The 72,089-nt window shown below is 39.7% G+C and overlaps 2 protein-coding genes and 4 long non-coding RNA genes across 6 annotated transcripts; 4 read left to right on the forward strand and 2 right to left on the reverse strand.

Moving 5' to 3' along the window:
- The first annotated feature begins 14,122 nt into the window (after window positions 1–14,122).
- LOC124290336 lies at window positions 14,123–15,714 on the forward strand. The gene is made up of 4 exons (XR_006901895.1): window positions 14,123–14,200; window positions 14,569–14,733; window positions 15,102–15,266; window positions 15,633–15,714. It is a non-coding gene; the product is annotated as an uncharacterized LOC124290336 (long non-coding RNA).
- A 538-nt stretch (window positions 15,715–16,252) lies between these two features.
- On the forward strand, window positions 16,253–17,845 carry LOC124290337. The gene is made up of 4 exons (XR_006901896.1): window positions 16,253–16,330; window positions 16,699–16,863; window positions 17,233–17,397; window positions 17,764–17,845. It is a non-coding gene; the product is annotated as an uncharacterized LOC124290337 (long non-coding RNA).
- A 1,068-nt stretch (window positions 17,846–18,913) lies between these two features.
- On the forward strand, window positions 18,914–19,968 carry LOC124290343. The gene is made up of 3 exons (XR_006901898.1): window positions 18,914–18,991; window positions 19,356–19,520; window positions 19,887–19,968. It is a non-coding gene; the product is annotated as an uncharacterized LOC124290343 (long non-coding RNA).
- Window positions 19,969–20,507: 539 nt separating this feature from the next.
- Window positions 20,508–21,564, forward strand: LOC124290344. The gene is made up of 3 exons (XR_006901899.1): window positions 20,508–20,585; window positions 20,953–21,117; window positions 21,483–21,564. It is a non-coding gene; the product is annotated as an uncharacterized LOC124290344 (long non-coding RNA).
- Window positions 21,565–30,890: 9,326 nt separating this feature from the next.
- On the reverse strand, window positions 30,891–38,413 carry LOC124290330 (mucin-3A-like). The gene is made up of 6 exons (XM_046727039.1): window positions 38,398–38,413; window positions 37,435–37,579; window positions 34,438–34,658; window positions 33,723–33,965; window positions 32,340–33,086; window positions 30,891–31,186 (listed from the first exon to the last, which is right to left on the reverse strand). Exons 1-6 carry the CDS (start codon window positions 38,411–38,413, stop codon window positions 30,891–30,893), a joined length of 1,668 nt encoding a protein of 555 aa, XP_046582995.1.
- A 9,796-nt stretch (window positions 38,414–48,209) lies between these two features.
- Window positions 48,210–53,514, reverse strand: LOC124290361 (protein delta homolog 2-like). Its single transcript, XM_046727067.1, is given in 6 exon segments — window positions 48,210–48,311; window positions 48,313–48,641; window positions 50,340–50,468; window positions 51,704–51,817; window positions 52,580–52,879; window positions 53,466–53,514. Coding segments are annotated over 6 exon segments (1,023 nt in total).
- Between the last annotated feature and the right edge of the window lie 18,575 nt (window positions 53,515–72,089).

Consider the following 72,089-nt stretch of genomic DNA (forward strand, 5'->3'; position numbering starts at 1 on the left):
CTGGAGCACGGGACACATATAGAAACACCTGGTGAAACTGGAGCACGGGACACATATAGAAACACCTGGTGAAACTGGAGCACGGGACACATATAGAAACACCTGGTGAAACTGGAGCACGGGACACATATAGAAACACCTGGTGAAACTGGAGCACGGGACACATATAGAAACACCTGGTGGAAACTGGAGCACGGGACACATATAGAAACACCTGGTGAAACTGGAGCACGGGACACATATAGAAACACCTGGTGAAACTGGAGCACGGGAAACATATATAGAAACACCTGGTGAAACTGGAGCACGGGACACATATAGAAACACCTGGTGAAACTGGAGCACGGGAAACATATAGAAACACCTGGTGAAACTGGAGCACGGGACACATATAGAAACACCTGGTGAAACTGGAGCACGGGACACATATAGAAACACCTGGTGAAACTGGAGCACGGGACACATATAGAAACACCTGGTGAAACTGGAGCACGGGACACATATAGAAACACCTGGTGAAACTGGAGCACGGGACACATATAGAAACACCTGGTGAAACTGGAGCACAGGACACATATAGAAACACCTGGTGAAACTGGAGCACGGGACACATATAGAAACACCTGGTGAAACTGGAGCACGGGACACATATAGAAACACCTGGTGAAACTGGAGCACGGGACACATATAGAAACACCTGGTGAAACTGGAGCACGGGACACATATAGAAACACCTGGTGAAACTGGAGCAAACATATAGAAACACCTGGTGAACTGGAGCACGGACACATATAGAAACACCTGGTGAAACTGGAGCACGGGACACATATAGAAACACCTGGTGAAACTGGAGCACGGGACACATATAGAAACACCTGGTGAAACTGGAGCACAGGACACATATAGAAACACCTGGTGAAACTGGAGCACGGGACACATATAGAAACACCTGGTGAAACTGGAGCACGGGACACATATAGAAACACCTGGTGAAACTGGAGCACGGGACACATATAGAAACACCTGGTGAAACTGGAGCATCGGGACACATATAGAAACACCTGGTGAAACTGGAGCACGGGACACATATAGAAACACCTGGTGAAACTGGAGCACGGGACACATATAGAAGAACACCTGGGTGAAACTGGAGCACGGGACACATATAGAAACACCTGGTGAAACTGGAGCACGGGACACATATAGAAACACCTGGTGAAACTGGAGCACGGGACACATATAGAAACACCTGGTGAAACTGGAGCACAGGACACATATAGAAACACCTGGTGAAACTGGAGCACAGGACACATATAGAAACACCTGGTGAAACTGGAGCACGGGACACATATAGAAACACCTGGTGAAACTGGAGCACGGGACACATATAGAAACACCTGGTGAAACTGGAGCACGGGAAACATATAGAAACACCTGGTGAAACTGGAGCACGGGACACATATAGAAACACCTGGTGAAACTGGAGCACGGGAAACATATAGAAACACCTGGTGAAACTGGAGCACGGGACACATATAGAAACACCTGGTGAAACTGGAGCACGGGAAACATATAGAAACACCTGGTGAAACTGGAGCACGGGACACATATAGAAACACCTGGTGAAACTGGAGCACGGGACACATATAGAAACACCTGGGTGAAACTGGAGCACGGGACACATATAGAAACACCTGGTGAAACTGGAGCACGGGAAACATATAGAAACACCTGGTGAAACTGGAGCACGGGACACATATAGAAACACCTGGGTGAAACTGGAGCACGGGACACATATAGAAACACCTGGTGAAACTGGAGCACGGGACACATATAGAAACACCTGGGTGAAACTGGAGCACGGGACACATATAGAAACACCTGGTGAAACTGGAGCACGGGAAACATATAGAAACACCTGGTGAAACTGGAGCACGGGACACATATAGAAACACCTGGTGAAACTGGAGCACGGGACACATATAGAAACACCTGGTGAAACTGGAGCACGGGACACATATAGAAACACCTGGTGAAACTGGAGCACGGGACACATATAGAAACACCTGGTGAAACTGGAGCACGGGACACATATAGAAACACCTTGTGAAACTGGAGCACGGGACACATATAGAAACACCTGGTGAAACTGGAGCACGGGACACATATAGAAACACCTGGTGAAACTGGAGCACGGGAAACATATAGAAACACCTGGTGAAACTGGAGCACGGGACACATATAGAAACACCTTGTGAAACTGGAGCACGGGACACATATAGAAACACCTGGTGAAACTGGAGCACGGGAAACATATAGAAACACCTGGTGAAACTGGAGCACGGGACACATATAGAAACACCTTGTGAAACTGGAGCACGGGACACATATAGAAACACCTTGTGAAACTGGAGCACGGGACACATATAGAAACACCTTGTGAAACTGGAGCACGGGACACATATAGAAACACCTGGTGAAACTGGAGCACGGGACACATATAGAAACACCTTGTGAAACTGGAGCACGGGACACATATAGAAACACCTGGTGAAACTGGAGCACGGGACACATATAGAAACCCCTGGTGAAACTGGAGCACGGGACACATATAGAAACACCTGGTGAAACTGGAGCACGGGACACATATAGAAACACCTGGTGAAACTGGAGCACGGGAAACATATAGAAACACCTTGTGAAACTGGAGCACGGGACACATATAGAAACACCTGGTGAAACTGGAGCACGGGACACATATAGAAACACCTTGTGAAACTGGAGCACGGGAAACATATAGAAACACCTGGTGAAACTGGAGCACGGGACACATATAGAAACACCTTGTGAAACTGGAGCACGGGACACATATAGAAACACCTTGTGAAACTGGAGCACGGGACACATATAGAAACCCCTTGTGAAACTGGAGCACGGGACACATATAGAAACACCTGGTGAAACTGGAGCACGGGACACATATAGAAACACCTTGTGAAACTGGAGCACGGGACACATATAGAAACACCTGGTGAAACTGGAGCACGGGACACATATAGAAGCATAACAGAGGCGAACTGAGATTCGAACTTATTACAGATTTCTGACATCACCAAGGGAGACAACTGTGTACAACGACCTGGGGAACCTTTAGCGACATGGCGCCCGTGATCCCTCTCAAATGATTGAATGATCATATCAAAATGAATGATCATAACTTTCGTCAGTGTATTCATTTCTCAACCTGATATTGTTGATGATAAATATGAATCATGCGTATAGCAATAAATATTGTATATACTCTCTCGTACAACTCCGCATATTTTCAGTTAATAAACACGAGGACTATAAACGGTAGATTAACCTTATTCAAATGAATATGAATGTACAGTTCGAGTGAACTCCTTATAAAGTACATAGGTCGTACAACGTGGGAACAGATACAAAATATGCTAGCGGTTTGCAAGTGTTCATATTTGTGTCTTACCAGCAGCGTGTGAGTTGGAATTAAGATCGCTTTGAACAGCATTGTTTAAGTTTTTTATTTACGTGGAGGTTAACGTCGGGTTCACTATGATCACCTGAGGTTAGATATACTCAGCGTCATTATTTAAGGTCATCTTGGTAAGTGGAGTGTCAGACATATGCCAACAAGCGTTAATTAATCGGGCTGAGTATATAACCAAAGTCATTCACAGTTGAAACAGTGTCTTGTCTCACTGGTAAGATAATTTTTGAAATAAAGCATGGACGCAAACAGTGATTGAGGTATGATATTATCAATTTCCGATGCAACTGTACTGTACTCTTGGGAGTTAAAAACACGTGCGCACGTGTTTAAGTTTGCTCTCTCTCTCTCTCTCTCTCTCTCTCTCTCTCTCTCTCTCTCTCTCTCTCTCTCTCTGTCTCTTCTCTCTCTCCCTGTCTCTTCTCTCTCTCTCCTCTCTCTGTGTCTTCTCTCTCTCTCTCTCTCTCTCTCTGTCTTCTCTCTCTCTCTCTGTGTCTTCTCTCTCTGTGTCTTCTCTCTCTCTCTGTCTGTCTGTCTCTCTGTCTCTCTCTCTCTCTCTCTCTCTCTCTCTCTCTCTCTCTCTCTCTCTCTCTCTCTCTCTCTCTCTCCCTTGTGTGTCTACGTATGCATGTGTTCGCGCGCATGTCGCATGACTATCCTAATGATCAATCGTGAACCAGTCCGCTCCCGTGTACTGGGATAAATTACCATGAAACAATCACGATAAAAGGCGAAATGGTGCCATACTAACTGAGTCCATTCGAAACCAAGTCCATGACTGTTGACGGAAGAGATACAGAGTGTCATTATGGTTAACCTGCTCTCAGTTAACAGCAGAAAACACGCGGCTTTCACATGTAGAGATTGAATGGGCTTAGCGAGTGGAAAGAAAGGCGTATTCAACCGGAATTACTATGAGAATAACAGACTAGTGAAACAAAGCACTCCCGACACCCCTCAAACCAGAACCCTCTCTCACTCTCCTTTAGATAGTGGGGTGGTGGGGTAGCCTAGTGGTTAAAGCGTTCGCTCGTAACTCCGTAGACCCGGGTTCGATTCCACATATGGTCACAATGTGTGAGAGAGAGAGAGAGAGAGAGAGAGAGAGAGAGAGAGAGAGAGAGAGAGAGAGAGAGAGAGAGAGAGAGAGAGAGAGAGGAGAGAGAGAGAGAGAGAGAGAGAGAGAGAGAGAGAGAGAGAGACAGAGAGAGAAAGAGAAAGAGAGAGAGAAAGAGAGAGAGAGAGAGAGAGAGAGAGCGAGAGAGAGAAGAGAGAGCGAGAGCGACAGAGAGAGAGGGGGTGGGGGGCGCTCTCCCACACAAGCCTCTAATTTAGATCTGCAGTAAGTTTCATTTTCGTTAGCTAAACAGCTGAACATGCTAGTTTAAGAATATGTGAGTGACATTGGCAATTCTGGAACCAGACTGGTTAAGTGATTGAGGGAATTAAACATTTATGTCACTTAAGCAATACTTTCGCCAGTTTTGCCTGTTTCATTCACGTCAGGTAGAAATGTTCAGTGCATCGATGTTCTTTTTCAGGAAAATACACCAGCTTAAGCTTTTCTTTCTATATTACTTCTACGACATCGTAATTGAAAACCAATTATCCGGACCATCGATCACATGACTGTCTGGTTTGTTTACAGCCCATCGCCGCGTGACACAGGTACCGCTGTGCGGCGTCAGGTAAACATACTTTCATTCCTTGGGACAATTTGTTATGGAGGATGCATGTTAACCCTTCAGTCGACAAACCTGGCGTCATCACTGATTTTCATTTATCTATTCATATAATTTCAGACAGACAGACACTTTATTCGGTAATATACGGCTTTATGGCCCATTTTACAGTTAATATATAATGTGTTTATTATGTCACGTGAGCACAAATTGAAGAAATTATCTAGCAATAAATATATGTTTTAACAATGTTGCAACTGCATGTATAACAAGAGGATTTTGAGAGTTTAATAAACTTACCATTAACATATTGTTTTTATGGGGATGTTTAATATGTGGAAGATATTTCTCTCTCAGATCTTTATATTTATCACAAACTAAGAATACATGCAATTCATCTTCAATAAAGCCCAATTTACCTGTTTATGTCTTCTAGAAAAAATGATATTAAAATTGTGTAGGGAACGTCTAAATTTACACATGGCTCTTATTAAATGCTTATTTTCTAATGTGTCAAATATTTCTCTATAGCTGACTTAATCGAATTATAATAACATAAAAAGGATCAAGATGAAATACTATTGTGCCAGTTTTGATAACACAATCGTCATATCTTGCAATCTTTGTGTTAATGAAAATAGAAATAACTCTTCATCATCAAAGTCTTGCGCAATCCACACAAAAGAATGTCCACAAGTAAAAAGCAAAGATCTAACATTTGAAACTGAATCCCAACTGGTCTTACCATTATCATCAAGAGATTTTAATAAATTGTAGCATTGATAAGGGTATCGTCGTCTTTCAATCTTTAGTAATTTACACTAATATTTAACCACTCTAACTTTCTGAGAATGAAAAGAGGATAACGCCCTTTATCGCCTAAAATGGCTATTTTTATAGCAAACTTCCCAACCCGTAAAAAGCGTTTAAAACAAGATGATTGGACTTTCTCTATTGCCTCATTATATTTAGTGCCCCATATCTCTGCACCATATAACAAACACGGTGAAATTCTGCCATAAGAAATAGAACATGCTGTAGAAAATGGAACATTTACAAATGTTTGAAAAATGTATATACTGGAATAACGGTTTTAGAGGCTTGACATGCTAATTGTTTACCAGATACTGACCATGATAATCTAGAAGATATAACTAATCCTAAATATTTATATTTTGCCTTAATTTCTAAAGGAACATTGTCATATGCCCAGTGTTCATGCTTAGCAATTTTACCTCCATTTCTGAATACAGTGACATTTGTTTTTGGTAAGTTGACTTCTAAACCCCATTTCTTACAAAAGGAAGACAGTACATTTAATTGTTTCAGCAGGTCATTAACAGTATATGAAAACATGACAACATCATCAGCAAAAAGAAGTAACATTAAATCAACAATATCCTGTGTCACACATACACCATAACTACACTCATTATATACTTCTGTTACAAGTTCATTAATGAAAAAGATAAAAAGTTGGGCTTAAAACCCATATAATTTCCACAGATATCATTTCCTTTACACCAATCACAATTGTTTTTGAGGACGGTCAAGACTCGATATTCTTTTGCACTGACGTTCGACGTTATATACACAACAAGACTGCTGAGATTATTTCAAGGGAAGGTTAATCTGAGAAATGTTTCAACAGTAAACAATTGTTTCAATCAACCCGGGGCTGTTATTCTTTAAGTAACGTAATATTTATTAAAGAAACATTATACGATTCACTCGCAATTTAATAACTCCTAATTTTAATTAAATTAAATCATACCGTTCCCAATCAAATGCTCATGACATATGCTCAATGGTTTATATGCAGATAATATCATAACCCCCAAGTGATAAGGTAACGTAAAGAGACTGTAAAGGATGCGCACCGATGTACACCCCTATGGAGGTGCCAGTGAAAACTTTGGTGAAAACCAAATAATTCAGGAATTTATTCATGGACATACACTGGCGTATACGCTCCCCCTTAAAAAACAAATAAACATACCAACATACCAAACAAAAACCCCAAAAAACAACAAACAACAATACAAAACATAAAGAACAACAAACACAAACAAACAAACAAACAAACAACAGACACAAACAAAACAATGGAGATAAAAAAACAACAAAACAAAAACAAAGCAAAACCTAAACCAAAATATAAATGAAGATCTAATGGTGTTTACTTTCTTATGTACGTCATTTAAAGACAATTAAACAATTTCCATAGCTTAATATTCGCACCAAAACCGTCTACCATTTCCACTTGTACTGTTTATACGTTATTGCTACCTTGACTTTATTTTCATATTTGTTTGTTTGCATCAGCATAGCGGTATTTATGCAAGTCTTGCGACTTGTTTACCTCTCTTGAGGGTGTATACTTTTCATGTCTATATAATAATACTTCATTTCTTTCGGCAATGGGTATTTGGGCAGATCGGCTTGAAAGCATGCCTGATATTGTCCACCAGATTGCTGTCAAGAAAATATTTTGACAAGTGCTTAGGAGCCATAATATTATACAGTCACTCCACAATGGAAACCTTTGAATTAATGCACTAGTACAAATAAACTGATACGCGTACCTCGGACAAAAACCGTTAAAGAAGCAATGAACTTGTTTACACACGAATGCCCCAGGGAATGACCTGCATTGAAATGTCTTGTGTGACCAATAACGGTGACCATAGCAAGAGCGGTCACTGTATGGTTCTATCCATAATAGAATGCATTGAATGTAACGAATGTTTACAACGAAGCGCGGCAGTAGTCACACTATAAACATAATTGCGGGAGTGACCGGATAGTTTAGAAGATGACTTTCAAAATGACAGTATCCCGATGGTGTTTCGTTGTTCTAAGAATGCTTCTGGTTGTATACCACTCTGCAGCAATACCAACGTCACGTAAGTACGACTTAAACCAGTCTTTCGTAACTTCTAGACTTAACTCTTCGGTGTTTCTATGGTAATGATGGTACCATTAAGATAATGGTTCCTTGGTTTGTATTTTGTTAAACGCCGCACTCTAAAGAAAATATAAGCATGATTTGCCAAGTCGCCCTCAATTAAGTGCGTGCAATGCATGATACAGTCTTACTGAGGTAGAAATCGGTGAGCACCACCCAAAAAGGGTACAGTTTTTGAGACATTCAGCATCTGCAGCATTTCGTCATTTGCCAAGTCTCTCGAACTGTCTCCTGATGACCAGCCTGTAATATCAGTTCGAAACACAATGGATATAAAATCCTCAGTTTTAACAGCATAAAGGCTTCATTATCTCCCTTGATCCATGACCAACATCTGATCTTTTCGTCCTGTCACATACAAACGTTTTTTGAAAAGTTATAAAAAACACATAAATAAACATTTCGCAAAGCACTTTGTTTGAAATTTGATTTCACAATTCGCGCGTAGCATGCGCAATTTTGCACAATGAACTTACATGCTTTTTGACTGAAGTTCACACACCTGATGTTGAAAATTGAAGAACGGTTGATTATTCTCCAGCCTCTGAATGTTGTGGAAAACACACTAAACCCAAACTGCGTGTTCGTCAAGCCACGGCTTACAGAAAATCAGTGTGTCCGCACCGTGGCTCAAAATGAAGAAATGAAATGGCCAGACATTTTGGTGTCCATCGAAAAACGATCTCATCTCTATGGAGACGTATTCAACATGATGCAAACACGAGAGATTTGCCTCTGACCGGCCGTCCACGCAAGACGTCACGTCAGCAAGACAACCACATTCGGCTGACCCATCTGCGGAATCGATTGCAGACTGTCTGTTTGACTGCTCGGACCATTCATGGCTTACGTCCAATCAGTTCCAGGACTGTACGGAACCAACTGAGGCAGCACAGCATCCGACCCCGACGTCCAATTTTGCTCCAACGTCACCGAAAGACACGTCTTGTCTGGTGCAGACAGCATCTACGGTACAGGAGACAAGAATGGGATGATGTTTTGTATTCTGACGAGACGCGATGGCAGGGCAGCAAGGGTGTACAGACGGCGAGGCGAACGGTATGCTGACTCGTGCGTTGTTCAACGTCGACAGTTTGGTGTCATCAGCGTTATGGTATGGGGGGTGGGGGCATCAGATCCCAAGGTCGGACACAACATGTCAATGTCAATGGCAACCTGACAGATCTGCGGTGCTGGGATGTGATCATTGGGCCTCATGTGCAGCCGTTCATTCAAGGACAGAGTAGTAACTTCACGCTTCAGCAAGATAATGCCCGTGAACATGCCGCTCGTGTTGTGACATATTTCCTGAGACAGCAGACCTGTCCCCTGTCGAGCACGCTTGCGATGAAATGGAGCGACGTTTACGGCAAGCCGAGAATCTGTGAATTGCTGAATTGGAATAAGACTTGGTTCAGACATGCAACAACTTTCCTCAAGCTTTCTTCAATCGCTTAGTGTCATCTATACGTCGTCGTTGTCAAGCCTGCATCGACGCCAATGGTGGACACGCTTGATATAGAATTTGTGAACTGATTTTTGACACCACATGTCTTCAAGGACGTGTCATGATGCCTGCTGTCAAATCATACCGATTTCGATATTATCCTGTCAACAGTTAAACGCCGGAAATCATGTTATAGTCTTTTTGTAATACAAAATAACATACATCAAATAATGCACAGTTACTTTATTCCAGTAGTGTACGTATACGTATGTTTGTACTCAGCAATATTCCAGCTATATGGAAGCGGCCTGTTTATAATCGCGTCTGGACCAGACAATCCAGTGATCATCAGCACGAGCATCGATCTAGCAATGGGATCGGTGCAATTGGGATGACGGTGAAACGTTGTGTCTACTTAAGTCAGTCGAGCCTGACCATCTGTTCTACCGAGAATTAGTCTGACCAACGTTAGTACGACACGCATGCGTACCTATTCTAATCCGAATCTTCACGTGTCGAGGCAGATTAACTGATAGGTGGTACAGCTAAGGACAGGTGGGAGGGAGGGTGTGTGTGTTTGTGTTATCGACATTAATCGTGTATTTCACAGCTGAATTAAGGAACGACGGGGATCTATGCAGAAGGAAATTCAATTGATAAGCTATTTAATCAGCTGTTGTATTTAAATGAGATCGACAAGTCTGAAACAAAATCTAAATGGGAAAAATATGTTGTTAGTAGCGGGATTAATGCTATCATCAGTTCTAAGTATACTGTTGTATCTAAAGAAAATATAAGCATGGTTTGGCCATGGAGAATGTATTTGGAGGATTGTCTTGGTTGAAACTGGTTTCGAGTTGGTGTCAGTTGAAACCTCAAAGACCTCAAGTGAGTGAGTGAATGAGTGAGTTTAGTTTTACGCCGCACTCAGCAATATCCCAGATATCTGGCGGCGGTCTGTAAATAATCGAGTCTGGACCAGACAGTCCAGGGATCAACAGCATGAACATCGATCTACGCAGTTAGGTTCAGATGACATGTGTTAACCAAGTCAGCGAGCCTGACCACCCGATCCCGTAATTCACCTCTAACGACAAGCATGGGCTACTGAAGTTCAATTCTAACCCGGACTTTCACGGGTCGAAGACCTCGAGAGGCGTAATACCCAGAGCACCCCTCAATGAACAATTGTCAACAGACCGAGCAGATTGTCGAAGGCTATTTCCAACTTATACCCGTCGTTGAACAGATCAAGCCTTCCGTGAACACCACAGTCCCGGTGTTCACTCAGGTGTGAAGACAATAAACAGGGACATCGAGAATATCATATGAACCCTAAGAGAAGCGAGCAGTGATTCGCTGTGATGGGTGCCATAAACACACCTATCCTAAACAGTCTTAAGTGTCCCATTGAAGCATAGTGATTTAACGTGCGATGTGGACATGGGGCACAGCTCAGGATACAACTCTATGTGTAAATGACACTGAAAATGATCATGGGAATGTCTCACTGTTTGTTGTGGGGAGTGAGTGAGTGAATATGGTTTTACGCCGCTTTTAGCAATATTCCAGCAATATCACGGCGGGGAACACCAAAAATGGGCTTCACACATTGTACCCACGTGGGAAATCGGGTCTTCGACGTGACGAGCGAACGCTTTAACTACTACCCCAAAGAACGAATGTGTTACTCTGTTCACACAACATACTTACAGACACATTATAAAGAAAACTTGCAGTTTTACCAAGCCACATATTTATATGATTCTGGTGACAATTTAGTCAGCTTGTATACATACATAACTTGTATGTAGTGACAACGGCGTAAGAATATACACCGACACTTCGCTGAATACAATAAACAAGTGGTTGTTATCCATAATATCGTATACTTTATAATTGATATAGAACTTTCATGTGCTCCCTTTCTGACAAGTGAGTGTTTCTCAATCAAAAAGAAAATGCCCTGAAGGAAATGACTGATGTACGAAAACGTCCTCTTCACAAGCTGAAATGCTTTGGCTTAATATCAAATGATTTAGCATGTAATAGGTCTGAGATATGATGTCTTATCCAGGCCATCTGTTCCCATGCTCTAACGATGAGGCATGTCAAGATGGTATTAATGCCATGGAAAGGTATGAAACTAATAACTTACTGTTGTTTTACAAGAACAAACGCAGGAAACATGGAAGGTGCATGTTAGTCTGAAATATTAATATTTTTCTATATTTTTTACTTCCGTATTGTATTTGTTCAGAGATGTAATAACATGCTTTTCTCATCCCTCCGACATATAGCACCTCCAGCTGGGGTATGTACAGACACTGTCACGAAAGTGGAGAGCTGCATGGCCTACACATGTGTGATAGGGGCATGGGTTCCAACGGAATTCACAGCAACACCTCCCTGCTGTATGCTACCAGAAAATGCTGCAGAACTTTCATGTGCTCCCTTTCTGACAAGTGAGTACTTCTCAGTCTAAAGGAAAATGCTCTGACGGATATGACTGATGTAGGAAAACGTCCTCTTCACAAGCTGAAATGCTTTGGCTTAATATCAAATGATTTAGCATGTAATAAGTCTGAGATATGATGTCTTATCCAGGCCATCTGTTCCCATGCTCTAACGATGAGGCATGTCAAGATGGTATTAATGCCATGGAAAGGTATGACACTATTAACTTACTGTTGTTTTACAAGAACAAACGCAGGAAACATGGAAGGTGCATGTTAGTCTGAAATATTAATATTTTTCTATATTGTTTTGCTTTTTTGTTCTTTTTCATCAGAGATGTAATAACATGCTTTTTTCATCCCTCCGACATATAGCACCTCCAGCTGGGGTATGTACAGACACTGTCACGAAAGTGGAGAGCTGCATGGCCTACACATGTGTGATAGGGGCATGGGTTCCAACGGGATTCACAGCAACACCTCCCTGCTGTATGCTACCAGAAAATGCCGCAGAACTTTCATGTGCTCCCTTTCTGACAAGTGAGTACTTCTCAGTCTAAAGGAAAATGCTCTGACGGATATGACTGATGTACGAAAACGTCCTCTTCACAAGCTGAAATGCCTTGGCATAATATCAAATGATTTAGCATATAATAAGTCTGAGATATGATGTCTTATCCAGGCCATCTGTTCCCATGCTCTAATGATGAGGCATGTCAAGATGGTATTAATGCCATGGAAAGGTATGAAACTAATAACTTACTGTTGTTTTACAAGAACAAACGCAGGAAACATGGAAGGTGCATGTTAGTCTGAAATATTAATATTTTTCTATATTTGTTTTTACTTCCGTATTGTATTTGATCAGAGATGTAATAACATGCTTTTTTCATCCCTCCGACATATAGCACCTCCAGCTGGGGTATGTACAGACACTGTCACGAAAGTGGAGAGCTGCATGGCCTACACATGTGTGATAGGGGCATGGGTTCCAACGGGATTCACAGCAACACCTCCCTGCTGTATGCTACCAGAAAATGCCGCAGAACTTTCATGTGCTCCCTTTCTGACAAGTGAGTACTTCTCAGTCTAAAGAAAAATGCTCTGACGGATATGACTGATGTAGGAAAACGTCCTCTTCACAAGCTGAAATGCTTTGGCTTAATATCAAATGATTTAGCATGTAATAAGTCTGAGATATGATGTCTTATCCAGGCCATCTGTTCCCATGCTCTAACGATGAGGCATGTCAAGATGGTATTAATGCCATGGAAAGGTATGAAACTAATAACTTACTGTTGTTTTACAAGAACAAACGCAGGAAAGATGGAAGGTGCATGTTAGTCTGAAATATTAATATTTTTCTATATTTGTTTTTACTTCCGTATTGTATTTGATCAGAGATGTAATAACATGCTTTTTTCATCCCTCCGACATATAGCACCTCCAGCTGGGGTATGTACAGACACTGTCACGAAAGTGGAGAGCTGCATGGCCTACACATGTGTGATAGGGGCATGGGTACCAACGGGATTCACAGCAACACCTCCCTGCTGTATGCTACCAGAAAATGCTGCAGAACTTTCATGTGCTCCCTTTCTGACAAGTGAGTACTTCTCAGTCTAAAGGAAAATGCTCTGACGGATATGACAGATGTATGAAAACGTCCTCTTCACAAGCTGAAATGCCTTGGCATAATATCAAATGATTTAGCATATAATAGGTCTGAGATATGATGTCTTATCCAGGCCATCTGTTCCCATGCTCTAATGATGAGGCATGTCAAGATGGTATTAATGCCATGGAAAGGTATGAAACTAATAACTTACTGTTGTTTTACAAGAACAAACGCAGGAAACATGGTAGGTGCATGTTAGTCTGAAATATTAATATTTTTTTATATTTGTTTTTACTTCCGTATTGTATTTGATCAGAGATGTAATAACATGCTTTTTTCATCCCTCCGACATATAGCACCTCCAGCTGGGGTATGTACAGACACTGTCACGAAAGTGGAGAGCTGCATGGCCTACACATGTGTGATAGGGGCATGGGTTCCAACGGGATTCACAGCAACACCTCCCTGCTGTATGCTACCAGAAAATGCCGCAGAACTTTCATGTGCTCCCTTTCTGACAAGTGAGTACTTCTCAGTCTAAAGGAAAATGCTCTGACGGATATGACTGATGTAGGAAAACGTCCTCTTCACAAGCTGAAATGCTTTGGCTTAATATCAAATGATTTAGCATGTAATAAGTCTGAGATATGATGTCTTATCCAGGCCATCTGTGCCCATGCTCTAACGATGAGGCATGTCAAGATGGTATTAATGCCATGGAAAGGTATGACACTAATAACTTACTGTTGTTTTACAAGAACAAACGCAGGAAACATGGAAGGTGCATGTTAGTCTGAAATATTAATATTTTTCTATATTTGTTTTTACTTCCGTATTGTATTTGATCAGAGATGTAATAACATGCTTTTCTCATCCCTCCGACATATAGCACCTCCAGCTGGGGTATGTACAGACACTGTCACGAAAGTGGAGAGCTGCATGGCCTACACATGTGTGATAGGGGCATGGGTGCCAACAGGATTCACAGCAACACCTCCCTGCTGTGTGCTACCAGAAAATGCCGCAGAACTTTCATGTGCTCCCTTTCTGACAAGTGAGTACTTCTCAGTCTAAAGGAAAATGCTCTGACGGAAATGACAGATGTAGGAAAACGTCCTCTTCACAAGCTGAAAATGCTTTGGTATAATATCAAATGATTTAGCATGAAGAAGGTCTAAGATATGGTGTCTTATCCAGGCCATCTGTTCCCATGCTCTAACGATGAGGCATGTCAAGATGGTATTAATGCCATGGAAAGGTATGAAACTATTAACTTACTGTTGTTTTACAAGAACAAACGCAGGAAACATGGAAGGTGCATGTTAGTCTGAAATATTAATATTTTTTATATTTGTTTTTACTTCCGTATTGTATTTAATCAGAGATGTAATAACATGCTTTTTTCATCCCTCCGACATATAGCACCTCCAGCTGGGGTATGTACAGACACTGTCACGAAAGTGGAGAGCTGCATGGCCTACACATGTGTGATAGGGGCATGGGTGCCAACGGGATTCACAGCAACACCTCCCTGCTGTATGCTACCAGAAAATGCCGCAGAACTTTCATGTGCTCCCTTTCTGACAAGTGAGTACTTCTCAGTCTAAAGGGAAATGCTCTGACGGTTGTGACTGATGTAGGAAAACGTCCTCTTCACAAGCTGAAATGCTTTGGCTTAATATCAAATGATTTAGCATGTAATAAGTCTGAGATATGATGTCTTATCCAGGCCATCTGTTCCCATGCTCTAACGATGAGGCATGTCAAGATGGTATTAATGCCATGGAAAGGTATGACACTATTAACTAACTGTTGTTTTACAAGAACAAACGCAGGAAACATGGAAGGTGCATGTTAGTCTGAAATATTAATATTTTTCTATATTGTTTTGCTTTTTTGTTGTATTTGATCAGAGATGTAATAACATGCTTTTTTCATCCCTCCGACATATAGCACCTCCAGCTGGGGTATGTACAGACACTGTCACGAAAGTGGAGAGCTGCATGGCCTACACATGTGTGATAGGGGCATGGGTACCAACGGGATTCACAGCAACACCTCCCTGCTGTATGCTACCAGAAAATGCCGCAGAACTTTCATGTGCTCCCTTTCTGACAAGTGAGTACTTCTTAGTCTAAAGGAAAATGCTCTGACGGATATGACAGATGTATGAAAACGTCCTCTTCACAAGCTGAAATGCCTTGGCATAATATCAAATGATTTAGCATATAATAGGTCTGAGATATGATGTCTTATCCAGGCCATCTGTTCCCATGCTCTAATGATGAGGCATGTCAAGATGGTATTAATGCCATGGAAAGGTATGAAACTAATAACTTACTGTTGTTTTACAAGAACAAACGCAGGAAACATGGTAGGTGCATGTTAGTCTGAAATATTAATATTTTTTTATATTTGTTTTTTCTTCCGTATTGTATTTGATCAGAGATGTAATAACATGCTTTTTTCATCCCTCCGACATATAGCACCTCCAGCTGGGGTATGTACAGACACTGTCACGAAAGTGGAGAGCTGCATGGCCTACACATGTGTGATAGGGGCATGGGTTCCAACGGGATTCACAGCAACACCTCCCTGCTGTATGCTACCAGAAAATGCCGCAGAACTTTCATGTGCTCCCTTTCTGACAAGTGAGTACTTCTCAGTCTAAAGGAAAATGCTCTGACGGATATGACTGATGTAGGAAAACGTCCTCTTCACAAGCTGAAATGCTTTGGCTTAATATCAAATGATTTAGCATGTAATAAGTCTGAGATATGATGTCTTATCCAGGCCATCTGTGCCCATGCTCTAACGATGAGGCATGTCAAGATGGTATTAATGCCATGGAAAGGTATGACACTAATAACTTACTGTTGTTTTACAAGAACAAACGCAGGAAAGATGGAAGGTGCATGTTAGTCTGAAATATTAATATTTTTCTATATTTGTTTTTACTTCCGTATTGTATTTGATCAGAGATGTAATAACATGCTTTTCTCATCCCTCCGACATATAGCACCTCCAGCTGGGGTATGTACAGACACTGTCACGAAAGTGGAGAGCTGCATGGCCTACACATGTGTGATAGGGGCATGGGTGCCAACAGGATTCACAGCAACACCTCCCTGCTGTGTGCTACCAGAAAATGCCGCAGAACTTTCATGTGCTCCCTTTCTGACAAGTGAGTACTTCTCAGTCTAAAGGAAAATGCTCTGACGGAAATGACAGATGTAGGAAAACGTCCTCTTCACAAGCTGAAAATGCTTTGGTATAATATCAAATGATTTAGCATGAAGAAGGTCTAAGATATGGTGTCTTATCCAGGCCATCTGTTCCCATGCTCTAACGATGAGGCATGTCAAGATGGTATTAATGCCATGGAAAGGTATGAAACTATTAACTTACTGTTGTTTTACAAGAACAAACGCAGGAAACATGGAAGGTGCATGTTAGTCTGAAATATTAATATTTTTTTATATTTGTTTTTACTTCCGTATTGTATTTAATCAGAGATGTAATAACATGCTTTTTTCATCCCTCCGACATATAGCACCTCCAGCTGGGGTATGTACAGACACTGTCACGAAAGTGGAGAGCTGCATGGCCTACACATGTGTGATAGGGGCATGGGTGCCAACGGGATTCACAGCAACACCTCCCTGCTGTATGCTACCAGAAAATGCCGCAGAACTTTCATGTGCTCCCTTTCTGACAAGTGAGTACTTCTCAGTCTAAAGGGAAATGCTCTGACGGTTGTGACTGATATAGGAAAACGTCCTCTTCACAAGCTGAAATGCTTTGGCTTAATATCAAATGATTTAGCATGTAATAAGTCTGAGATATGATGTCTTATCCAGGCCATCTGTTCCCATGCTCTAACGATGAGGCATGTCAAGATGGTATTAATGCCATGGAAAGGTATGACACTATTAACTTACTGTTGTTTTACAAGAACAAACGCAGGAAACATGGAAGGTGCATGTTAGTCTGAAATATTAATATTTTTCTATATTGTTTTGCTTTTTTGTTGTATTTGATCAGAGATGTAATAACATGCTTTTTTCATCCCTCCGACATATAGCACCTCCAGCTGGGGTATGTACAGACACTGTCACGAAAGTGGAGAGCTGCATGGCCTACACATGTGTGATAGGGGCATGGGTACCAACGGGATTCACAGCAACACCTCCCTGCTGTATGCTACCAGAAAATGCCGCAGAACTTTCATGTGCTCCCTTTCTGACAAGTGAGTACTTCTTAGTCTAAAGGAAAATGCTCTGACGGATATGACAGATGTATGAAAACGTCCTCTTCACAAGCTGAAATGCCTTGGCATAATATCAAATGATTTAGCATATAATAGGTCTGAGATATGATGTCTTATCCAGGCCATCTGTTCCCATGCTCTAATGATGAGGCATGTCAAGATGGTATTAATGCCATGGAAAGGTATGAAACTAATAACTTACTGTTGTTTTACAAGAACAAACGCAGGAAAGATGGAAGGTGCATGTTAGTCTGAAATATTAATATTTTTTATATTTGTTTTACTTCCGTATTGTATTTGATCAGAGATGTAATAACATGCTTTTTTCATCCCTCCGACATATAGCACCTCCAGCTGGGGTATGTACAGACACTGTCACGAAAGTGGAGAGCTGCATGGCCTACACATGTGTGATAGGGGCATGGGTTCCAACGGGATTCACAGCAACACCTCCCTGCTGTATGCTACCAGAAAATGCCGCAGAACTTTCATGTGCTCCCTTTCTGACAAGTGAGTACTTCTCAGTCTAAAGGAAAATGCTCTGACGGATATGACTGATGTAGGAAAACGTCCTCTTCACAAGCTGAAATGCTTTGGCTTAATATCAAATGATTTAGCATGTAATAAGTCTGAGATATGATGTCTTATCCAGGCCATCTGTGCCCATGCTCTAACGATGAGGCATGTCAAGATGGTATTAATGCCATGGAAAGGTATGAAACTAATAACTTACTGTTGTTTTACAAGAACAAACGCAGGAAAGATGGAAGGTGCATGTTAGTCTGAAATATTAATATTTTTCTATATTTGTTTTTACTTCCGTATTGTATTTGATCAGAGATGTAATAACATGCTTTTTTCATCCCTCCGACATATAGCACCTCCAGCTGGGGTATGTACAGACACTGTCACGAAAGTGGAGAGCTGCATGGCCTACACATGTGTGATAGGGCATGGGTACCAACGGGATTCACAGCAACACCTCCCTGCTGTATGCTACCAGAAAATGCCGCAGAACTTTCATGTGCTCCCTTTCTGACAAGTGAGTACTTCTCAGTCTAAAGGAAAATGCTCTGACGGATATGACAGATGTAGAAAACGTCCTCTTCACAAGCTGAAATGCTTTGGCATAATATCAAATGATTTAGCATGTAATAGGTCTGAGATATGATGTCTTATCCAGGCCATCTGTTCCCATGCTCTAACGATGAGGCATGTCAAGATGGTATTAATGCCATGGAAAGGTATGAAACTATTAACTTACTGTTGTTTTACAAGAACAAACGCAGGAAACATGGAAGGTGCATGTTAGTCTGAAATATTAATATTTTTTATATTTGTTTTACTTCCGTATTGTATTTGATCAGAGATGTAATAACATGCTTTTTCATCCCTCCGACATATAGCACCTCCAGCTGGGGTATGTACAGACACTGTCACGAAAGTGGAGAGCTGCATGGCCTACACATGTGTGATAGGGGCATGGGTGCCAACGGGATTCACAGCAACACCTCCCTGCTGTATGCTACCAGAAAATGCCGCAGAACTTTCATGTGCTCCCTTTCTGACAAGTGAGTACTTCTCAGTCTAAAGGAAAATGCTCTGACGGATATGACTGATATAGGAAAACGTCCTCTTCACAAGCTGAAATGCTTTGGCTTAATATCAAATGATTTAGCATGTAATAAGTCTGAGATATGATGTCTTATCCAGGCCATCTGTTCCCATGCTCTAACGATGAGGCATGTCAAGATGGTATTAATGCCATGGAAAGGTATGACACTATTAACTTACTGTTGTTTTACAAGAACAAACGCAGGAAACATGGAAGGTGCATGTTAGTCTGAAATATTAATATTTTTCTATATTGTTTTGCTTTTTTGTTGTATTTGATCAGAGATGTAATAACATGCTTTTTTCATCCCTCCGACATATAGCACCTCCAGCTGGGGTATGTACAGACACTGTCACGAAAGTGGAGAGCTGCATGGCCTACACATGTGTGATAGGGGCATGGGTTCCAACGGGATTCACAGCAACACCTCCCTGCTGTATGCTACCAGAAAATGCCGCAGAACTTTCATGTGCTCCCTTTCTGACAAGTGAGTACTTCTCAGTCTAAAGGAAAATGCTCTGACGGATATGACAGATGTATGAAAACGTCCTCTTCACAAGCTGAAATGCCTTGGCATAATATCAAATGATTTAGCATATAATAGGTCTGAGATATGATGTCTTATCCAGGCCATCTGTTCTCATGCTCTAATGATCAGGGCATGTCAAGATGGTATTAATGCCATGGAAAGGTATGAAACTAATAACTTACTGTTGTTTTACAAGAACAAACGCAGGAAACATGGAAGGTGCATGTTAGTCTGAAATATTAATATTTTTTTATATTTGTTTTTACTTCCGTATTGTATTTGTTCAGAGATGTAATAACATGCTTTTTTCATCCCTCCGACATATAGCACCTCCAGCTGGGGTATGTACAGACACTGTCACGAAAGTGGAGAGCTGCATGGCCTACACATGTGTGATAGGGGCATGGGTTCCAACGGGATTCACAGCAACACCTCCCTGCTGTATGCTACCAGAAAATGCCGCAGAACTTTCATGTGCTCCCTTTCTGACAAGTGAGTACTTCTCAGTCTAAAGGAAAATGCTCTGACGGATATGACTGATGTAGGAAAACGTCCCCTTCACAAGCTGAAATGCTTTGGCTTAATATCAAATGATTTAGCATATAATAAGTCTGAGATATGATGTCTTATCCAGGCCATCTGTGCCCATGCTCTAACGATGAGGCATGTCAAGATGGTATTAATGCCATGGAAAGGTATGACACTAATAACTTACTGTTGTTTTACAAGAACAAACGCAGGAAACATGGAAGGTGCATGTTAGTCTGAAATATTAATATTTTTCTATATTTGTTTTTACTTCCGTATTGTATTTGATCAGAGATGTAATAACATGCTTTTTCATCCCTCCGACATATAGCACCTCCAGCTGGGGTATGTACAGACACTGTCACGAAAGTGGAGAGCTGCATGGCCTACACATGTGTGATAGGGGCATGGGTGCCAACGGGATTCACAGCAACACCTCCCTGCTGTATGCTACCAGAAAATGCCGCAGAACTTTCATGTGCTCCCTTTCTGACAAGTGAGTACTTCTCAGTCTAAAGGAAAATGCTCTGACGGATGTGACTGATGTAGGAAAACGTCCTCTTCACAAGCTGAAATGCTTTGGCTTAATATCAAATGATTTAGCATGTAATAAGTCTGAGATATGATGTCTTATCCAGGCCATCTGTTCCCATGCTCTAACGATGAGGCATGTCAAGATGGTATTAATGCCATGGAAAGGTATGACACTATTAACTTACTGTTGTTTTACAAGAACAAACGCAGGAAACATGGAAGGTGCATGTTAGTCTGAAATATTAATATTTTTCTATATTTGTTTTGCTTTTTGTTGTATTTGATCAGAGATGTAATAACATGCTTTTTCATCCCTCCGACATATAGCACCTCCAGCTGGGGTATGTACAGACACTGTCACGAAAGTGGAGAGCTGCATGGCCTACACATGTGTGATAGGGGCATGGGTACCAACGGGATTCACAGCAACACCTCCCCTGCTGTATGCTACCAGAAAATGCCGCAGAACTTTCATGTGCTCCCTTTCTGACAAGTGAGTACTTCTTAGTCTAAAGGAAAATGCTCTGACGGATATGACAGATGTATGAAAACGTCCTCTTCACAAGCTGAAATGCTTTGGCATAATATCAAATGATTTAGCATATAATAGGTCTGAGATATGATGTCTTATCCAGGCCATCTGTTCTCATGCTCTAATGATAAGGGCATGTCAAGATGGTATTAATGCCATGGAAAGGTATGACACTAATAACTTACTGTTGTTTTACAAGAACAAACGCAGGAAACATGGAAGGTGCATGTTAGTCTGAAATATTAATATTTTTTTATATTTGTTTTTACTTCCGTATTGTATTTGATCAGAGATGTAATAACATGCTTTTTTCATCCCTCCGACATATAGCACCTCCAGCTGGGGTATGTACAGACACTGTCACGAAAGTGGAGAGCTGCATGGCCTACACATGTGTGATAGGGGCATGGGTGCCAACGGGATTCACAGCAACACCTCCCTGCTGTATGCTACCAGAAAATGCCGCAGAACTTTCATGTGCTCCCTTTCTGACAAGTGAGTACTTCTCAGTCTAAAGGAAAATGCTCTGACGGATATGACTGATGTAGGAAAACGTCCTCTTCACAAGCTGAAATGCTTTGGCTTAATATCAAATGATTTAGCATGTAATAAGTCTGAGATATGATGTCTTATCCAGGCCATCTGTTCCCATGCTCTAACGATGAGGCATGTCAAGATGGTATTAATGCCATGGAAAGGTATGAAACTAATAACTTACTGTTGTTTTACAAGAACAAACGCAGGAAACATGGAAGGTGCATGTTAGTCTGAAATATTAATATTTTTCTATATTTGTTTTTACTTCCGTATTGTATTTGATCAGAGATGTAATAACATGCTTTTTTCATCCCTCCGACATATAGCACCTCCAGCTGGGGTATGTACAGACACTGTCACGAAAGTGGAGAGCTGCATGGCCTACACATGTGTGATAGGGGCATGGGTACCAACGGGATTCACAGCAACACCTCCCTGCTGTATGCTACCAGAAAATGCCGCAGAACTTTCATGTGCTCCCTTTCTGACAAGTGAGTACTTCTCAGTCTAAAGGAAAATGCTCTGACGGATATGACTGATGTAGGAAAACGTCCTCTTCACAAGCTGAAATGCTTTGGCATAATATCAAATGATTTAGCATGTAATAAGTCTGAGATATGATGTCTTATCCAGGCCATCTGTTCCCATGCTCTAACGATGAGGCATGTCAAGATGGTATTAATGCCATGGAAAGGTATGAAACTAATAACTTACTGTTGTTTTACAAGAACAAACGCAGGAAACATGGAAGGTGCATGTTAGTCTGAAATATTAATATTTTTCTATATTTGTTTTTACTTCCGTATTGTATTTGATCAGAGATGTAATAACATGCTTTTTTCATCCCTCCGACATATAGCACCTCCAGCTGGGGTATGTACAGACACTGTCACGAAAGTGGAGAGCTGCATGGCCTACACATGTGTGATAGGGGCATGGGTACCAACGGGATTCACAGCAACACCTCCCTGCTGTATGCTACCAGAAAATGCTGCAGAACTTTCATGTGCTCCCTTTCTGACAAGTGAGTACTTCTCAGTCTAAAGGAAAATGCTCTGACGGATATGACTGATGTAGGAAAACGTCCTCTTCACAATCTGAAATGCTTTGGCATAATATCAAATGATTTAGCATGTAATAAGTCTGAGATATGATGTCTTATCCAGGCCATCTGTTCCCATGCTCTAACGATGAGGCATGTCAAGATGGTATTAATGCCATGGAAAGGTATGAAACTAATAACTTACTGTTGTTTTACAAGAACAAACGCAGGAAACATGGAAGGTGCATGTTAGTCTGAAATATTAATATTTTTCTATATTTGTTTTTACTTCCGTATTGTATTTGATCAGAGATGTAATAACATGCTTTTTTCATCCCTCCGACATATAGCACCTCCAGCTGGGGTATGTACAGACACTGTCACGAAAGTGGAGAGCTGCATGGCCTACACATGTGTGATAGGGGCATGGGTGCCAACGGGATTCACAGCAACACCTCCCTGCTGTATGCTACCAGAAAATGCCGCAGAACTTTCATGTGCTCCCTTTCTGACAAGTGAGTACTTCTCAGTCTAAAGGAAAATGCTCTGACGGATATGACTGATGTAGGAAAACGTCCTCTTCACAAGCTGAAATGCTTTGGCTTAATATCAAATGATTTAGCATGTAATAAGTCTGAGATATGATGTCTTATCCAGGCCATCTGTTCCCATGCTCTAACGATGAGGCATGTCAAGATGGTATTAATGCCATGGAAAGGTATGACACTATTAACTTACTGTTGTTTTACAAGAACAAACGCAGGAAACATGGAAGGTGCATGTTAGTCTGAAATATTAATATTTTTCTATATTGTTTTGCTTTTTTGTTCTTTTTCATCAGAGATGTAATAACATGCTTTTTTCATCCCTCCGACATATAGCACCTCCAGCTGGGGTATGTACAGACACTGTCACGAAAGTGGAGAGCTGCATGGCCTACACATGTGTGATAGGGGCATGGGTACCAACGGGATTCACAGCAACACCTCCCTGCTGTATGCTACCAGAAAATGCCGCAGAACTTTCATGTGCTCCCTTTCTGACAAGTGAGTACTTCTCAGTCTAAAGGGAAATGCTCTGACGGTTGTGACTGATATAGGAAAACGTCCTCTTCACAAGCTGAAATGCTTTGGCATAATATCAAACGATTTAACATGAAGAAGGTCTAAGATATGGTGTCTTATCCAGGCCATCTGTTCCCATGCTCTAATGATGAGGCATGTCAAGATGGTATTAATGCCATGGAAAGGTATGAAACTAATAACTTACTGTTGTTTTACAAGAACAAACGCAGGAAACATGGAAGGTGCATGTTAGTCTGAAATATTAATATTTTTCTATATTTGTTTTTACTTCCGTATTGTATTTGATCAGAGATGTAATAACATGCTTTTTTCATCCCTCCGACATATAGCACCTCCAGCTGGGGTATGTACAGACACTGTCACGAAAGTGGAGAGCTGCATGGCCTACACATGTGTGATTGGGGCATGGGTACCAACGGGATTCACAGCAACACCTCCCTGCTGTATGCTACCAGAAAATGCTGCAGAACTTTCATGTGCTCCCTTTCTGACAAGTGAGTACTTCTCAGTCTAAAGGAAAATGCTCTGACGGATATGACTGATGTAGGAAAACGTTCTCTTCACAATCTGAAATGCTTTGGCATAATATCAAATGATTTAGCATGTAATAAGTCTGAGATATGATGTCTTATCCAGGCCATCTGTTCCCATGCTCTAACGATGAGGCATGTCAAGATGGTATTAATGCCATGGAAAGGTATGAAACTAATAACTTACTGTTGTTTTACAAGAACAAACGCAGGAAACATGGAAGGTGCATGTTAGTCTGAAATATTAATATTTTTCTATATTTGTTTTTACTTCCGTATTGTATTTGATCAGAGATGTAATAACATGCTTTTTTCATCCCTCCGACATATAGCACCTCCAGCTGGGGTATGTACAGGCACTGTCACGAAAGTGGAGAGCTGCATGGCCTACACATGTGTGATAGGGGCATGGGTGCCAACGGGATTCACAGCAACACCTCCCTGCTGTATGCTACCAGAAAATGCCGCAGAACTTTCATGTGCTCCCTTTCTGACAAGTGAGTACTTCTCAGTCTAAAGGAAAATGCTCTGACGGATATGACTGATGTAGGAAAACGTCCTCTTCACAAGCTGAAATGCTTTGGCTTAATATTAAATGATTTAGCATGTAATAAGTCTGAGATATGATGTCCTATCCAGGCCATCTGTTCCCATGCTCTAACGATGAGGCATGTCAAGATGGTATTAATGCCATGGAAAGGCATGACACTAATAACTTACTGTTGTTTTACAAGAACAAACGCAGGAAACATGGAAGGTGCATGTTAGTCTGAAATATTAATATTTTTCTATATTGTTTTGCTTTTTTGTTGTATTTGATCAGAGATGTAATAACATGCTTTTTCATCCCTCCGACATATAGCACCTCCAGCTGGGGTATGTACAGACACTGTCACGAAAGTGGAGAGCTGCATGGCCTACACATGTGTGATAGGGGCATGGGTGCCAACGGGATTCACAGCAACATCTCCCTGCTGTGGGCTACCAGAAAATGCCGCAGAACTTTCATGTGCTCCCTTTGTGATAGGTAAGTGTTTCCTGGCCAAGCGAAAACTGGTCTGAAGGAAATGACTGATGCATGAAAACGTCCTCTTCACTGTCTGATAATACTTTGACAAAATATTAAACGACTGTAATATGATGTTTTATCGAGGCCTTATTTTCCCTTGCGCTTATAATGAGAAGTAAAAATATGTGCTGATCATTTTCTCGCCGAAAGGTATCACTCGGGTGTGTACAGATACTGAATGTAAGGTGGAGAACTTCACGAGCGATACATGTGTGATAAGGGTTCCTATTATTTGACTTGTAGGGATACTATAAGTACCGTGGAAAGGCACAAAACTACTTACCTACACGTGTACAGGTATAAACGTCTAATTGTATGGATGGTAAATGTTATTTTGAAAGAAAGTTTTCCGGTTGCAAAGAATTGGCATGTTTAATAGCGAAAAGGAAGGATAGAAACATATTAAGAAACGATTCCTTGGAAAGTGTGAGGAATCCAGTGGAAATGATGCAGAGTGGATTGTGGATTACCGTGTGAAATGTGTAGAGTTATGGATAGTCGGGGAGTATAGTGTGAAATATCAAGTTACCCTCTATTGAGTTTTGAGGGGGACTTCCCTCATGTTAACGCAAAAGCTGACTCCCCATGTAGGACTTGAAAGGTAATGGAAAACACGAACAAGACGGAAGCTGTTACTTTGGGTTACTGTGTGTTGCTCAACCATGGTGATGTATTAACGGTGTAGTTAGCGGGATCACAGGTCCAGTCCACTTGAAACCACGCTGTTGCCGCTTGGGAACACACACGTGCTATTACTACCCGCATGAGTGCAAAATTGTATGGGCCTGTTGAATCACCATTAATATATAGTCAGCAAGATGACATCCAGGGATACCAGAAATAGTCTTCATGCATAGATCACGGGTCTGGGCCTATTCAATCACCATTAATGTATAGTCAGCAAGATGATATCCAGGGTAACCGGAAATAGTCTTCAGGCATAGAACACGAGTCTGGGCCTAATAAATCACCATTAATGAATAGTCAGCAAGATGACATCCAGTGGCACCAGAAATAGTCTTCACTCATAGAACACGGGTCTGGGCATATTGAATCACCATTAATACATGTATATAGTCGGCAAGATGACATCCAGGGGCACCAGAAATAGTCTTCAGGCATAGAACACGGGTCTGCGCCTATTGAATCATCATTAATGTATAGTCAGCAAGATGACATCCAGGGGCACCAGAAATAGTCTTCCGGCATAGAACACGGGTCTGGGCCTAATAAATCACCATTAATGTATAGTCAGCAAGATGACATCCAGGGGCACCAGAAATAGTCTTCAGGCATAGAACACGAGTCTGAGCTTATTAAATCACCTTTAATGTATAGTCACCAAGATGATATCCGGGGGCACCAGAAATAGTCTTCAGGCATAGAACACGAGTCTGGGCCTAATAAATCACCATTAATGAATAGTCAGCAAGATGACATCCAGGGGCACCAGAAATAGTCTTCAGGCATAGAACACGAGTCTGGGCCTATTAAATCACCATTAATGAGTAGTCAGCAAGATGACATCCAAAGAGACCAGAAATAGTCTTCAGGCATACATCACGGGTCTGGGCCTACTTAATCACCATTAATGTATAGTCAACAAGATGACATCCAGGGGCACCAGAAATAGTCTTCACTCATAGAACACGGGTCTGGGCATATTGAATCACCATTAATACATGTATATAGTCAGCAAGATGACATTCAGGGGCACCAGAAATAGTCTTCAGGCATAGAACACGGGTCTGCGCCTATTGAATCATCATTAATGTATAGTTAGCAAGATGACATCCAGGGGCACCAGAAATAGTCTTCCGGCATAGAACACGGGTCTGGGCCTATTGAATCATCATTGATATATAGTCAGTAAGATGACTTCCAGGGAGACCAGAAATAGTCTTCCGGCATAGATCACGGGTCTGGGCCTATTAAATCATCATTAATCTATAGTCAGCAAGATAACATCCAGTGAGACCAGAAATAGTCTTCAAGCATAGGACACGGGTCTGGGCCTATTCAATCACCATTAATGTATAGTCAGCAAGATGACATCCAGGGAGACCAGAAATAGTCTTCCGGCATAGATCACGGGTCTGGGCCTATCAAATCACCATTAATGTATAGTCAGCAAGATGACATCCAGGGGCACCAGAAATAGTCTTCAGGCATAGAACACGCGTCTGGGCCTATTGAATCATCATTAATGTATAGTCAGCAAGATGGCATCCAGGGAGACCAGAAATAGTCTTCAGGCATAGAACACGGGTCTGGGCCTACTGAATCACCATTAATGTATAGTCAGCAAGATGACATCCAGTGAGACCAGAAATAGTCTTCAAGCACAGGACACGGGTCTGGGCCTATTGAATCACCATTAATGTATAGTCGGCAAGATGACATCCAGTGGCACCAGAAATAGTCTTCCGGCATAGATCACTGGTCTGGGGCAATTGCAGTACCATACAAGTATGCATTGTTCTCTTTCAGGAAATAACAGCGACATATACCTGAATTACAGTGGTGGGCCGCCTGTCTTATCTTCCTTCTGGGCACTGATGACGTCATGGACGTCGACAATGCTTCTTACTGCTTCTTTCTACTGAACTACATCTTGGCATATTTCGTCTTCACTATGAAGAGTGTGAAGTCATCTCTAAAACTATAATTCAATTTAGTTTCCAACTTCCATAAAGGAATACGAAGTGTGTGAGGTCATCTTTAAAGTTTAATTTAGTTTCCAACTTTTATAAAAGTTTGGCACATTCACTATAACGATTTACCAATGTTTAATTCAAAACGCATTTGATCATTCTGGATGGACGGATATTTGTAATGGCCAACTAGGGTGGATAGAGAGTTTGCTTTGATATTCATATTGCCCAAAAGATGTCAACGGTATTGTTTGTACTCAAATAATTAAAACAATCAAAGCTATTCGATATAGAGCACACACATATTGTGCACATTATCATTGTTTACTTGTCCATTGTGTCTCTGATGGTCTTCATAATAAATTCCCATCTGAAAGATGAGGTGACTCACATGTTTACACTACATGTTCACATGCATGCTTCATCTGTGAATGGCCATATTGCACCGTTATATAAATACTTATGTTCCATGATTCAATCAATCAATGAAACAATATGTTTAAATAACATATACAGCATGCTTGATGGCATGCACCATCAGATAACACAGAGTGAGTGAGTGAGTTTAGGTTTACGCCTCACTCAGCAATATTCCAGCTGTATGGTGTCGGTCTGTAAATAATCGAGTCTGGACCAGACAATCCAGTGATCAAAAGCATGAGCATCGATCTACGCAAATAGGATACGATGACATGTGTCAACTGAAGATCAATTCTAACCCGAATCTTCATGGGTAACAACACAGTACAATGTGTCACCAGGTCAAAGGGATTTTCGTACACTGACTATCATATGTATGAACACAGCAAGTTTATAAAAGACATAAAGATTGTCAGATGATATAAGGTGGACACATAACTAAATATGTGAGAGAGTATGGTTTTACGCCGCTTTTAGCAATATTCCCGCAATACCACGGCGGGGGACATACATGTACAATGAATATGTTACTATGCTTCAACACAAGAAGTAAACATGATTCATCCGAGCACATAACGTTTGCCAGACGAATATTGATCCATCTGTGCCGCCGGTGACACCAACGACGTCTTACAACAATGTGACGTAGGAGAACACGGGTACGATGTCCTCAGTGTCTCCTGATTAATCGTCTGTCCTCTTTCTAAAACCTGCTGCTCTGTGAACCTCATCTCCACTTGAGAGGCACTCATGATTTCGTGCCATCATTTGTCTGTTCCTGACGTAACAGGCGCCGCGTGTCAAAACACCTTTAACTGAGTTTAAAACAATATCAGAAGAACCTTCAGTCTTTCTTTTACCACTGACAAGTACAGCAACACTCTGACATGTTTTACTGTGAATTTTACTGTAAATTTCACTGTAAAATTTATCCCGGCTATGTTCACGTGTACATCATGAAAAAAGATTGCACGAAATTGGCGTGTTCATCAGAAGTGCATAGAATAATCATTTTCTAAATCCATATACAATCAGTCAGCTTGCTTCTCAAATTATTTTACCTAAACACTAATATTAGATACCTTGTCTTGAAAATATATTTTCAGATGGAAATCAAGTTCTGGTCCAGACACATTTCGTCTTCTGTATATTTGTGAAAATAAACATCATGTCAACAAAAAGAACTGATAACATTTTTATTTACTACAGTTTATGCTTATAGACATTTTTTATTTTGCATTTGCAACCTCGCAACAGATGATACAGAAGTAATGAGGACGAGGCCTCACTGATAAAAATTATGTCCGATACAGTTCCTTATTCTGACTTGTACCATAATTATGTTCATTTCTTTTTAGGTGTGCAATTGACTTGTCTTTGCATGTGTCTGTGACACGTGCCTCCATTAGGGTTGAATACGCTCATGTTATCACTCGTCTCATTGCTATTCAATGGCAATAAATACACACATGCTCAAGATATAGACTCAGTTATTTACAGCAGCATTATTACCTAAAACATTACGCCAAAAGCAAGCAAGAGGACACCCAAAGTTTAAGCATACTTCACAACTCATGTCTGTTAAAGTTTTATCAATGGCTCAGCTCTTTTACGTTAAAATTTATATTTAAACTGACACACATAAGGTAGTATTTACAAAAGTTAAACTGGTGGTTTAAACTGAAACAAAGAAGGATATTATTTCGGTATTTAATAAGGTATTATAGCTGTCCTTGTGACCTCAAACTTCCATAGCCACGGCAACTGTTTCGGCTTTCATCCGAGTTTCAATGGCTATTTAATAAACTTTCTACAGAAATGGGGAAATTCCATATTTGATGCGTCCCCTGTTTGAAGGGGACTCTTTTAAGGATCTTTCTTCTTCTGTGTTTCTGGCATCCTCTTGTTTCGCACATGACATATCCGACTGATGTCCACCATGACGACGATGCTGAACGTGAACACCAAGAACAAGGTCCCCCCATAGCCAATCACTTGCGCGGAAGGTCTGTCATCCGGTTCAGATTCACGCATGCGCCTTTTCGATGAGAGAGTTGATTGGTCAACTTTCAGCCAGTCGATCATGTCCTTCACGAAGTCGTCGATCAAAGTCATGTTCTTTACCGGGATGCAGATCATGCAGGGGCAGGAGACGTTTCTACCTGGATGGGACATACAGTATTAAATCACACGAGTGTCGGTCAAATACCATTTATCTTACGTGTCCCACGTTATCTAACAAGCGAGAGAAAGCTTATTGTGATGGTGATGTGGTCCTGTGCATAGTTTTCAGGTCACAAATCAGTTGAAGTTAAGCAACATTGAATAGGTGACCGTGTTTGGCACTTTGACTCCTAAGAGGTTCTAGGGCTTCTGTCCTGCCCTAAAACGAAGCAAACGTTGTCTTAATTGATCAACTGAGTTTGTTCAAAATTGCATCTGTTCACACAGCAGAAACTGGGTACCCGGTGGAATAAGTCCACTAATTATTTACTTCCTAGTGCCTCACAGGCATTTTGGATTATCCAGAGTAATAATTTCCATCATGCTGTATGCGCTTAGAGTCTGCCTGTACGGCGTTCAGCGTTATAGAGTTGGCTATTATTGTTTCAAAACAAGGAGTGGTTATCCTCCAAAACAAGGAGGATAACTGGTATCTGACAGGCATTGATGAAGTAATCTATTATAACAACCTCCGACAACACTTTCTAAACGTTGAATCAACATACATACAGCGGCGCATTAATGCGTAACGCATTGTGACGTCCGCTTTCGGCTAACGACTCATCTTCGTAATTGTTTTCCTGGAGGTTTCTATCATTTATTGAAATAGTTGTACCGCATTTATTTCTAGAGAATGCTATACATTAGCATGCAGGTAATTCTAGTGAAAGACTTCAGTATCAGAAGTTTGTTTGTTGGCTTGTTGTTTTACGCCGCACTCAGCAATATTCCAGCTATATGGCGGCGGTCTGTGAATAATCGAGTCTAGATCACACGATCCAGTGATCAACATCATGAGCACCGGTCTACGCGATCTGTTAGTCGCCTCTTTTATTACGACAAGCATGGATTGCTGAAGACCAGTTCTACCCCGGATCTTCACAGGTAGTGTCAGAAGTATTGCATTCGCAATTGTTTGTATACATAAAATGTGCCAGGCAAACGAAAGAATACATTAAAAAACGAGAGCTGAAATTGCGGCCAGGAGGTGAACGTAGCCTATTGTGAGATGCTGAATCATACGATGTATCAAATAACGCCCACGATACCCATGATATAGGCATCAAATATAAATGTAGTGATATGCCTTACTTTGTATTGAGGACGTTGCTGTTTTTGAGACTTGAGACGTTACGATGGCCGTGGACGTTGACGGAGTTTCAAAAGACGACGTTGGGTTGCTGTTAACGGCATTAGGCGTTGTTGAGGTGAATGAGGGTGATGCCAACGATGGCGAAGATCTGGAAGTTACGGTAGTAGTGTCGGCATGAACGATCGTAACAGTTGTGTTTGTTGATGGAGCTGATGTTGTCGATGTAGTTGATGTGGTATTCGCTGCAGTCTTCAGCCAACCAATATTTGTCACTGCAGAACTACCTGTAGCAGTAAAAGTGGTTGCACCGTCCCTCGTGGGACTTGTCAAACCTGGATTTGCAGTTGTAGAGTCTGAGGTTGCTGTCGTTGCTGTTTGTCGGGAAGATGAGGATTTAGTTAGGTCAGTGGATTTATCAGATGCAGTGGTGGCGGTAGTTGTCACAGATGACGTGGTGACAGTAGCTGAAGCAGATGTAGCAGTAGTTGCAGATGTGGTAGTAGTTGCGTCAGTAGCAGTGGTCGTAGTCGTTTCAGTTGTTGTGGCAAGTGTATTGGTAGTGGTGGGAGTAGTAGTAGCTGTCGTAGGGATAGTAGTAGTAGTAGCATCATCGGTTGTGGCAACAGATATCGTGGTTGTAGCAGTATCAGCGGTCGTAGCTGATGTCGAGGCGGAAGTTGTAGCTGCCGTACATTTATGACCTCTGGAGGAGGCTACTGAGGTTCCGCTGGACGACTGAGTGACAACTGAAATGTTGAATCAGCGAGTGACTGAGTTAATATTTATCGTCACATCGGCAATTTTCAGCCACATCGTGACGAGAACAATTAATGATTATATCATAGATCAATAAATGTAGAAATTAAAATCCTGTTGACGAAGAACAGTAAAAGTACTAGTGTATCACGGATATTCATTTAAAGCTAGTGATTAAATCTAAAACATTTGAACTAAAAATGACAAGACAATGTAAAAACAGGCTATAGATTGCCAACAACTGAGGGTAGATCACCATACTAGGGACCATGGGGACTTACAGTACATTTGCTTCTTGCATGGATCCCAGCTGGATTTACACTCTCCCTTCAGCTATTGGCAATTCTAGATAATCAAGCCATAACTTAAAAGAACATATATGCTACGCTTAAAAATATTATTAGGTTTGAATTTACCGTGAAAGCTACGTACCCTCTCAGGAGGTCAATAATATTACAGTACTTCAAATCCCTTTGAGAGTGAAATGTTGAATCAACATCAATCAAGAAATATTCCATTGTTCGTACACTAGAACATTCTCAACAATGTTAAACGAATTTATCGAAGCGCCAACATGCTTTAGATGATAAGGGTAACTAGTCTGCTGACATAGCTTTGAAACTTACAGCTGAAACACTTTCGAAATCCATATGTGTCTGTGTGGACAGGATAACTTGTACATCTGAACGGATCCTCGTCAAAGTACAGAGTGCACTGGCCAACAAAATGCAGGTAGATCCAGCAAAAGTTGCCATATAACATCTCAGTGTTGCACAACTCTTCACAGTCCTCTTGTTTCTCCACCTTGCTGTAAATTGATATATACGTAGCTTCACAGGTAGCAGTGCCATACGTGTACACACACGCACCTGCAACAAACATGATGGCTCTGAAGCGTGTCATACAAAAGATGTGCAGGCTGTGATTTAAGTTTTGTAAATTTGAACCCTGTACTGTCGATCACATGGAATGGTGGGTATTAGATACGTTTTTATTTTTCATGTAAGTATTGTATCAAGAACAGACAACATATATTTCAAAGGATATATTACTGATTACCCATTAAGTGTTAAACGAGACACATACATTTTGAGCTAGCAGAAAGATATGGTCATTGACTTTCGCTATCAAATTTACCATCACTATTTGGTGGAAGTACATAAACACTTGCTCATGATTAAGTCGAAATCGTACAACTTTCGAAACTTTCTTTGATACATTAAAATACATTTCCATAATCAAAATATTTCGCGACTAAAAGCAAGGTTCAGTGTACGATGCCGACATCTCCATGAGCATGTCTTCAGCTGCCACTTGCTCTCAGAAGGATTTTCCACTAACCCGTGTCTTTCTCACAGAGATACTGATGGTCGTTGTTGCAAGAGTCAGCCCTCCACATGAAGGTGGCCGTGTCCATGTAGACACAGGCGTTTGTGTCTTGGTCCCTTGGTTCATCGCGATGCCAGTTTGTGAAGGAGGAATTCAAGGCAGTGCAGTCATCCCAATAGAACTTATCTTGAGAGTCCTCTTCCTTGCTCAAACCAATCCATATGCTGTCATTGCTACAAATGGAAAGTCATATGACGTGCAATCTTTCTATTTCATTGTACCACAGAGAGAACATGAATTTCAGAATTGTGAGAATAAACAGAAAGGCATAGCATGACGAAATGCAGCGAAATGTATACGAGAGGAAACATGTTTTATTGGAGCATTCATAGTGCGGTTTGACGGCAATTTGTTTTTTGTGCTGGTTAACGCCGCACTCAGCAATATTCTGCTACATGGCCTCGCTTGTTTGACATCAGTACCCTCCATAACATTCCTGTACATGTTATACAGTCGTACCTTACCAAACTGTTTCTTTTCCATGAGGGCGGTGGGGTAGTCTAGTGGTTAAAGCGTTGGCTCGTCACGCCGAAGACCCGGGTTCGAATCCCCACATGGGTACAATGAGTGAAGCCCCTTTCTGGTGTCCCCCGCCGTGATATTGCTGGAATATTGCTAAAAGCGGCGTAAAACCAAACTCAGTCAGTCAGTCTTTTCGATGAACTGTGCGTTCAAAAGATATTCTCCATCGCATGTAGACTTTGGTTATGTTTCCGTCTACCAACAACCATTTAGATATAATAAAGACGACTGGTTCGCCCCGATTCTGTTTATAAGCTTGTCAGAGCCATGTCCGTGCTCGTCTCCGACCTTCATTACTTCGGGACTTCCTCCCACATTAAGCTCACACGCCAGAACATAACAGAAAAAACAACCACAAACAGTGTTGTTAAATCTAACCCATGTTCACTCATCGATTGAAAGACGAGATCAGCATTTCTTCCAGTACCTTTCAGCGAACATAATCAGATACATTCTTGAATAGCAAGCAGACTCAACAAACTTGCTCCATTACTCTGGTTTTCGCAAGTTTGTGGTTATAGGCCGATTAGGGGCTGTGTCGACACTGAGTTAATTCTGACTCATATTTGGAAACTGAACCCTTTCCACATTCATAAGATATCTCTGCCAAAAGCAGAGTCGATTGTACATTTGTGACTATATCATGAGCAGATATTGGTTTCAGTAGTATTACGGCTGTGCAATGCAGTTTGTAAACAAATCGGGTCTGAACCAGACAATCCAGTCATTATCACCATGCTATACGATGACAGAGTATGTGTTTATGAATCACTATGAGATAGTGATGATACCAAGTGTTCGCCAAAAGGTGAGCGTATCCTGCCCCACCGGTGACACCCGTCATAAACATACGCTAAGTCTAGTCAATGGTTCACCTGAAATATTTCGGGAACGTATGGTATAAGTCAAAATAGGGAATTGCATCGGACATAATTTTTGTCGCTGATGCATCAAATTTAGAAATTTCCTCCACATGTCTACCATAAACCTTCTTGAAAGCTTTACTGAGGAAATGAGAAAGTCCAGCATTTCGCATTATATTGTTTTCTCGGTAAACTTCAAATAACAGTTTCTTTAACTTTTGATAAATTGTCCTGGATCTCTGAAACAAATCCAAGGGACAATATGAAAAATGAAAATGCATACACGTAAAATGTAATGTATGTCTAAGTATTGTGCATAATACATAACTGTTGGCCTACCTTAACCCAATACTGTGTCATTCTCTTGTACAATCGATTCATTATGTGTTCACAAATGGGCTGAAGAGATTTATATCATATTGTTAGTTTGTTGTTGTTTTACGCCCCACTCAGCAATATTCCAGCTATATGAAGGCAGTGTTTCAATTATCGAGTCTAGACCAGACAAGATAGTGATGAAGAGCATGGGCATTAGTCTCTGCCATTGGGATACGATGACATGCAACAACCAAGTTATCGAGCCTGATCACCCGATCCCGTTAGTCTAAGCTAATGACAGGCATGGGTTGCTGAAGACCAATTCTAACCCGCATCTTCACGGGTCTGTAGTTCAGAGACAAACATACTGCGTTGGAAAATCAGACGTATGTAACGAAATTATAATAGCTCTAAATTTGATCTGAACCGAACGCATAGCGTGAGGCTTTACATAATAAATTTAGAGATATTATAATTTCGTTATATATCTCTAATATTCCAACACAGTATGTTTTTCTCCATTCTCTGCGTTATTACGATTTTTAAAAATACGTATTGTGTTGGATAATCAGAGGTATATAAAGTGATTATATACGTCTGAATGGCTTTAATTAACCAATCATAATCCAGTGTTTACTGAAGTCATATTAGAATATCTTTTACTTCCATTTTAATTATTCTACTTCAATATCGGAACTGGATTTTATTTTGAATATCATAGGAACACTGTTCATGTTAAAATAAAGGAATACATATCTTTCACAAAAAGAGTGAGTGAATGAGTGAGTTAGGTTTTACGCCGCACTCATAAATATTCCAGCTATATGGCGGCAGTCTGTAAATAATCGAGTCTCGACCAGACAATCCAGTGATCAACAGCATGAGCATCGATCTGCGCAATTGGGAACCGATGACATGTGTCAACCAAGTCAGCGAGATTGACCACCTGGTCCCGTTGGTCGCCTCTTACGACAAGCATGGGTTACTGAAGATCAATATTCTAACCCGGACCGTCACGGGTCCTAAAAAAGATGTACTGAGAGAAGAAGAAAGTTGAGATCTGTACATCCCATCGGTCCTCACTGATTTATGTCTGAGAGAAGTTCCCAACCGAGATTTGCGATCAAGAACCGATAATTCATCATCCGTTGTCACTGAGGGAATGTTTGCAGCATATCAGCTGACTAATGGAAATGAACTTAAGAATACCTACACCTTGTCAGTGACTGAAGAAGAGTTAACCAACGCAGCCAGAGCCTTCAATGTCGTTGGGTTATCAACATGCAGCAGGCGGTAGCCTTGACTGTTGCACAAACTCCACGCGTCACTCCATGTCCTTGTGTCAGTGAACAGCAGAAACGTCTTGCCCGTCAAAGTCTGACACTTGCCTCCTGAAACATAATGGTGAAGTCATAGATAATTTATGTCATGTAAATAGTGAGTAAGCGCAAATATTTTGACAGTGTTCCTTTATCAGAATGTGTCGACTTAATTTGACAGGAAAGTCTGAAGTGAATCAGGCGACTTTCGGGATCGGGTGGTCAGGTTTTAGTTGGAAGGGAAGGCTGAACAGAAGAGAACATTTATTACTTTCAGGCCACTATCCGTGGCATATGAAGGTCAACGAACAATATTATTTAAAATACATGCATGGTGGTAGGACAATTGGCTGTATGTAAATACTAAATCAAGAATATTGTGTACGGGTAGATGGGAGTATTTGCTTATCTAGAGGACTCATACTTAGCATAAAGAGAGAACAGTTTACTTAACTTTCTAAGTACACATTTGTTCCTAGTTTAATTAGAGTAACAGGTTTTATATCGCTTGGATGGAAAAAAGTATGGTGACAACAGTTTTCTATATTCGCTAAAGTAATCGCAAAACAAAAGCACATGGTATTCATCACCAACGAAGTGACTCTGACATAGGTTACAGGTTCGTTCCATTAAAGGTTTATTATATAATTACTCCATCTGCCCAGTTCACCTGGTAATCTGTGACGTAATGTCCGAAACTGAATACCACTGGCTTAAAGGGTGCTTACTAAAATACGGATCCAAAAAAAGACCAAGTTTGGACAAATTGATCTTTAAGTCTTTCAAGGCATTGTAAAGTGGATATCAGATGAAATGTAACACAGACACGTCAGTGCTTTAATCCATCGTACAAGCCAACAAGTAATGATTTAGCTATGTGAGAACATTACCTCTACGGGAAGCCATCAGCAGGCAAGTAAGCAATCCAATAAACGCTTTCATCTGTGGGAAAAAAGATGTCACAACTGTGAGAATGAACAGGAAGTCGTAACATGATCGTAATGTATACAAGGGCAAACATCACTTTTATCTGACATTCATTGTGCGGTTTGACATCAGTCTGTTTGTTTGTGTGTAGTGGTGTGACGATTCATCGATACGCATCGATGCATGGGCCGCCGATACAGTGAATCTATACAAACTTTCACATTGTTGTATATCTCGATACGATAAATCAAATGGGACACGATACATCGATGTTTAACTTTGAATATTGCCGAGTCGCGATATCTGTCAATATGTGCCGTTTTTTAAATCAGCACAAATTTCTTTCTATTATGTGACTGCAGTGACAGCATCCAGCAACATGCAGATATTAAAGATGTTTTTGATCTATGTATTTTGGTAAATAACAGTATTATGTTTTATTTATGTACTTGTTTTTTTAAAAAAGTGCCTAATGTAACTTTTTTCAAATTAAAGTTTCTATCATATAAACATTGTTTTTGTTTTGATATTAAGGTGTTTTAGAATTAAAGGTTTTAGTATCGTGATATATCGTATCGCAGGTTGCATGCCAATACCAGCACTATTTGTGTGTTGTTTAACGACTCAAACGGCAATATTTCAGCTAAATATTGGCGCTGGTTTTACATCAGTATCCTTCACTTCCTGAAGTTGTAAACATCGTGGTGGTGTGTAGTCCTGTGTAAAGAGCTCAGGGCACAAATCAGTTGAAGTTAAGCAACGTTAGGCGCGGAGAGTGACCGTGTTTGGCAGCTTGGTTTCTGAGAGACTTCAGTCCTGCCCCACAATGAGGTAAACGTGATACAGTACAACCAGAAATTATTGAGAATTAAGAGATTGTAATTTTTATATTTTTTTCACTCATTACTCACGTATTAAATATGAATGTTAGCAGAACATAACTCCAGATTCAAATACAGGTGAACAGTTAGTATTTTGTCAAGTCACCATGGGCAGCAATGCAGGCTTCAATGCGGCGGGGCATACTACTGATCAAGGAAGTTAGAAAGTCGTGGTCCATGCTGTCCCAATATCGGACCACCTCTTCTTTCATTTCAGCACTATTTGTCAGATTTTTCTTATTGACACTTTCCTTCACAAGTCCCCAAACATTTTCTATTTGGATTTAGGTCAGGGCTATAGCTTGGCCAATCTAATAATGTCATATTTTGGGTCCGAAACCAGGCCTGTGAATGCTTTGAACGATGTATTGGGTCGTTGTCCTGCTGGAAAATCCAAACATTTCCATAGAACACCTGAGTAGATGGAGGTAAATGTCCCTAGAGAATATCTGTGTACCGCTCACTGTTCATATTTCCTTCAAATACACAGAGGGGCGTTGCCTTAACACGTATATATGCCACCCCACACGTTAAATTTCGGACTGTACTTTGGGCGCTGATACAAAGGTTTTTCTGTTTGTTTGGTCCAGAATTTCAGTGTATTAAGAAACAGCCACACAGAACTTTCATCTGAGAAAATCACATTGTCCCAGTTAAACTTTCTGTAAGCACCAATTCAACCTTCGCTGCTCTTGTTCAGGTTTCATGATCAGTGATCGAATTCCTCGACTTTTCTGTCAACCCGTTGCATGCAGCTCAGTTCTAATTGTCTCCTTACAGACAGCCAGAGTTCCTCTATCAATCATATCCAGCCTAAAGTTTTCTAAACTCCTTCGTTTGTTTTTAGAAACAACAATACCAAGCCGCCTCCTGTCACCGACAGTCAATTTTATAATATAAAATGGTGCTCAATGCTATATCCATCTGCAATATTTTTCAAAACACGATAAACAGTGGACATAGGGATGCCTGTTCTACTTGAAATCACTTTAGCTGATCTGATGACCTTGTTATAATACTCTAAAATCAACTTCCTCTTCTCTAAATCATCCTTACTGAGGATCATTGAAAATGTCGTCTGCTAGCAAGTAAACAAAGGGGGATAACTCTTCACAAACTAATGAAAAAGGATTAACGGAGTTGTCTCTCTTGAATGAAACCAAGCACTTGATAGCTGGTCAAGGTTGTTTATAATACAAATCCAATTAAACATATTTCTAAAATTCTCAATAATTTCTGGTCATACTATAGATGTGGTCTCACTTTAGGGAAGTGAGTTTGCTCACCCAGCAGAAAACGGGTACCCGGTGGGATAAGTCATGTGACTATTAACCTTCTAGCGCCACACAGGCAGCCTGGGTTACCCGGGTTAATAATAATCAGATTGTCTTCGCTTTGAGCAACGGATGGAAAATAGCGCACAACAAATACACTTATTATTAGAATGCTATATCCACCAGAATAGTTTAATTCTCTTCCTGCAAACCACAATGCTACTCCCAGACCGCGTCCTCCATATACTAGCTGATTACCAATCTCCCTCTGCTGAAGGTGAACATATAAATAACTAAAACCCTTTCAACACCAAAAAGAAGTCACTGCTGATAGAAGACTCGACTGCTGTGATGACGCCTGGAGTTTATTTAAAGGAAGCGGATCCTGGCCAGGCGGTGTCATCCGTCATATACACGCGAGAAGGCTAGTCAATGTTTATGACCGATGTCATGGTGAGTGCACGACTTTTTACACCTTGATAGTGTTTCCAGGTGTGTAAACATGTGTCTCCACGTCACGTCACAAACTCGGGTTCGTTCATCTGATTCTTTGTTTCTTTACATGTATTGCTCAGAAAATGTTTGTACCGGTTTCATGATATGCTATTACAAAGAGTAATAAAAGTATTCAACAGAACCGACGTTACAACTAACGATATTTTATGCCCAAAACATGTTCACACCTACATGATGAAAAACGCTTGCACGAAATTGGCGTTTTCAAAACAAGCTGTGAATGGAATAATCATTTTGAAATCTATGTATATACATGTATCTATATCTATCTATATGTATATGTATATCTATATCTATATCTATACAGACAACTTTGTTTCAAATAATATCGCCTCAAAATTGAATTTGTTCAAATCAAATCAATATGAATAGATAATTTCAAAATTTATATGTAGAGGTTTACAAGCAAATCGGCTTGCACAGAACCAAATTTTGAAACTTCAACTGGACTACAGACGATGCATAAAAGGCCCATACATGATATTGAATCCGTAAAGATCCGGGTTAGAATTATCTTCAGCAACCCATGCTTGTCGTAAGAGGCGATTTAACGGGATCGGGTGGTCAGGCTTGCTGACATGGTAGACTACATATCTTCGTATCCCACTTGTGTAGATCGATGCTCATGATGTTGATCACTGGATTATCTGGTAGGTGTAGGTTAACATTAACCAATGGTTCTTTTGGGGGTTAAATACGAAGCAGCAATAGACAATCAAATCTACACAGCCGAAAAGACCACCAGTCCACCTTCTGTCGCTATTACACGAGTACAACCAGTTGTCGCAAAACTATGAATACCAAATGCCATTTTGGATATGATGAAATGTAACATATGCTATATTTGGGATTACCCTTTCTTAGTAAAGTACAGATTCTAGTACTTTTGGGGTTGAGTCCCATCCGGGGAACGATTGAAACTGACATGTGTGTGATAATTGGCAAATGACTCCAATGTAGCGACCGCGCGTACCTAGTCAAGAATACGCTTCATATTTTTGCTGGTATTTCAATATTCAAGACAAGGATTTCGATATTCCGCTGTCGTTGCCAATCGCAAAATACATATTTACGGTTTCTTGACCTATAGAGATATAACAAATTTACAATATAAATTTTTAATACACATTTAGCACATGGGTTGACCATAAATTGTCCCCAGTCTGAAGAGTGAGTGAGTGAGTTAATATTTAACGTCACATCGGCAATATCCCAGCCATTTCGTGACGAGAACATATTTGACATTGAAATGGAATATATGTATATGATAAAAACCTGTCTACGAAGGACAGTAAAACAACTAGAATATCACAATTACAACTAAAACTAGTGTGGAAAATTAAAACTAATAGCACTATTTCGACAATACAATATATAAACTGGCTATAGATCGCCAACAACTGAAGGTAGATCACCAAATTAGGGACCAGTCTCAAGACAATGACTATATAAGACAATGACTATATAAGACAATGACTATATAATAAATATGTAAAGATATGTATAATGTAATATAAGACATGTTAATCAACTTTCATTGAAACTCTACCAACCTGGGTCTCCAGGAAAGATGGACAGTTCAGCGCCACTTTAAAACGTGTTTCCGCTTTGGCAACGTGAATGGTAAATAATGCTGCATTACAAACTAAGATGTTTCAACTATTTTGATTAATTTCTAAGAAACCATGATCAGTGCGACTGTTGTGGATAACGATTTTTCTGTTTCAGATGGTAAGGAAACAAAACAACAAAGCTATGAAAACGATTGATGTTCACGTTTCCGACTTGACAAAGGATCTCTCCAATTATTTTCAAGGAAACCCTTGTTACGCCGGTGCTATTGGTCATGTGCATCCGTAGTCAGGATCTAGAATCTATTATTTAACATCAATGGTGTTGTCAGCGAAAAAGCTATAACAGCCATTTTGTATTACCGTATCTACTGTATGGAATGTGAAAGAGCTTTTGCATCGGCTTGAACTAATGCTTGCACTTGAGAAGAAAAATAGGAAAGTAGTATGCACTTATAGCAACTTGAGTCAGTCTTCTAGCCTAGGACAGTCCAGAAAAGTAATGCACATTATTGTCCTGTAATTCTTATAGAGAGCTCCTGCCACATTTAGTTCGTGTAAATTTAAACATATTGTAACACTATTTGTCACTATATGTCAAGCTTGTCAGAATATGACAGGGGCGGTGGGGTAGCCTAGTGGTTAAAGCGTTTGCTCGTCACGCCGAAGACCCGGGTTCGATTCCCCACATGGGTAAAATGTGTGAAGCCCATTTCTGGTGTCCCCCGCCGTGATATTGCTAAAAGCGGCGTAAAACCATGCTCACTCACTCACTCAGACTATGACCAGTTTAAGCAGATTATGCCCGTGAGAATTAGCGACCTAAGTAGACAGTCGTTCATCTGCCCGGTAGGATTAGACAGGACAGGCAAACACGTGGGAGACGCCGCCAGACAGCGGGGAGAGCACGGGCAGACCAGCAGAAAGGCAAGCCAGGTAAAAGGAGGGACGGGCACTGACCAGCCGACGCCGCCTTTCCCTTGCAGTCTCTGTCTGTAAACACACTTTTTAATGCCTTTAGGTTGACTTTGTAACAAATGACCACCATGAGGGCACGGTGTGCACATGTGTGCGTTACGTTTATGACTTGACAGTCAGTTTTTTTATCGTTAACACGAAAAACATAACAAACTGTAGATAACAGTACAAAATCAGTGATATCACATTATGCAACACAAGCCCCGCCCACTCTGATATCAGCCAATCAGGAAACAGCAGTGTGGCCAATTTGGTTTAGGTGTACATAAGCATATGTGTAAAAATAATCATTTGGTAAAAAAATCAAATGCTGTGGATTCACTTGCAATTGATGCATATTGATCGTATATACAGACAGGAGACCAGTCGTAAAGTGTTAGCTGTAGATTTGGATGTATAATAACAAATATTATCAAGTATTAAAGAATCTCTTTTGAATATGTATCATTGTCTCTGCTGACATAATATGCTAAATATTTGTTTCAACATTTACGGTCTTTTCCAAACTATTGATGTTTTCGATGCCAGCCACTTTACAAAACATTTTAATTTTCCGGAATATGTATGGAACATTGTTGTTTGGTCAATAGTGATCATTATCCTGCAATGAATACACGTTGTGTGTTGTGTGCCAATAATGCCTTGGGGCATTGGCGATTCACCAAGCATACGTCCTTAATATTTCACATAATCCTACTGACAATCCGGACAGCCAAGCTTCTTTCTTTTATGAAACCAAAAGGATAGAAATAAACCTTCAATTTCTCAATTTCTCGTAAGACAATAAACAAAATGTTTGAAGCATAAAGTATCGTAACAGAGAGAGAGAGAGAGAGAGAGAGAGAGAGAGAGAGAGAACGTCTTGCCTATTGTGTTAGACTACATCTTGCCTATTGTGTTAGATAACGTCTTGCCTATTGTGTTAGACTACATCTTGCCTATTGTGTTAGATAACGTCTTGCCTATTGTGGTAGACTACATCTTCCCTATTGTTTTACACTTAGTCTTGCCTATTGTGTTAGATTACGTCATGCCTATTGTGTTAGACTACGTCATGCCTATTGTGTTAGACTACATCTTGCCTATTGTGTTAGATAACGTCTTGCCTATTGTGTTAGACTACATCTTCCCTATTGTTTTACACTTAGTCTTGCCTATTGTGTTAGATTACGTCATGCCTATTGTGTTAGAATACGTCATGCCTATTGTGTTAGATATCGTCATGTCTATTGTGTTAGATAACGTCTTGCCTATTGTGTTAGACTACATCTTCCCTATTGTTTTACACTTAGTCTTGCCTATTGTGTTAGATTACGTCATGCCTATTGTGTTAGACTACGTCTTGCCTATTGTGTTAGACTACGTCTTGCCTATTGTGTTAGACTACGTTAGACTATAGTTGTCTTCAGCAAAAGAAAATCCACTTATTCTAACTTCCAGTACCGCCTTGGTGATACGCCTATCCCCCAGTCTGAATCAACTACTTATGGAGGTGTTCTCCTAACTGATAATCTCTCAACAAAAACAAGAATCGTTAGGTATTGTCAAAAAGCAAGACAAAACATAAATTCCCTAAGATCTGCGGGATTTCATCACTCTCAACTCCACCCATTCACATGCGTCAAAATCTGGCTGAGATATATACTTACAACAAGTCTCTATGGCTGTGAAATATTACCTAATATTAGAGGCCAACAAGCCGATGCACTTGAACTTACACAACGATATTTTGCTCGTATTGTGCAGGGGCTTGATAAAAGATCACCAACAGACTCTACTATTGCAAATTTGGGATTGTGGACACTCATTGGTTACATCGACAAATGTCAACTCATTTTTCTTGGACGTCTATGCAAAATCTCTTGTAATAATTTTGCCAAAAACATATTTTGTGCAGCAATAACCACATCTACAAAATCCCCTTCAATCTATGATGATCTACTATCAGTACTCTACAAACATAATTTACATGTACACATAGATAAATATATTAAAGAAGGTGTATTCCCTCCAAAGTACGAATGGCGAAAAATTGTAAATACATCTGTACATAGCTATGAAGAACACAGATGGGTTATGCAAACCTCAATTAATACAAACATGACGCTTTATGCACGGGTCCATTCCAAGTTAAACTATCATATCCTCTGGCAATTGGCATACTTGCATCCCAATTATAAATCTGCCCTCCAAATATGTATTAAAATCTCATCACGTGGCAAAATATGTAAAGAATGTGACCTATGCAACAAATATAGTTATGATTATGATTTTCATATACTCCTACACTGTGAACAACTTCACACTGAGAGAAACGAATTTTTTGTGTTTATAATTGACAATCTTGATGTGGAAACCTATGTTGCCTTTGAATCACAGGATGAACTCGATATGCTCTCTTTTCTATTTGGAGGTGAAACTGTTTTTAATGATAATGTTGATCAAGGGACATGGGAAACAATCATTTTACGATTTTCTTTATACATTTACCGAATAAGACATCTCCTACAATGTTACACTGATTGATCTCTGCAGATTTATAATGATGTATGTCCACTTTCGGAAGTTTCTTGTATAAATTAATTGTATACACATATGCATGTATGTTCTTATGTTAATTGTAGCTTTAGGTATTCATCTTGATTAATATAATTGTATATACATCTATATCAATTTTGTAACTTTGCCCCCTTTCTTGTATCTACATGTATATAATATGTTTGATCTTCGGATGATCGTCTGGAGGAAATAAAGACTCTCTCTCTCTATCACGGTGTGTCTGCTTCATGGGGGAGGAAAACCCGAAGTAATGCAGGTCTCAGACGCATATCACTTTGGTGAAACGCAAGAACACAAGGATGGTATTGACAAACCAAAAGACCTGGGCGAACCGAGAATCGAACCTCTATTACATGTTTCTGGCGCGCCCCTGTATGGTGAATGAGGGTGGTTTATACGACCAGGTCACACGTTACTCTTCCTATAACAGATACCTCTTCCTATACTGATACCTTGTGATACACACGATTGTAGAATTCAGTTTTGTTGTTTACGTGAAAGAACGGTCCATATCGAGTCATTGGCTTTGCGTATTACATGTATTCAATATCCGTGAATATCCGGGTTAGAATTGGTCTTCAGCAACCCAGGTGGTCAGGCTTGCTGACGTGGTTCACACGTCGTATCCCAGTTTGATCACTCGCCAACTTCTAGGGGCACCACTTCTCGCGTATTCAAAACTGAACTTGTCCTTCAAAAATATTTCACATATATCCCTTTCTCATTGACTTTTAAATTCCTCTTGTTTAGAACTTCCTGCCACCGTTCACCTATAGAAGTAGGACGGGTAGGTGGCACAAAATTCCACCCCAAGAATGATTGTGTAACCTCGTGTGATGTTGGCGATGAATTTCATTACATTTCTCTCTGCCCTTTCTTCAAACATATATATATATATAGTGTTTAATATATATAGTGTTTTATATATATATATATATATATTGTAATACCATCATGTAAATTGTACAATTTTCCTTGTAAACCATCCCTCCATCCCATGTAGTCTCAAGTGTATATTTGTACCGAGTATCCCGGCCCGAGCGTAATACAAGCTGTGTTGTGTTCTGCCACATGCCACAACGTTTGAGGTACAATCGAGTATGCTCCTTCCACGACGAATTCAAAGAGCGTCATTACACTCTTGCTCAGACGAGGCTATTAGACGTGCAGGTGTCTTTACTTAACATGCAAGGGTGTTAATGTACCGTTTTTTGTTTTGTACTTCTTTGTTGTTTTTTAGCAATATCCAACATGTGCCCCTATCATAATCCAATGATCGGAGCAAAAGTTGACCATTTTACACAAGTAATAGTGAGTGAGTGAGTGAGTGAGTGAGTGAGTGGGTGCATGGGTGAGAGTGAGTGAGTGAGTGCATGGGTGAGAGTGAGTGACCGAGGTTTACACCACCTTTGGCAATAATCCACTTATTCCTCCACCGACGACATTTTACTATTCTTTGTTGTTTAAAGCTCCTCTGCAATATTCCAGCTATAAAGCGGCAGTCTATGAATAATAAAGTCTGGACCAGACAATCCAATGATCAACATCATGATCATAAATCTACGCATTTGGGATATGATAACATGTATCAACCAAGTCAGCGAGCATTACCACCCGATCTCATTAGTTGCCTGTTACAAGCATGGGTTGCTGAAGACCAGTTCTAACCCGGACCTTCGCGAGTGGGCATTTTACACAACTGATTTGTGTCGTCCTTTCCAGCAAGACAGAAAATGATTGTTTAGATACAACCTCAGTCACATAGTTGAGCTCTTTGCCGGGAGAAGACTTAAGGCTTAGAAAAAAGTTAACACTGAAAGGTGGAGTCAATGCTTTTTTTATTTCCATGACACTCGTCTCATTTCAGCAGCCACTTAACAGTTGTACGCAGCAAGAGTGTCGCTGATGGTCTTCAAAGCTTTCTGCTTATCAGTGAAGAAACCGGCTCCTGATCCTATGGTTTTGAGGTTGGCTAGGTCCTGCTCGTTCGTCAAAGCTACAACAAAAACAAGTGCCTTCCTCCTGAGAAGAGTAGCAGCTATGAACAAGCTCCCTGCGTCTCTGCTCCTTCCGTCAGTGAACATGACGACAACATTTGTGGCGTCAGTGCGGTCACCATGTTTCCCGCTAAACACATTGAGGTCGGCCAGCAAGATAGGTTTAGCAAGATGTGTGGGTCCTCCTTCTTTGCTAGAGTTAGCAATGGCTGCTCGGAGGGATGACTTGTTTTGGAAGGTGTTGAGATAGAATCCCAACTTGGCTTCTTCTCCAAATACCACCTCAGCAACATGGACAGCTGACAGATCTATTCGCGTATCACTGATCAGTTTAGTTTCAAATTCCTTCATTGCAGCGTAGTCTTGGGTTTTCGTGACGGATGGAGAGGCGTCTTCTATGAGGAGAAGGTCTGTCTTACTTCGATTGCATGCTGGAAAAATAATTGAGTGATGAATCAGTGGTATACATAAAACTGATGGATTCCAAAGAAGAGCTTACCTAAACCAAATACTAGTTTGGGTTCTTTTGCACAAGCGTTTTATATTTATTACAGCTGGGCTGATGTTTCTGCTAGTTTTATAACCTCAGTGTCTATACTGAGACAACTAGAAAAGAAATGTTTTGTCCGAAATTTTAAGACTGACACAAATGGGTTGTGCAATAAAGCACTTTTTTCTTTCTTAAAAAACTACGGAATCTCTGATCATTGCAATCGTAATTCAAAATTCACAACGGGATTCTGGTTGATCGATCACTTGATTGTCTGGTTCGTTCACAGACCTCCGCTCCTTGACAGGTTTGCTTTTGTGCGGAGTCATGGCTGTAAACATTTACTCGTTTAGGTAAATTATGTTAATGTTTGGTGTAACCGGTCGGTTAGGACTTGTTTTCCCTTCCCGGGATCACATGGTGTCATCGCCGCTTTATAGTGGTCCTCTCATAACATTTTATAAACTATTTGGACACATGTCATCGTATCCCAGTTGTGTAGATCGATGCGCATGCTGTTGGTCACTGGATTGTCTGGTCCAGACTCGATTACTTTCAGACCCGCGCCATAAAGCTGGGACATTGCTGAGTGCGGCGTTAAACAACAAACCAACCAAATCAATAAACTATTTGGTCCTTCACACTTATTGGAATCTGTTTCTGGGCAGTCCAGTGATTGATATCATGAGCATTAGGATATGATTTCATGAGTCGACCAGCGGGCCTGGATTGGATAGCTGAAAATCAGATCTTCACAGGTGATATTGTGAGTATCAATCCACATCGCAGAGATAGCTGAAGATCAGATCTTCACATGTGATATTGTGAGAAACAATCCACATCGCAGAGATAGCTGAAGATCAGATCTTCACAGGTGATATTATGAGAAACAATCCCCATCGCAGAGATAGCTGAAGATCAGATCTTCACAGGTGATATTGTGAGTAACAATCCACATCGCAAAGATAGCTGAAGATCAGATCTTCACAGGAGATATTGTAACAATCCACATCGCAGAGATAGCTGAAGATCAGATCTTCACAGGTGATATTGTAACAATCCACATCGCAGAGAAAGCTGAAGATCAGATCTTCACAGGTGATATTGTAACAATCCACATCGCAAAGATAGCTGTGGTTGTGTTATTGGGGTCCATTCCTAAACCGGAAATCTATTTATATATAACGCCGAGTTCCAGCTAGGCTGCTCACAGGCGCTTTGTTTTTCCCCCGATCATTGGATGTCAATCTCAACGGCACATCGTATTATCAATCTCAACTCCCCAGGGATCATACAACTCTTGCAGCCACCAGGCGCTCTGAGTTAGTGGGACGTTCCCATCCTTACGAGGTACCCATTCACAGCTGTATGGACTGGCACACATAGTCACATTACTTTGTCCAAGTTTTACCGGACGTTACTGTACCTGCAACTACGTGTTTGCAGGTATGCATGTGACCACAATTTGGTCATTTACCAACGGATTCGTGGGTTCTTCTAAGTGCACAGTGTTATGTTCTGTACACTAGGGGTTGTTACAACACTGAAAGAGTCTGCAAACAACGTTGACTCCACGGTTGTTACGTAGTCATGACATTTATCACCATAAGAAGGAGCAGGAAGACAGTTAAACATGTACCGGTCTCGCAGAAGGTTCCGGTGGTTCCTGATGGACATCCACACGTGTAGGCGTCCGCAGTTTCTTTACAGATGCCTCCATTCATGCACGGCGTAGGTTTCGGGCACTCGGGCTGAACAATTGCAGAATCTAAAATCCCAAAAATACTAATCCGTAATGGAAATCAATTGCATAAACCAAAACCAGCGCTAAATATTTCAATGTCAAAACAGTGAACAATCTTTTAAGCGTCAGTTACCATTTCATTCTTTCCTTTCTAAAAGAAATAGAATTGTTGCATATTTTTTATAAATGGTTTGTGAATAGATAAATATTTTATACTTGGTAGTTTAATTGAGCAGCTGAAATTGTGTGGCTGTATCATCACAGGGGTTGAAATATTGTAAAATTAATGTCCTCCTGCGGGGGTACATAAGTCCCAAAACATTCGAGGTAAATTAAGCTGACCGACTATTTTAAAACGTAGTATTTTTGAGATTATACAGTTTGGCTAACTTTAACTACCATCACCAACGGCTTAAGGGATGGTGTAAATACAGCTAGGGCCCATGCAGGTAGCAAAAGTACTATAAGTCTCCATGGTCCCTAGTATGGTGATCTACCTTCATTTGTTTGTGATACTCAGCCCTTTTTTATATTGTATTGTCCAAATTTGAAATCACATTTTAGAGACAAATGCTAGTTGTAATTCTTGATACTGTGATAAACTAGTTGGTTTTATTGTCCTTCGTCTGCAGGTTTTTAAAATGTGTGTATTCATAATCATTTTTAGTCACGATATGGCTGAAATACTGCCGCGGTGACTCTAAACTTTAACTCACTCAATTGCTTACAAATTCCAAAGGCTGTTTTGACTGTGTGTACCTACGGGGTCCATCAGAAGTTACATATTACTTAATGCTTTATAGATAAAGAAAGTTCTTTTATGGTCGGCGGGAAGTCTAGTGGTTAAAGCGTTCGCTCGTCATGCCGAAGACCAGGGTTCGATTCCACATATAGGTACCAAGTTGAAACTCTTTCTGGCGTTCCGCGCCGTGTCATTGCTGGACTATTGCTAAAAGCGGTGTAAAACTATACTCACTCACAGCTCAATCTGACATAAGGAAGCGATCGTGATCTCATTATAGAGTAACATTGTTTTATTTCTATGTCATGACAATGAATGAGTGAGTGAGTTGAGTTTTACCCACCAACAATACGATCCAGGAAACAACCATGTCACTGTGACCACCAAACATCCGATCTACTGAGTCGCCACTTGGGTCATGCAAAGGCTACTGAGGCCCTGAAAAGGAACCCGAATCCCAACGAAAACCTCAAACTCACATGTGGCCAAATACGGTCGTTTGTACACCCAGACTTACCACAATAGACACCTGTGAATCCTATGGGGCAAATACACCACGTGCTTACTTCAGTACGATTGTACCGGCACGAGGCACCGTTCTGACAAGGATTGACACGGCATGGGTCGTATTCTGAAACATAGAAGCATTTAAAGGCACAATATCACACATTTTCGACATTAATTTGGTCTATATCATATATATTGGGGCATATCCTTTCGCTTTAGCTTCCTATTGATGCAATAGAAAACTTATTGTCCATTACGACTGGCCTGAAATTGATAATTGAAACTTCGTGGGAACAGCTTCCAAAGAGAAAACATTTGTCATATATGGAATGCAAACAATTGGTCCGTACTTCGAAAACTGCCAATAACTGGTTTCAATAAATCACAAGTTGATCGTATGTTTTTGCGCCAGACATTAACGTCATTTTGTCTAGTTCTGTCTCCAAAAGGCGCTCGAAGGGGCATAACTCTATAGTGTTCGCTTCAAATCATGTTCGACCGGTAGAGGGCGCGAGAGTCATTCGAACTTTTTAATTTAATATTGTAATCTAAATACGTAAATATTTTTGGAATAAATTATATGGTAGCTTCCATGCATTATTTATTTTTAGAGAAGTACGTTGTGAAATAGTGTCTTTAAGGTAACTGTTCAGTAAAACCGACTGGACAAAATATGATTCAGTGACTCAAGTATGCTTGAGCAGCGCTCTAAAACTAAATCTCAAATGTCTCCTTGTTATTCTTTCTTTCTGCTCGTCATTCACTGTCTGATTTATGTCATCTCTTTCTATATGTACATAATTGTTTCCAGTTGGGCCTTCGAGGTGAAAATGAGCTATAGTGTCACCATGAATCTGTACAATAGCAATGACACATGTTTACATACCTATAGCGCAGTTATCTCCTTTGTAACCAAGGGAACAGTTGCACTTGTAGCCGATTGCATTGCCGGTTGTATTGAGACAATAGCCCCCGGGATGACATGGGTCATCTAAGCCACAAAATTGAACCGAAGCATTGGTAGGTGGTGGTGTGGTTGGGACTGGAGTCGTTGGGACCGGAGTCGTTGGGACTGGAGTCGTTGGGACCGGAGTTGTTGGGACTGGAGTCGTTGGGACTGGAGTAGGCGACGGCAGCTGAGTAGTATAAGTAGCTGAGCTAGTAGAGAATGTCGAGCCCGAAGGAACTACACAAGAAACAAACATCAGTGAATGAGTGAATATGAGTTTGTGCCACAACAATATTGTGGAAAACAGTAAATTATGTAGGCACACAGTTTCTGATTTACACTCATAAAGTCAATAGCAATAAACCAGATAGCAAAGATACCCATGGCATGTTTTTGAATTCCAAATGTGCTTTGTAGCTGAAGGAACCAGGAGGTTCCAAATGTGATCAAAACTGTATTTGACAATTAAACAAATTAGCTCCGAAAAGGCAACGTTATATTGCTAAAGCCAACCAGAAAGCCTTGTAGCAGCTGTCCCCGCTGGAAACATCAAAATAAAGTCTGCCATGGTTAAGTTCACCCAACGGATTGAAAAGTATTTGCACAATACCATGGTGGAAGGATTCATCAGGTGCTTGGCAGAATTTGATATGTTGTACTTAGTCTAGTATTTGTGATGAAGTTACTGAAGGTAATCTCTAACCGACGTTCACTATACTTAGGTTTGAATTAAAGGAATTATAAATAGCAGTCAAGTTTCCTTGTTTCATTACAACTCCTAAGAGTATTACAGTAGTGATAATATTGTTGACGACCATCTTACCTTGGATGTACACAAGGTGTGCAACCAACAGCAGCTCAAAACCCCGCATTGCCATTGTTCTGCAAATGTGGTTACTATTATTAGAACAGCTCTTGTATGTTGATTATTAAAGCACGCAATTATTATCATCAGATCATTATCACTGTACACCAATTGCACATGACTTAACTGAATCACAGTGTCATTTTGACTGTTTCAAAAAGCACTCTCAATTTACCGTAAGACAATAAACAAACGTTTGCAGCATAAAGTATTTTAACAGAATTTATTTCAATTAATTGTTTCTATTTTTCAAGAGAGAGAGAGAGCGAGAGAGAGAGAGCGAGAGAGAGAGAGACAGACAGACAATGTGTGCCTATATATATATATATCTATATATATGATTAAATATACATGTAAGTATATGTATGTAATTGTGCGAGGACATGTGCGTCCGTGTGCGAGTACCCTCGTGTGTGTGCTGAAAAATATAAAATTGGCTTGGAATTCAAAGAAGATACTGATCAATGCTGTAGGGGATAACGTTGTGGTCAAAACGTCGGCTCGTCACGATCGATTCCACACATGGTGATCCTTTTAGCCCATATCTGGTGTCCCCCGCCGTGATATTGCTGGAATATTGCAAAAAGCGGCGTAAAACTAAACTCACTCACCGCCGAAGCAGATTTCACAGGCAGTAATTTTGGTATGTGTTAAATCATTTTATTGTACTCTGCTAAAAGTTCGACAACAATGTATTTGACAATTACTTTTAAAATGTGAGAAAACAAGATTGTCTCTCATCTCAACAACGCGATGGCATAACAAAGGAACTCGTATGCTTGCACATACGCATTCATTCGGCATGACGAGGGCGTAAGAGCCGATGTAATGCAACGTTGCATTAGTTCATTCGAAATTAATATTGTAATTTTAAATACGTATTTTTTTCTTGTGTGGAATAAATTATATGGTAGCTTCCCCGAGGGCTGATAGTTAGTATTATTGAGAGAAATGCATTTATATATTTTAGAGATGATTGGTGTGACAGCAAGGCCACAGGCAAGTTCAAACAACTGGTAAACACTTCTTATTTTGTTTATTGTTTAATATTCCGCAGTATATTCTAGCTATATGCGGTGATCTGTAAATAATGGAGTCTGGACCCGTCAATTGATTTATTAAAAGCGTAACATCGATCTATTTATTTGGGATACGATTACTTGCATTAACCAGGTCATCAAGTCTGACACCCAATCCCACTAGTCGCCTCCTAAAACAGTCCTGACCCGGATCGTCATGGCAATAGTGACTATGGGTACGGAAATGACAATATCTGATTTGTAATAGACGTGAAAGGTATTTCCTAGAGTCGTTAGTTCATTTGCAAGTGTAATTTGACATTGCACTATTAATAACTACGCTCAGGAAGATAAATGTGCTTGAGCAATATTGTAATGATATAGGCATGAGTATAAACTGGAGTAAAACAAAAATTATGGTTTTTCGCAAAGGTGGTCCTCTTTGCCACTATGAGGAGTGTTTTTTTAAGGGCGAGAAAATAGAGGTAGTAAATGTATATAGATACTTAGGTGTTGTGTTTACATCATCTCTCATGGACTAAGGCTTATTGTTGTCTTTCCGCTCAAGCACAAACAGCTTGTTTGTCATTGTATACTGAACCACAAAAGAAACGTCGCCTTTCAAAATCAAATGCAAAATTGTGTTCTTACAAGGAGGTATTTTTGTTATGATTTTACCGTTTTGTTAACATGTTTTTCAATCCAAATTGACAGTTATTACCAACATCTGTGTTTCTGATGAAACAGGCATCTCGACCAAGCGCACCGAAAAAGGCAAACATAGTAAAAGGACCGTATGACATTCGTGAAAATAAAAATGCACGTGCATGGCGTGACACCCTACCAGTGAAAGCGAGTCTCAAACTCGCTTGAAATTATTTTTGTTTCGACACAATCACCATGCCACGACTTACGAGAGATCAGAGGAACCAAGTCTGGGGACGATTGCAAGTTGTCCAGACTGCACAGTCCTTTTATTGTTCATGTTAGGACAATCTACTGACTGCAGGAGTGGTATCAGGTCACTAACAGCATCCAACACCGTCCACGCAGTGGGCGACCTTCAGTAACATCCCAGCGTCAAGACCGACAGATTGTGCGCAACTATCTGCATGATCGCTTTCCAAGAGCGAAGGAAAAACAGCACGCCAGACCATTTGGACTCACAACAGACCCATCAGCGCCGATACAGTGCGTCGATGTTTACGCGGAAGAAACCTCTGCTGTCACAGAGCATATCGTACTCCTGTCCTCATCGCCCAAACCGACCAAAATGGGCAACTCAGTATCGAAATTGGCGTTATCAATAATGGAGAACTGTGCTTTTATCTCATGAAAGCCGATATTGTGTTTCGACAGTCGATGACGGTGTGAGAGTATGGTGGAGGCGCAGGGAAATGTTTTCCAAAAAGAAAGAGACTTGTGGGGTGGTCCAAGTATCATGTCCTCAAGGGGGGTTAAAGTACACAATGTACTGTTAAAATATTGTCCTGCTGAGAGGATACGTAAGTCCACAAACATTCAAAGTAAATTGAAACTCTCCACTATTTTTAATCGTAGAATATGTGTGTTTTTAAATGTATGGCTAGATTTGTCTACGTTGCTAACGGTTGAAGGGATTGTGTAAATCCAGCTAGGGTCCATGCAGGAAGCAAATGTACTGTAAGTCCCCATGGGCCCTAGTATGGTGATCTACCTTCAGTCGTTGGCAATCTATAGCCTGTTTTTATATTGTATTGTCACTCACTCACTCCAATATTTTAGATTTAATTACTAGTTTTAAATGGATATCTGTGATACACTAGTAGTTTTACTGTTCTTCGTCAACAGGTTTTTAATTTCTAACTTTATTGATCTTTAATATAATTATAAACGGTTCTCGTCACGATATGGCTGAAATATTGCCGATGTGACGATAAATATGAACTCACTCACTCACTCACTCGAAGCATCATGGTGTTGGGTGCAATCGGTCTGGACCAGTTAGTTGAAACCGTGGTGTTCCAGAATCATGGCCCAGGATGAGGAAGTCACGTGACAGCTGCTCGCTATTTTGACCAAGTCCTAAGACCCCACATTGTACCACATTTTGGACGTTACAGAAATCACATCTTCCAGCAAGACAACGCACGTGCCCACATTGCCAGAGCAACATTGGACTTCCTAAGACAACTGGGCATCCAAACCCTACAATAGCCTGCACTCAGTCCTGATTTAAGCCCAATAGAACACCTTTGGGACAAGATTTAAAAAACAAAAAAAAAACCCTGAATGACCTCCAACCAAGGCCGACAACTGCGACAGGACTCCATCATGCATTTCGCATAGTATTTCGCCTTCATCAACCGGTTTATTCATTTCATGTACAGACGATGCAACGCTTTCGCCGATGCCCATGACGCCACGAACAATACTGACTTTGGGGTATCTTAATGGTACGATTTTGGTGATTTTATGTTAACCATAATTGTCAAGTTTGAACTCAATCCTCCGTTTTGATTGTTAATTAATGTGAATTAAAGCGTGTGCCTTTAGAAACCGCTATCGGTGCGACATTTCTTTTGTGGTTCAGTATATAATTATCAAAATAAATTTGGATCAATTTCGTGTCTAGATATATTTCAAATTTTTGATGGAGCTAATTGTCCTATCCTTTCTTATGGGTAAGGGATTTGGGGCACTTCATACAGTAGACAGATAGAAAGTTTGCAAATATACTTCTGGTAAAAATGTTTTGAAGTTCGTAAATATACCAGCCATGTTATAGCGCTAGGCGAATGTGGCAGAGGTCCATTGCAATATCAGTATATGTCTAGATGTGTTAAATATTGGTGTAGATTGCTTCTGTTAAATACACAGGTTGCCGTATCAGTGATTTCAATTGCTTATGTTATTGGTTGAAGCTGGTAGAAATACTTGCGTTACATCCGTTAAACGCATTTTGTATCAGTTTGGTTTTCATTGTTTGATCGGCTTTCTAGAAGTTGGTGAGTCAACAAATGAACCATACAACTTTATGGATGACAACTTCTGGTTTATTTGCGTTGAGCGACGTTTCGATGTAGATTCTTACATCGTTATCTAGCTAAACGTGAGTACAACCAAATGGCCAACCTTTGATCAATCGTGGCCGAGGATACTACATCCCATCAGCCTATGAAGAACTAATCAAGCTATAGACCATCAATAGCACCCTGTCTATTTGTTATTACTACTCAATCCCCCTGTTTATTGGCTTCATCACTAGTGATATTTGTTGTTTTTAGTTCCCTACTGCCCTCTTTAATTATGTACCACTTATTATTTCTATTACATGCTGTTGTTAATGCTAATCTGCTGCTCGTCACAACATACCATGTATATATGCTCCTCACTATTACATGCTGTTGTTAATGCTAATCTGCTGCTTGTCACAACATACCATGTATATATGCTCCTCACTATTACATGCTGTTGTTAATGCTAATCTGCTGCTTGTCACAACATACCATGTATATATGCTCCTCACTATTACATGCTGTTGTTAATGCTAATCTGCTGCTTGTCACAACATACCATGTATATATGCTCCTCACTATTACATGCTGTTGTTAATGCTAATCTGCTGCTTGTCACAACATACCATGTATATATGCTCCTCACTATTACATGCTGTTGTTAATGCTAATCTGCTGCTTGTCACAACATACCATGTATATATGCTCCACACTATTACATGCTGTTGTTAATGCTAATCTGCTGCTTGTCACAACATACCATATATATATGCTCCACACTATTACATGCTGTTGTTAATGCTAATCTGCTGCTTGCCACAACATACCATGTATATATGCTCCACACTATTACATGCTGTTGTTAATGCTAATCTGTTGCTTGCCACAACATACCATGTATATATGCTCCTCATTATTACATGCTGTTGTTAATGCTAATCTGCTGCTTGTCACAACATACCATGTATATATGCTCCTCATTATTACATGCTGTTGTTAATGCTAATCTGCTGCTTGTCACAACATACCATGTATATATGCTCCTCACTATTACATGCTGTTGTTAATGTTGATCTGCTGCTTGTCCCAACATACCATGTATATATGCTCCTCATTATTACATGCTGTTGTTAATGCTAATCTGCTGCTTGTCACAACATACCATGTATATATCCTCCACACTATTACATGCTGTTGTTAATGCTATTCTGCTGCTTGTCCCAACATACCATGTATATATGCTCCTCACTATTACATGCTGTTGTTAATGTTGATCTGCTGCTTGTCCCAACATACCATGTATATATGCTCCTCACTATTACATGCTGTTGTTAATGTTGATCTGCTGCTTGTCACAACATACCATGTATATATGCTCCTCACCATTTGGTTGTACTCACTTTTAGCTTGATAACGATGTAAGAATCTACATCGAAACGTCGCTCAACGCAAATAAACCAGAAGTTGTCATCCATAAAGTTGTATGTTTCATCAGTTTGGTTTTGGTATTGTATGGTTATCCCAAAATGTAGGTAATGTAAAATTATTTATGATTACTTTCAAACAAGGGTTATTTATATGTGTAGGATAAAGCACGACTCCGAGGTAATGGTTGGGAAAGTAAGACCCGAGACCCGGGGGTGGGGAGAAGTAAGACCGAGAGCGCGAAATTAGATGATCATGTAATGAAGCTACATAACAGTAACTGAAGCGCTAGTAAAATCAATTGAATGACAGTAGGCCTAACTATAAATAGATAATTCAACCCTCGTGTTTTGTCGGCCCGGCGGCTTTGAGGTAGAGCGACCACTTATGAATCTGAAATATACGGTTCCAATCCTGCTAGGGAAAACATTTGATCAAAGTTGATCTTTGACGATATTTTTCAATTGATTTCAAACACTAACATATAATTTGAATATTGATGTTAATATAGAGTTAGGAAAAAGTAAAACCTGGGAGCAAACAAAAACCTCAAATGCGGTAATTCCGGGAAAAGAAGCAATGTCTAATATATAGTGAGAAGCAGCCTTCAGGTTTATATGATAGTGTATGTCAAGACTGGCATTCCATAGTATCTGATTCATCTAAATGTAATGTATATGGTAAATTTAAGTCATTGCTGAATGTAGAAAGCTACGTAAGAGCAAATATTATTATGTTATTTCTTAATTTAGGTGTAGTAATTTCCGTTTAGCGGTTGAGTTGGGTTGGCACAAAAACATCTGTTATGCTGCTAGGGTTTGTACTGGACGTCTCCTCTGTCATATAAAGAAAGTAGTGAGTTTGGTTTTACGCCGCTTTTAGCAATATCCCAGCAGCATCTCGGCGGGGGACACCACAAATGGGCTTCACACAATGTACCCATGTGGGGATTCGAACCCGGGTCCTCGGCGTGACGAGCCAACGCTTTAACCACTAGGCTACCCCAACGCCCTTAATATAAAGAAAGTAAGAAGCAAATCTGATATTACAATGTTTCAGTGCTTATACTTAAACATGTACAATATGGTGTACCAATGTGCCTGCATTTTTGTATAATGGGCCTTTGGCCTAGAATTATAGAAATAAATCTGTCTGTCTGTCTGTCTGATCATCAAATATTTTGGATTACAGAAAATTTCGCAATAATTGGTTTGATACTATGGTCATTAAGGACTTCGATGAAGTACGTCCTTGCCATGTTGGTATTCTGTTTGTGTTTTTGCTGTGTGTTTTACGCACTCATCAATATATTAGCTATATGGCGGCGGTCAGTAAATATTCGAGTCCGGACCAGACATTCCAGTGATCAACATCCTGAGTATCGATCAACGCATGGGTTCCTGAAGACCAATTCTAAACCGGATCTTCACGGGGGGCATTTTACTTATGCTTAATCTCCCTTTTCTACACAACTGATTTGTTGCACTTCCCAAACTCGAAAGAAAGGTTTGTTTGCTCCGGATATGACCTCAGTCAACTAATTGAGATCTTTGTGGGGACAACAATTGAAGACTGAAGAAAAATGTAAATTTTGAGTCCTTTTACTACGACAAGCAAGGGCTGCCGAAGACCAAATCTAAACCAGGATCTTCATGGGTCTCTTTGTTCATAAATGACCAGGGAACGTGAACCTTGATTATGTCAACACTATCCAACATGGCCTACGTGTCTTCTTCGTTTAAGTGGTGTTTGTTTTAAGCGGTATACGTTTTAACGAATATGCTGTTTCAGTTCTTGAATTGATGTACATTTTGACAAAAAACTGATTGATTGGGTGAAGACAGGTCAAAATATTCCAGTGTGATATGAATAGCAGTTCTGTAAAATATCCAATCATAGGACAATAACAAGTCATCATCCCCTCTGAACATTGTACATATATGCAACGTTAATATTGCAAGAGTTGTAGACAACTGTAACTTACCTATAGTCGTTGCTGTGGTACTGCAATGCCACTTGATGTTTACCCAGTACTTATATATACTCTTATTGTCGAATATTTTAATTAAACTTTAATTTTAATTTGATACACGTATTGATGAACATATGATGAATAGGGCTCTGGTTCCAAACCTTCCAATAACATATAACGAATACCCTCTAATTTGCATGCCATTGTTAATATGAGTTGATTCCGAATCCAATTCCAATAAGAATGGAGAGAATGATATCTTGTCTAACCTTCACAAAGACCAAGTCGAGGAATATAATAGGCTCCAATAACGTGATGGATATTTCATTAAAACATTCAATCGCGTTAATATGTCTTCCAAATATCGCGGACAGCGTATTAGGTGAACATATGGCCGTGCCCTGTAGTGCATGAGTGTAGTTTTATGCCGCTTATAGCAATATTCCAGCATTGTCACGGGGGGACACCAGAAATGGGCTTCACACATTCTACCCATCTGGGGAATCGAACACGGGTCTTCGGCGTATCGAGCGAACGCTTTAACCACTAGGCTACCCCACCACTCGACTGTGCCCGGTAGGCTTACCCGTTATTGAACTTATGACATAAGGCCTCAGTTTTGTATATTGTACGATTCCGTCTATTTCTGTTCCCTACGAATGCGTATTGGAATCACTGTCAAATATTGATAATAGTACGAGGGGCGATCAAAAAGTATGCAGAGTCACCAAGAAAACGATACAAATGCAGTTATTTTTATGCAATATTTTTCTACATATTATCTGGCAAGCTCAAGCAATTTGGTTTTGCTATGTTTTGCCTGAAAGAGCTTGTTTTGGAGACACTACCCATTCTACTTGTTTTGGAGACACTACCCAGATAGACATTGAAGAGAATGAAGGCAGGAGTGAGTGAGTGCATATGGTTTTACGCCGCTTTTAGCAATATTCATGCAATATCACGGAGGGACACCAGAAATGGGCTTCAAACATTGTACTTGAAGACAGGAACGAGAATCAGATTGTGAACTGATGGTATCACGGTTGTGTAGTACTGCAAAGCTATTTGAATGGGAAGTTAGTGATTATCAGCCTCTCTCTTTAGCACTGCATCGTGTGATATTCAAACAGCTTGCCAGGAGAAAGGTCAAGTCATCAACTACTACCGATTATTTTCAGATTCAGGCAGCTAACTGAGTCGCCACGTGGAATGTTTAAACGAAAACGAAACGAAATATTATATTTATTTCTTTTTGCAAACCTGCTCTTTAATATTTGTTTGATCTTTCTTTTATATTTCCGATGGTCTATGATGCAGAAGTCACGTGTGCTAAATTCTTTCTTAAAGTGCTAGATAATTAGGAGACTAGTTTCCAATTTCGTACTTATATATTTTATTAATCAATTTTCCGCTTGATTCTAGTCACACCAACCGCCTCCGTGGTGTAGTGGTTAGAGCGTCCACCATGCCAACAGACATTAAAATATGGTACTTATTGGTCCCTGTCTGGCGCTCGGCATTAATTGGTACAACAAGGACTGGTCGGCTCGGAGTCAGTATAATGTGTCTGACTGGGGTATTCATGCTTCACTGCGGCATGGTATCTCAGTGAGCTAGCACTATAAAACCAGCTTCAGTCTGGGCTAGTACAAGCAGCCGCACATACACATACACACGCATGCACGTCATCATATGAGCGAAATATTCTCAAGCACGACGTTAAACCCAATTTCACCTCACCTCTAGTCACATCAGCTTCATAATGCTGCAGTAGACTACTTTGAAGCCTTGGCTATATGTTCCGTTGCAAAGTAACTTCATGTATGGTAAGCGCTAATATATTTTAGTGGTATGCATGAGCACTCTTCAGTGCCTAAGTTTATTTCTTAAGTCCCGCGAAAACACGTCGTCGCATGCCATCTGGTTTTCACCTAAGCCTTGTTTGAGTGGCATTTAGAGGTTGGTGTGATGAACAACGAGGAGAGTTCTATTGATATACAACTTCTTTAATATAATATGAGCGACGGTTGATAACGGTGTTAATAGCTACACCGAAACGTCGCTCATATTATATTAAAGAAGTTGTATATCCATAGAACTCTCCTCGTTGTTCACCTAAGCCGTGTTGTCAAAATATAACAAACTGCCACCACAGTGGACATATAAGTAGTCGAAGCATTGTTCATAAACCCACATTAAAGTTCTGGTGACATCACCCGTAATATATTTGAATTTCGTCATTTCTTTTTAAAAAAGACATTTCGCAGGCAACGCCGCGTTCTATCTTTAGAAAATCTCTTGGGTTATATCCCAAAACTTCCACATCCCAATACTACTACACATTGTTAAAACAACAACTCCTCATCACCCCGTTTTAGGTAATAGGATAACCCAGGAAGTGCACTGAACTCAAACAACAGATAATGATACATTACCTGACTTAGCATAGTAGAGATTTAGCAGCGAAGAGAGTAGTTGGTTAATAAATCTGAAATATATAATATTAAATTCGTGCGTATTTCATGTAGGCAAAAATTCAAAATGAGAATATGCTTACTTGAAGCTCTACTACCAAACATAGTTGCACTACCAAATCACGGCATAAACACATAAATCAATTTTAATTAAATAAGGAAGTTGATAATGTTATGGTATGGACATTGGCATTAATTGTTATGGTAGTGACACAATAACGGTAGTGACATGTTTAATAATAGCCATTGTTATATGTTTGTCAGTCAGATATTTCAGAATGTTTAAAGAAAATGTAATAGGCAAAATATTTACTTATGGATGTCCCTGTCATGTCAAAAAACAGGTAAAGACTGCATGTTACGGCTGTGACACTGTGACGGTATGCGGGTGCGGATGAAATCTTGGACACTAAAGGACATAAGATCTGTATAAATGTTCTACGTAGACTGTTATGTAACTAGAAAAGATATGTATTTTTGTTAATAAACCTGCCTTAATAAAATATACAATTTATTTCCAAGTGATTGTTTGTATTCATTACTGATTAATGGGCTAAACCATTACAGACTGAGGTAATCAGTATGCTAAAGTGTGTGCAGTCAACCAGAAATGTTGTTGTTATAAGCTGTGGAAGTTTGGGGATGTGGAAGTTTTGGGAGGATGGTTTAGTCTCTATTCGCCTACATCTCAATTCGCCTACAAAAACAATGTAGGCGAATTGGGATTAGAGAATGCACCTCTACTCTTAAAATGAACCTGACTCACTGAGTCTTGGTCGACTGTTGAAGTTGAAGTGAGAATGGACAATGTCACGATTGTGATCGGAAAATGACAAATAACAGAATAAATAAGTAACAGACAAATAACAGAAATAAATTCTTTAAAAAACCTTTCTTTTTGTCCTTCAACTACTTCAACTTGAAGATGATGTGATGATATGATGTGATAAATAAATTATCATTTCACTGTGATCAGAAAATGACAAGTAACAAATAAATAAATTCGTTTTGTCCTTCAACTACTTCAACTAGAAGAGTCCACTTTTAAATCATAGGGGTGCCACTAGTTCACCATTGCGTAATCAACAGTCAACAGACCATGACATGTTGTTTAGAGACTGTGGGCGAATTGGGATGTAGGCGAAATGAGAACATACCGGGAGGATACCATCTCTTGTGTCAACCTTCATGCAACAAGTCTACGAATTCTGTATGTCTAACTGTATGTTTCTTTGTTATCATGTGATATCAACTCAGTCACTTACCCTGTACATTAGTATACAAACACACTTTATGGAATAAATGACGAATGAGTGTTTTTATGCCGAAGTTATTCCAACGAGGATAACTATACCGCTTCATATATTTCTATTGGTGTGAGACGGAACACTATATCAACCAGAAGTAGTTGATATAAATTGAACCACTTTATGAATTAGTGCAGTTGGTTGGTTTTGGTTCTTTGGTTTAACTTGTGATATTGTTAGAATATTGCAAAAAGCGACGTGAAACTAAACTCACTCACTCACTCATTAGTTGCTTATAACGGCCGGGGTCAAGCCGGACCGAACACTGACCGGAGGCTATGTGATAGAAACCAGTGTTCAATATAACGGGCCACATATAAATTCATGCTTCATTTGGGATGTTGAAGTTGTTTTTGACCAGGGCCACCTTTCACAAAGCACTAAGGTGATCGTAAGTCACTAAGGTAACCTTAGTGCAATGTTAAAGAAGTGGAGTTAAGGTTAACCTTAGTAAAGGTTGCTTCGTGAAAGGAGCCCCAGGCCAAGTAAAAAGGGATGTGTGGGAAAAGGCTTCAATGTAACGGACGAGTTATATTCAATTGGGCATCATTTTTGGTTTTTGTGTTTCACGAAGCCATCAAATTCTGAACATGGGTCGGTCGGTCGGAGGAAAAAAACAAACAAAAAACAACTTAATAAGGACAAAATTATCTGAATAGTGTTCGTGATTCTCATTTATTGTAATTCTTATTGTAATTCCACGCGTTCTCTGCAGCGACTGACAAACGGTAAACAATTTTTTTTAATGATAAACTCGTCCTAAATATCTTAGATAACACCTATTAATAAACTTAAGTATTAAATTATGAAATCTTTGTAGATCAATCAATATCAATATAGAGTTTTGCAAAGACATTCAGGATACATTGTTTTCAAATTTTGTTTCAATTATCCTGTATAAAGTGAGAGTTTGACAGTTAGACACCAATTAGTCAGCCAGGGCTCACATACATAGGAAGCTGACACAGTCGCAATGAGTTCATATAGTGCTTGAAGATACAAGTAGGACAACATGTATGTAACACATATAAAGAGGGCCATGCATATCCTTTTTTACAATTGCAACTGATTAATTTTTTTTATGGCAAGATAATTAATAACATCTGGGCTTTTTGATGATAATAGCTGATAAAATTTAGGATATGTTGGATTTTAAATATAATATTAAAGTAACAATTTTCTCAGATCTGACAAAAAAGGACATAATAAGCAGAAATGTTACTCTGTTTCAATACAGGGAACAATGTATAGAGTATATCGTTGATCTTTAGCGATATGAAGTTTTCTACCTTCCTCTGTCATTAATCTATGATTTGAACACCTAAATTTAGTAAGGGCTATTCTATATTCATGAAGTTACATTCACAACTGACAAAAATTCTTCACAACATTATTCCGTCTTTACAGATTGATATACATTAAGTTTGGAAAGTCAATTCAAACCATGTTTGTTGGTCTGTTGATATACACCTTTCTTTAAAATCAAATAAGAACTTATTTATACAAGCTATATATTGATTGTGCCACACATAACTAAAACCGTACTTATTTAACAACTGTTTTACATTATGGGCCCAGCATTGTCTACCAACTTCTGCTAATTTATATTGATAACGGTATGTGTGGTATAATATTACATTATCCTTTTGGTATAATAACCGTGTCCAGTATTTCACAATTTATATATATTGTCTAGTTTTGAAAGATAAACATCCAAGTTCACCCCAAGGTACTAAGTTAGGTGCATTTCTAAAAGGAAACATAATTTGCCACAAGAAATTCTTGTATACCCTGTCTGTATCCTGTGAGGGATGAAATCCTCATATTTCTGAGTCGTAAGCTAAAGTTGGGAATACTTTGTGGGCAAAGGTGCTGAGAAGAACAGATAATGTTAATTTTCTGAAATTTGATATCTGGGAATGTAAAATATTGAAAGCTTTCTGGGCTTGATATGACCAAAAAAATTGTGTTATATGCCATGACCCACTGCTTGAGAAATGAACACCCAAATATTTGTAGGAAGACACAATTTCTAGTTGGGGAATCATTAAAATAAACTTGTTCGTATTTCTTTAATCTACCACCTTTCCTGAAGACCATACATTTTGTTTTACTAATATTGACGGCCCAAGACCACTTTTTTACAATATATTGTTAGATTATTCAATCCAATTTTTTTGTAAATCTCGGACAGTGCTATCAAACAGTAACAAATCATCAGCGAAGAGTAACATGAAAAGTCGACAGACACTAAAGTCAATATATCTATCGTCATCATCATCAAGAAATTCAGTGATATCATCAACATACAATGAAAATAGCAGTGGTGATAGTTGGCAACCCCGTTTTACTCCGCTCACACAATCAAACAGTTGTGTGTAGCCATCTTGCAATGATATACAGGGTTGAACATTTGTGTGCATATTTCTAATTAATCTACAAATTTTACCTTTCACATTGCCAGTATAAGGTTTATAATTCAAACTTGTTCTATTGATGGACTCAAATGCAGCTTTAAGATCAACGAAACAATAGCTAGTCTGCCCTTATATAAAGACAAATATTAGCTCCCAGTGTATCTAACACAGATATATTATGCTTGAATGAGTTTATACAGTTCATCAAGCTCATCAAATTAAGATGACACTACTCCCACTTTAAAAGGGATATGAAGGTGAAAGAGACCAGATGTATGTTTTCGTTTTTGTCTGCTATGCCAGTAGCAGACATCATGGCCGGTCTGTTGACATAAATCTGATTTTGTTCGAGTGGCAACATTTTATATGACGAATCGGTACGTTCTAGGCTCGAGTCGGCGGTGTTGAAATGAAAAAAAGAAGATTTTTTATCTTTTTGGTCGGCAATAAAATTAGGGTCGGTTGGGAGATGAGAAATACAGAAAATAATAACGCTGCCCATTTTGATGTATTGTGACATCACAAAGCGGTAGGTAGGTAGATATAATACCATTCTAAAAATGTACATTCGTTTCATGGAATATCGTTATGTTTACCTTCATTTTGATAGGTATGTTTAACCGAACATATGTCATATAGAGACCGTTGAAGATACAGGAGGGCGTCCCTGTGAGCAACGTGTTTGCTTTCAATACTATGCTCTGAGACACTATAAGGTTGATGTGAGGCAAATATGAAACTATTCTACAGATATCAAAATATTTCATGAAACATCTGTGACGTTTTAATTACTGTTAACCGCCCGGGGCAAAGCGAATCGAACACAGACCAAATATTATTGACTGCGGTTATGTTGGGAATGAAGAGGAATAACAGGCTTAAAGTACCAGTTTTAATTAAATGCAGCGTAGAGTGACATAAATAAATTGCAGTCAGGTAGATATGATACAATTCTATGGACGAAATATATAGTTTATGAAACCCGTTGGCAGTGTGGAAAAATTGTCTTTAGTCATTTTAGTAGGTATGCTTTTAATAAGACTAACAGTGACCTTCTATCTTTGTTTGCATTTAGATGTAATGAATATGGTTTTACGTAACATTTAGCGATATTCCAGCAATATCACGGCGAGGGACACCAGCAATGAGCTGCAAACAATTTACCCATGTGGGGAATCCAAACCGGGTCTCCGGCGTGGCGAGCGAACCTTTTAACCACTAGGCTACCCCGGATATAGATGTAACGCTTTTTCGGACAAATGAAAATGTGTACTAGCAATGATTGATGATTTTACTGAAATATTTCTGCGTTCAGAACTCTTTTTCGATTCATCTGTTTCACTTCACCAAGCTCAGTCACTCGCCTTTTCTGAGTTTTAAGCAATATATTCGCAATGAAACCATTATGCTGCATGTTTGTGATCTGTGATTGTTCTTTATTGTCATTTGTGCATGATGAAAATATATAATGTAGGCATGGTTGTCGATAATGAAGTAATTAACCAATAACCCTTCATAGAACGCCTTCTCGATGTTGCCAGCTTCTGGTATTTTCAGGAATGGAAAGAAATAAAGACGAGGAACCAGAATATGGAATCAAGGAGTTCATAAAATCAAAGCTCCATATTGACGAGGAAGTAAAATCACTGGTTTGGAAAACGATTCCCTCAAGGAATTTGGCTCATTCTCGGAAACTGAGAATCGTGAAACTGTGAGACAAGCTGATTATGTGAACTTAAAAGTGAATGTACAATTTCAAAAGAGATAGAATAGATACAGTTAGAATTATCGTTGCATTGAAACAAACTATTCAGCAACTACTTTTAAAACGAACACTTTATAACGCCGATATAAGGACGGATATGAAGATTATTGGCTAGTCACTGAACATTTTAGTCACAATGCGTATAAGGAACTCTGGCTAAAACTACCGTCCTTGTGAGTCGTTATAACAGTGGTTCACTGTAGTCAACAGTGTGGGATGTTAAATGTATCTGGTGAGATTGTAACGTGATGTGTATTATCTTAAACGCTTCATACTGACAATTAGGAGATAAACATACTGTGTTGGAAAATCAGAGGTATATAATGTGGTTATATACCTCTGAATTACTTTAATCAACCAATCACAATCCAGTATTTACTTACGTCATGGTAGAAGGGGTGAGTGAGTGAGTTAATATTTAGCGTCACATCGGCAATATTTCAGCCATATCGTGACGAGAACAATTTAATTGATATCAATATCAAAATCAATAAATTCAGAACGTAAAAACCTGTCTTCAAAGGACAGTCAAAATACTAGAGTATCATAGATATAAATTTAAAACTAGTGCGCTATCGTACAATTCAATCACTATAGACAGTACAAAATGAAAACGGGCTATAATCACCAACAACTGAAGGTAGATCACCATACTAGGGTCCATGGGGACTTAAAGTACTTTTACTACCTGCATGGAGCCTAGCTGGATTTACACAATCCCTTCAGCCGCTGGCGACTGTGCTGAGTTTTAGCCATTATTAAAAATAACACATATTCTACGATGAATAGTTTGATAGAGCTAAATTGACCTTGAAGCTTTGGGACTTACGTACTCTCTCAGGAGGACAATAATCTTACGCTACTTCAACCCCCTCTGAGGGTACAGCCCATGGTAGAATGATGTATATCTTGGTTTCCCATACATACCACCGACAGCAGAAGCCACTCAAGATCACTATGCTAAAGGAAAGTATTCTCTCCCATACAAACAAATCAGACCTCGTATCAGACCTTCTCAGTGATTCCAATACAGTAATACATTTCCAGTAATTCTTTCTTCTTTTTTTTAACGCTTTTATTATTTGCGATGGCAAATGATACAATATTCATACAGATGGATAATACAGAGAATACATATATTCAAGCTGCGGAATAAATGGGAGACGACATGATTAATGGCTGTATGAATAATGTACAAAGAAAAAGGCATAGGGATAGGTGTAGGAGAGAAAGGCTGGTACGATCAAACATTGGTTTGCGTCCATCTATATTAGTAGAGGGCCCATTTTTCTGCAAATTTGGTCTTGTCTCCAGAAATGAATTTCTCTATGTTGTGATTATATTTTATTAACAGTAATAAATATGGGAATAGTCATATTGTAATGACAATTTTGAATATAACGCTTGGTTATTATAAAAGGTGGTTTTCAAGGATACTCAACTTTGAATCGCCAAGAAGGAAATTATTCATATTTAAGTCTAATTTTAGATTGGTTCTACTTTCATACCAGAATTTGAACTCATTTATCAAAGTTTGAACTTTTCGACAGGAAATAAATAAATGTTATAGTGTTTCACTTCTGATTGGCAAAATGTACAAAGGTTATCCTCTATCAATCCTATTTTGTAAAGAAATGATTTCGATGGTTTGATACGATGAATGAGTTTATTTTGGAAATTCCGTGTCTTGCTGTCCTCAACACAATTTCGTATTGTATTAAAACATTAGGGCAGGTAATTTTCTGATATATGTGCATCCAACATGAGTTCCAGTTAGAAGTAAGATCTTGAAGAGAACAAATACCCTCATCATTACGAATCAGTTTGTAGATAAATTAACAATCTAGTGATGGGATAATGTCCCTGAGAATCTTACAATTAGTATTTAAATTTGTTCTTTTAACCGGGTTATCTTTTGATAATTTAGTCCGTGTGTTGGGTATGAAACTTATCACTCTAAAATAAGAAATGAAATTATAATTTACTCTGAAGTCGTATTTCAATGCATTGAATTCTTGTCCTGAATCAGTCATTAGGACCCGAATATATCTAATTCCACACTGATACCATTTGATATATAGTTTAATATCTTTATAAGGAACAAAATTCATGAAGGGGAGATTTCTGAATTCGTCAATATTCTTAATCTCAGAAGTTTGCAACTTATTATAAATAGTTAAGATATCTTTCCAAAATTCGTTCTTAATGTCTTTATTTAGCTTTTTAAATTGATGCTTTGGGAAATTCAGGATATCGATATTTTCTAGGTTTACCATCGAACATCGTACCAAGTGTTGTCATAAGCCACCTATTTATGTCAGGCGTTTTATCCACTTCAAATTCAAGTATTTACAAAAAGCTTCAACATCAACGATGCCAAGACCTCCTTCTCAATGATCATTCATCAACATTCTTCTTTTAATTTTATCTCGTTTTCCGCTCCAAATAAACTTAAGATTGAGTTTAGCGATTTAAAGAAGGTTTTATCCGGCAATGGAAGGGTTGAAAATAGATGTGTAAATAAAGGGATTATTTGTGATTTAATCATCGTTATTTTACCATTTAATGTTAGTAATCTTTTTGACCAGGAAAAGCAGATCTGTCTTGCTTTATTAATTTGTTTATAAAACTTCAAGGAAACCATTTGTTTCAACTCAGTCGAAAAATGTATCTTTTGACCATTGCAAAGGCAAATTGGGAAAAAGCTTTTCACTTGAATACTTTTTTGAACGAATCCAAATAGCCTTAGTCTTGTCACAATTAATCTTTAAACCGGACGCGTTAGCAAAATCTTGTAATGTTCCAATAAGTTCCGAGAGTCCCCCTGTGATCCTTCTAAGGTGAAATTTGCATCATCAGCATATTGGAAGGCTAGATATTCAACACCATTAACATCTATACCTTTTATCCAAGTATTATTCTTAATAGATATGGAAAATAATTTTGCACAAATGATGAATAGATAGAGGGGAGATAGGATCGCCTTGTCTACAGCCTCTTTCAAGATTAAAATAATTTGAAATGTGCCCTGTACTCATTATTGCACTGTTACTATTATATTGAAACAATTTAATCCATAGTCTGAGAGAAGGTCCAAAATTGAATCCTTCCAGTGCTTTATCTATAAATTGCCACTCTACAGTGTCAAAGGCTTTATCAAAATTTACTGTTATAAGAAGCCCTGGCTTTTTGTGTATTTTACTGTAA

This window comes from Haliotis rubra, unplaced genomic scaffold (genome assembly GCF_003918875.1).
Source record: "Haliotis rubra isolate DU_JTF1 unplaced genomic scaffold, ASM391887v1 Scf462, whole genome shotgun sequence".
Taxonomy (NCBI): Eukaryota; Metazoa; Mollusca; class Gastropoda; order Lepetellida; family Haliotidae; genus Haliotis; species Haliotis rubra.

Coding starts and splice junctions, on each gene's coding strand:
- LOC124290330 (XM_046727039.1), bottom strand. Junction 34,659..37,434: donor ACATTGAAGGCTCTGGCTGC/GTTGGTTAACTC, acceptor TTCCATTTGTAG/CAATGACAGCATATGGATTG. Junction 33,087..33,722: donor ATTTCGAAAGTGTTTCAGCT/GTAAGTTTCAAA, acceptor TCAACATTTCAG/TTGTCACTCAGTCGTCCAGC.